We start from the raw sequence: 72,089 nt of genomic DNA, 5'->3' as shown, positions 1-72,089 counted from the left end.
CATCGAATGCGTGTGCCCGACATGGACAGCCACAACAACTGCAGGGCCATCGACAAGTCAGCACATGATGCTCACTCCTATGGATGGCAGCCAGGTAGGTTGTACCCTCATCTTACTTGTGTGCAACATTTATGGCGTTGTTATTCATCTAAGCATGGAAAATAGATCATCACATTTCACTGTATATTCATGCTGATCTCTTACGGGTCTTGTCCAGGAGTTCACGTTGTTCCATAGTTCAGCTAAGATACTTATTCTTTAGGTAACGTTGTTCCATAGTTATCATCCATCAGCCAATGCTATCCCACAGGCTGGTGATTATAGTATTATACCACTTCTAGTATTACCTATGTTGTTCTTTAATACTTTTGTGTGCCATCTAGTTAATCTCGAGTACAAATGATACATATTCTGTAGCTTTCATCTGTGTTCTCCCTTTAGTTTATGAGACCTGTTGCTGCTAGTTAACCCCAGTCCTACTATTTATGTCGTCTCCTACATGCACTCATTACATAAATCTAACTACTAGTTGTCTTCCATGCATGTCAGATATAATTGCACACACTGATATATCCACAAGAACCTCATGGAGCAATGTAAAGGCCAATAAACTTGATGTCAATGATACCCAATATGATGGAACATGTAAAGGCAGTTCTTCAGAAGACTTGCAGAAAGATGATGAATCCTCTTCACCCCACAAGGTCCTTGCTCTAACTTGGCCTATGATATGGGTACAACCTGCATATAATGTCCTGGAGTGTATCTACTCTGTTGCAATGCCATGTGCTTAGCATGCTGATCATGCATGTAAATATGTCATGCCTTCCTGTTTTTCAGTACCTATTCCATTCATGATAACATATTTTCAAATTCAAGTACTGTCATTCTACTCTATCGCAATGCCATCTGCTTAATTTGGACATCATGCTTTTGAATATCTTATGCATTGTTATTCATCAGTATGTACTTCACATGTCTGCCATACCATGTTTTTTTACATTGAAGTGTTGTTCTAGTACTCTGTTGCAATGCCATCTTGTTTTCCCAATCATACACGTGTATGTTGCCTTAGTTATTTCTGTACGTATTCCGCTAGCATATAGTTTTACATTCAAGTAGTGTTTTTTTTGCAGTGTTGTCCTGTCGTATCCCTAGCTCTTACACCATACTCCCTCCGTCCAGATTACATGTTGCCGAAATGGATAAAAAAGGATGTATCTAGAACTGAAATATGCCTAGACCCATCCATTTTTTCCGGATGGAGGGAATACATGTCAATATGTCATGACTTTCTATTCTTCAGTACCTATTCCATCTCTCTGTTGTCGCATGTTTTATAATTAAAGCACCATTCTTCTATACAAGGCATGCAAGGGGAAGACGACTATGTTAGAGTCTGAAGGGTTACAAACAAGGCCTTTGCAAAAGATCCAAACGCCAGGAGATAATAAAACAACTCCAGTTTTTATACATACTGCTCCAGCACAGGGAAACCCAACTCCTACTGATAATAAGCAGATTCCAGTGGCCAAAGAACTAGTCCGCTCCAGTCCAGCAAAAATATGTCAACTCAATTCTAAGAAGCATGTGCGTATCCTTGCATCATGAAATTTTATAGCATGCTGATCATATTTTCTACATGTTTCTTACCCATCTCTCTTTTAGAAAATAAGCTTAACAGATAGAAGAATTTCTGCATTGGTATCGTTTATGAGGAAAGATTCTTGCAGGAATTCTCTGTGCTCCAATGTAGATGTAAGTACCTGTTGTATATTACTATATTTTTAGATCAGCATGTATTTTGTTAATCGGTGTGAATCCAACCTTTATCTGATCTAAATTTAGTTGTAGCAAAATGTATGATTAAAGACCACAATTTTGATTTTTGTAAGGAAAACTGCCTGGTAGTTTTGCATCCTGAGCTGCATGAGTGTACTATCTCATATAAGTGGGTTTGAATACCTGTAGTGGGTTTTTCAGTGTTTTTTTACTGTGTTGACCTGTCGTATCCCTAGCTCTTACATCATACTCCCTCCGTCTGGATTAAATGTCGCAGAAATTGATAAAACTGGATGTATCTAGAAATGAAATACGCCTAGACCCATCCATTTATTTCCGGATGGAGGGAATACATGTCAATATGTCATGCCTTTCTATTCTTCAGTACCTATTCCATCTATGTTGTAGCATGTTTTATAACTGAATCACCATTCTTCTATATAAGCATGCATGGGGAAGACGACTATGTTAGAATCTGAAGGGTTACAAACTAGGTCTTTGCAAAAGATCCAAACGCTAGGAGATAATAAACCAACTCCATTTTTCATAGATACTGCTCCAGCATAGAGAAACCCAACTCCCACTGATAATAAGCAGATTCCAGTGGCCAAAGAACTAGTCCGCTCCAGTCCAGCAAAAGAATGTCAACTCCATTCTAAGAAGCGTGTGAGTATCCTTGCATCATGAAAGTTTATAGCATTCTAATCATATTTTCTACATGTTTCTTACCCATCTCTCTTTTAGAAAATAAGGTTAAACGATAGAAGACTTCCTCCATTGGGATCGTATTCGAGGAAAATATCTTGCGGGAATTCTCTGTGCTCCAATGATGATGTAAGTACCTGTTGTATATCACTATATTTTTACATCAACATGTATTTTGTTAATCGGCATGCATCTAACCTTTATCTGATCTAAAATTAGTTGTAGCAAAATGTTAAAGGCGCCAATGTTGATTTTTGTAAGGAAAGCTGCCTGGTAGTTTTGCATACTGAGCTACATGAATGTACTATCTCATATCACGCACATTACTGAATTGTAGTGCTTCTCTGGTTGGCCATTCATTCATTGTGTCAATGTTGCTTTCGTACTACCTTACCTGGCTGATGATAGTTGTGCCATATTGTGTTAATTTGGTGTAGGCTAGTTGCCCAAACATTTGTTGTGTCAATGTTGCTTTCCTATTATATGACTTGGCCAATGATAGCAATGCTAGTGTGTTAATTTTGTGCAGGCTACTGAAGATAAGAAGACAAACTCTAAAAACAGCAAGGCAACCCCATTGTTTCTTTCCAGTAAATCTAGGCCAGGTAATATGGAAATAACTCATGATTAATCTGTTTGGTTCCCGTCCTAATTTATGTTATGATGCAGTGGTCGAGACACTCTCCACTATCAATAATACAAGCCTGCCAAAATCGCCATCTGAATCTGTTTAGTATCCTCTGTCTCGAATGCAACAGAATAAATGTATGTTTGTGAACCAATTAATGGCTGAAGCAATGATGGAAATGGTGGATGAATCAGAGGTGCAGAGTCGTGCGACACAACAACTGATCAATGTTTTCAGAGACAGTGTAACAAAGCAGCAAGAACTTGCCCACATGCTTATGGGCGTCATCTATGCTGAGGTTGCAGATTGTGACGTTGTAGATGGTTAGGTTCTGCTCATTTATTTGCACTGGCATCAATCTTTGATTGCCCAGTGGATGTAATTTCCTGTAATATATGCTGGATGTGCAACGTTATTCCTTGTATGTCGTACCTTTGCTTGATCGGTTTTGGTCATGTGCATAATTGCTCGTCGTAATGGGCTCAAATTATCTAATTTGGCCTAAAGACATGTATGAACTTTAGTGGGGCCATTAAGTTAATGGGCCGTTACTAGGCCGAAAGTTAATGGTCGTCCCTCTTACCTCCCGGGTCGTTAATAGGCCGACATCGAAGCGGGCAACAGGTGGCCCCAATTTATTTCACGGGCCGTTAACAGGTCGTTACTAAGTTTGGGCTACATATGGCCCAACTATACTGTAGGCCTTTAGCAGGCCGAAAGAGACATCGGGCTTGTACTGGACCATGAAGAGCATGGGCCGCTAAGAGGCTGAAAGTCAGGTCGTATTGTAAATGGCCCAACTGTGTGCGGGCATTTAGCATGCCGAAAGAGAAACCGGGCTGGTATTGGACCATGACGGGCATGGGCCGTTAAAAGGCCAAAACTAAGGTCCGACTACAAATGGCCCAACTCATCTGTGGTCCGTTAATAGGCCGAAAGGCACACAAGGCCGGGAATTGGCCCAACACTTAAATGGGTCGCTAAAAAGCCAAAACTCAAGTCCGACTACAAATGGCCCAACTGATTTATGGGCCGTCAACAGGCTAAAAGTGACACCGGGCCAGATATTGGCCCAACACTTAAATGGGCCGCTAAAAGGCCGAAACTCAGGTCCGACTACAAATGGCCCATCAGATTTATGGGCCGTCAACAGGCTGAAAGACACACCGGGCCGGAAATTAGCCTAACATTTAAATGGGTCGCTAAAAGGCCAAAAGATGTACATCCTGAAAATTGGCCCATCCATTAAATGGGCCGTTAATAAGCCGAAATCTCATCAGGCCGATATTGAGCCCAACTATATAGCGGGTTGTTAATGGGCTCGAACTGACGATGGTCTGCAATGGTGTCAAATCTTTAACGGGCCGCTGACGAGCCGAATTGGCACATCTCGTATGCGTCGTGGGCTTAAATGGACCTGACACAAGTAGGCCTTATATGGGCCGGCCTGCTAATTTTTACTGGGCCGGCCTTTTTCACCGGAATGGGCCACTGTTGGGCCGTGCCACGTATCGACCTATCATAGGCGCCTCCTATCCAATGAGTGGATGACATCTGTCCCAACGGTGAGGCAACACGTGTTTCCTGCGGCCAATGATGATTTTACACGTGGAAAATCCCCATTGGTCCGGGCTGTTAACAGGTTATCGGATCCAAAACCGGACCCGATAGCTTAACGGCATTCCGTTATGGTGGATGCCACGTGTCGGTCACCCTTGACGAAAGCACTTCTGTGACGCGCCATTTATTGTCATGGAAGTGGACACTTCCGTGATGATAATTTTGCTAATGTCATGGAACACTTCTACGACAGCACATGTATGACTATCTTGATTCTATCATAAAATCGTCATGGATGTACATGCATGACAAAAAATGCGACCTACTGTGACAAACACGTATCATAACGTAAGTGTATTTTTTTGTAGTGCTTCTCCCTTTTTGTCCTCACAACCACCACCATATACCACATATAGTGCTATGTCCATGGCTTGCGCTCATGTATTGCATAAGATTTGAAAAAGCTGAAGCGCGTTAAAAAGTATGAACCAATTGCTTGGATGAAACCGGTGTCGTGCATGATGGGAGTATTGGTGTGATGAAAATGAAGCATGGCCAAACTATATGATTTTGTAGGGATAAGCTTTATTTGGCTATGTTATTTGATAAGACATAATTGCTTGGTTGGCATGCTTGAAGTATTATTGTTTTTATGTCAAATGATAGACTATTGCTTTGAATCACTTGTGTCTTAATATTCATGCCATGATTAGATTCCATGGTCAAGATTATGCTAGGTAGCATTCCACATCAAAAATTATCTTTTTATCATTTACCTACTTGAGGACGAGCAAGAATTAAGCTTGGGGATGTTGATACGTCTCCATCGTATCTATAATTTTGATTGTTTCATGCCAATATTCTACAACTTTCATATAATTTTGGCAACTTTTTATATTAGTTTTGGGACTAACATATTGATCCAGTGCCCAATGCCAGTTCCTGTCTGTTGCATGTTTTATGTTTTGCAGGAAACCCATATCAAACGGAATCCAAACGGGATAAAACCGGATGGAGAATATTTTTGGAATATTTGGGATTTTTCGGAGGAAGAATCAATGCGGAACGGTGCCCGAGGTGGCCACGAGGCAGGGGGCGCGCTTGGCCCCACTGGGTGCGCCCCTGACCCTCGTGAGTCCCTCGTAAGGCGGTTGATGCTCTACTTTGGCCGCAAGAAAGCTAATTTTTGGAAAAATATCTGGGCGAAAGTTTCAATCCAATCGGAGTTACGGATCTCAGGATATAAAAGAAACAGTGCCAGGGCAGAATCCAGGAGCGCAGAAACAGAGAGAGACAGAGAGACAGATCCAATCTCTAAGGGGCTCTCGGCCCTCCCACACCATGGGAGCCAAGGACCAGAGGGGAAACCCTTCTCCCATCTAGGGAGAAGGTCAAGGAAGAAGAAGAAGAAGAAGGGGGGCTCTCTCCCCCTCGCTTCCGGTGGTGTCGGAACGCCGCCGGGGGCCATCATCATCACTGCGATCTACACCAACACCTCTGCCATCTTCACCAACATCTCCATCACCTTCCTCCTTCTATATTCAGCGGTCCACTCTTCTGCAACTCGCTGTACCTTCTACTTGAACATGGTGCTTTATGCTTCATATTATTGTCCAATGATGTGTTGCCATCCTATGATGTTTGAGTAGATTTTTGTTGTCCTATTGGTGATTGATGAATTGCTATGATTGGTTTAATTTGCTTGTGGTTATGTTGCTATCCTTTGGTGCCCATCTGTCAGTGTACAAAAGTAGGGGCTCTGCTTTTGACCCCTTTACTTGTGCACGGGCAGTTAGAGCCACCCGCCACGACCACGGATAACAGGGCAGGAGAGGGAAGCCGGAGAGAAGCCGAAGGAACAAGACAAACAAAGCAATGACAAGGACCAAGGCCACAAAGATCGGATGGACAAAGCAGGTTTCCCCGGCAAGGACCCTTGTCGGGGCAGCCCCAGCAAGACCCTTGCCGAGGTAGCTCGCCCACACCAGCTGAGCGAACCACCTTAGAGCCCACCAACGCTAAACAAACGCATTGGGACAGGGTGCACGAGGCACTTCCGTGGTGGCATGTAGATCTTTGTGAAGACAAAGAATAGTCAAGATCAAATAAGGATAGGAAGGCAACAATCCTCGGCAGGGTTCTTACCGAGGAAGCCCACGTTTGCCCGGCAAGGTCCTTGCCGGGGACGACGGCGTGCCGCGGCGAGACCCTTGCCGGGCCACCCGGCAAGGCCCTCGCCAGACGCGCCAGTAGGGCCACTACCAGGCCCATGCTAGCCAAGTCTCCGCCACCGTTCGCATGCAGCTGCCGATCCAACCAGTTGGGCAAGCACCTGCGTGGCAACATGCAGCCCTTCATGGAGGCTCCACCATCGCGCCACCTCAGCTGCCTGCCTGCCTACATGGCACCGTATGCACCGCTGGCCAGGGCGCGTGTCGAAGCAAGGAGGAGCGGTGATGGACGGGACGTGCCTTGCTCCCGTCCCCGATAAAGTGAAGGGACACCTAAGCCTCGCATTAAATGCACTTTGTCCTGTAATACCAGTGATAAGCTCACAACGCTGTAGCACTTTCCACCTCCTGTGTGCCACTGTGTCAGCCCCTTTCACCTATAAAAGGAGGCCCATGGCGCACCAGAGAGGGATTCGGTTCTTTGGAACCTGGCAACATCCAGAGCTAGTTCAAGAGCTCAAGAACACTAAATACATCGACCAAAGTAGGATCATAGGGTTTTACGCATCTTTGTGGCCCGAACCTGGGTAAATCCCCTTTGTGATGTCCACTAGTCCCGCTCTTCTCACGATCCCGCGCCTCGCAACCGTAGTAGGGATTCTTGTGATCCCATAGGTGTCTTTTCCCACTGACATATTTGGCGCGCCAGGTAGGGGTGCAATTTTGAGAATCTGGTCGAGTGGTAAGCCTAGCAGTTCATCATCGCCATAGCTCCTGCGGAGAAAGCAGCCAAGAGGGAGGCGCTACCCATTGGCGGGAAGGACGCCGAGGCGGCGACGAGAGAGCTAAGTCATGCTGAATTTTGAGTTTTTCTCCTTAGATATAAGGTTATTTTCCTCGATGCTTCGGCCTATGTATGGAGAGCCTGTACGAAGAGGGGCCCTCCTATGATTGGCAACGCCCTTGTTCTGTTTCGAGTCCGCTCAACGGTTTGAGCGGCCGCGTCGAGAGCAGCGGGGTAGCCTTTCGCCATCAGCAACGTCCTCGGCTCTAACTCGAGTCAAGCTCGACAGATCGAGCGGCCGCACCAAGGACGGTAAGGTGCTTTTCCCGGCAACAAGCACACCCGGCAGGCTAATGAGGATCCGTCCTCAAAACGCCGCCCTAGGTTTACATGCTGGCAAGCCTACCCGGTCGACGTGGGGTGGACATACAAAGGAAAATTGAACAGGAAAATAACATGCATAATTTCAGGAGCATTGCAGAGTTATATTACATAAATTGTCGCCGCGGTTCTAACTAAAGATAGCATTGTCTTGGTCATGAACCCACAGCGGCGACAAAGAACAGGGTGCCTAGTCCCGGCGCTGGCCCTCCAACCTCTTGGTTTTGTCAATGCGGCTGAGGATGGGCTGGATACGCTCATGGAGCGCCACGATGTCGGCGTCCTCCGGCAAGCTCTTCAGCATACCTCCGAAGTCGAGGTCAGGGTGCCAGTGTGCAATCTTGGTTTGCACCCTGGTCATGGTACCCCGGCAGAGTATTCGGGGCTCTTCGGCCAGGCAGGCCGCCCGGTTGGAATGAAGCCGCTCGAGGGCGCTGACGACCTTCTCAAAGTATATGGTCAGGTTGGTGTTGGGGCTCAGGTTCGCCTCCGGGGCGTACCTCATGTCCGGCATCCCCATAATGGTCAGCTGATCGGCAGCCGAATTTGCAACGGCGACAAGGCGTTCGAGCCAGCGCTTCTCGCCCGCCACTTGGTCGTTGAGGCTGGGAGTCTCGTTCATCCGTAGCTGCTACTCCATCGCCAGGTCCTTGGTCAGGATCTCTTCTTGGGCCCTGGCCTCCGACAGCATCTTCTCGAGATCCCCCAGCTTCAGCTGGAGGTCTCTGATGGAGTTGTTGGCATCGAAGAGCTCTTCGGCCTTGCTGATGACCGCACCCTCTGCCTCCACCAGGGCGCCGTTGAGCGTGTCCTTCTCCTGGGCAGCTTTAAAGCTTGCTCCTCTAGCTCCTTCACCCTACCGGCGTAGGCCTGGGCCTGGGCATTGAGTGCCTCTTGATGCCTCTGCTCCAGCTCATGGGTCCGCTGCACGACGAGCTTGCCCACCTCTTCATCCTTGCCACGGAGCGTGGCGTCAAGCTTCTCCTCGCATGCGGCAAGGTCCTCCTCCTGGGAGTTCAGTGCGGCTTCGCGCTGCGACCGAGCGGCTTCGGCTCCGGCGGCCAGGATCTTCGCCGTCTCTTGGGCCTTCTCGATATCGGCCAGCTTCATGGTGAGCTCCATGTCGCGCTTGGCTAGCTCGCTCTGGGTGGCTTTCAGCTCATCCTGAGCCTGGCGCCACCAATCGTGCGCCTCGGCAATGCGCCCTTCGAAGTCCGCATCCACTTTCTCCACCACCGCCGCCTTGGACTTGGCCTTGTCCAGGCGAGTGCGGTGGAGAGCCTGAAGCTTCCGAAAGCTGGCACCCATGGCCTGGAGCAGCCTCCCTTCCTGGGAGCCATCATCGTCGATGCACGGCTCATCGACAACGTCAAGCCCGGCAGCGGCAAGCACCTCACCGTCGAGCATCTCCCCCTCGATGGGAGCCCTGGAGCTTGACGCGCCGGGGATATGGACGAAGAGGTCCTCGCTCACCCTCAAGTACTTGCCGGAGCCGGAGGCAGCAGAGGAGGAGGGCTGGTTGTCGACCACCACTTCCTTGGCAGGCCCCTTTCCGGGCTCCTCAACAGGCCCCTTGCCGAGCTCTCCAGCGGGCCCCTTCGTGGCGTCTTCAGCACCACCCTTAGCGCTCTCCTCGATGGCAATATTCTCGGCCTGCACCACGGCATCCTCGGCGACGTCCTTGATCACGGTGTCAACATCCTCTGGATCCGTCGAGGAGAAATCTGGATGCCAAGAAGGAAACAAGACAAAAGCTGAGATCAAAAAAAAAGAAGAAAGAAGAAGAAAAGATGCATGTGGAGACAGAGAGCAAATGGCTTACCCGCGCCAGGCCGAGAAGCGGAAGGCCGTCCTCCGCCGAGGTCCGGCGTCGGGGCAAAGCCGCTGGCGCCTGAGTTCTCCTCCCCCTCCTCCGTGTTCATGGCCTTAGTGCTCGGTGCCCTTGCCGGAGATGCCCCTTGGGGCGGTGTGGTTGACGGAGGCGGCACGATCGGAGAAGCCCTCTGTGGCTCCCCTTGCTGTTGCTCCCCTCCTGCATCCATGGCATGGTTAACACTAAAGCATCGCGCATGACACACGTTGATAGAGGGTGGGTGATGGACTCGCGTTGGGGGCTGGTCCGAGGGATGTTGTCCGGGCTGCTCGACACCACCAGTGGCGTGCCGGAGGTGCCTGCCGGCGGCTGGCCGCTCGCCGAAATCCTGGCACTCTTTATCCTCTGGGCCAGCGTATCCATATCCCTGCAAGATGAAGACAAGTGAGAAATGCTGTCAGGGGAAGTGAAAGGAATGAGGGAGGAAAGCAGAAGTTTACTCTTCATTTTCTTCCTCCTCCTCCTCTTCTGTTGTTTTCCTTTTTCTGTTCGGGCTGGGGGCGCAAAGTCGAAGGCAATCCCCGCGCCAACATCTGCCGGTGGTGGGGAGGGCGGTGGCGTCTGGGCACGCCTGGGCGATGAGGAAATAGATGCCTTCTTCCTCGCCGCCACGGCCTCCGCCGCCTTCTTCGACACTGCGGCCCTCGTCTAGCGCGTCGGCGCTCCCTAAGCCAGTCGCAGCTGCGCGGCCCGGCCAGGGCAAACCGGCTCGCCGGAGCCGGCCCGCCGCAGGACTCGCCCCCTCCCTGTGGCAGGAGGTCGGAGCCCGCGATCTCCTCCCCTTCGTCCTCCTCCAAAGACCCGTCGACGGCATCCTCGACGAGGGGGGGGGCGGTGCTGGTGCCGCTGGCTTCCCTAGCGGCCGCTGCCCACCGGGTAAGGTCCTCCTCCTCCTCTTCCGCCGCGGCACTGTCCATCGTGTCGCCAGCATTGCCGGCCTTCTCGCCAAGCTTTGCCGACTCCGTGGTGAGCCTTGCCTCCCGCACCCTAGCGGCGATGTAGTCCAGCTCCTCCTGAGAAGTGTCCTGGACGAGCCGCGGATCGGCGGTGATGTACGCCTCGTGCAAGGTGTTGAAGAACTCCTACACCTTGAGCTCGTCAGGTGCGACCCAGCTAGGGTCAAGGCCATGTGCGTTGAAAAGCGGCATCATGGTGATAATATCCGACCGGCGAGAATTGTTGCTAAGCGGGACCACTCCCGCCGGCAACTTGAAGACAGGCTCCTTGTCCACCTTGCCGGCCTTCGCGGCAGCCCTTGCCACCTTGCCGGACCGCTCGACCTCGCCTTCTTCCTTGACCTCGAGCTGGAAAATCCGCTGGCAGAGATGGGCGTGCCTCAGCACCGTCAGATTCTGGTCGAGGCCGGGGCGGAGCCTCATGATATCAGCAGCATTTACAAAAAGCCAGGCCGGCCTGCCCTTGTCATGCAGAGGAGCGATCCGGTGGGGGATGAACTCCGCCCCGATCATCTCAAGGGTGAGCCCGGCCCGGGTGAATCGGAGGATCCTGGTGGTGGCGATTGTGAGCTTCTCGTCGTCGGCATTGACGTCACCCCAGTCCTTTCCGCGAATCGGCGCCACCCGACGAACCTCGTAGAACGCTGGCAGGTTCTCCTCCTCGATCCAGCACCACCGGCCCCGCCACTCTTCCCACCTCTCCTTCATGGCGCCATCCGGGTATGCCCCTTTGGCCCTCGGGATCCAAGCGACACTGCCGGTAATGGCGCCTCCCTTTTGGATACGAGGAGAGAAGTAATGGCGGAAGAGCGCCGTGTTGGGATGCACCTCGGCGAAGCCCTCGCAGAGGTGTGCGAAAAGGGCCATTCACGCCACGGCATTCAGAGTAAAATCTAGGAGGCAGAAGCCGAAGGTGTGCACAATGTCCTTGAAAAAATCAGGGAATGGGGGACAAAGCCCACAAGAGAAATAGTCGACGGAGGAGGGATACTGTCAGGGATATACCCCGCGGTATAAACCGCCGGATGTATGACCCGGCTAGAGTTTCACGATTCACTGGCAACCCACTTGGACATGGCGGTTTACGGTTCATTGGCAATCTGGCAGGCGGGTCAGAGGAGCGACAAGACCCGGTGGCCCAACGGGCGGTTTATGGAAGGCCGGATCATGCTATGGTGGGCCGGTTTAAGAGAAAAGGCGTGAGGAATATTTACTTTACAAGAAAGACCCGGACTTGTATCCGGTTTGTATTAGAAGGGAGACTAGTCCTAATCCTCATAGGACTCCACATGTAACCCGCCCCTTCAACATATATAAGGAGGGGCAGGGCTCCCCAAAGAGGGACAAGCTACAAGCAAGAAGAAACAATCTTAGGGCTAGACACAAAGAGGAGAGCCGGTTTACGGCGACTCCCTCGTGATGATAATGAGACCTAGCCTCAAACAGCATGTAGGGTTTTTACCGGATGATGTTTCCCGGGGCCCGAAGCTATCTAAATCCATGTCTTGTGTTGCGTCTCTCGATTCCACTCAACCCCTCTCAAGCTACCACATAGATGCGTTGGCCTCGCGACTAAGTCCTGACACTAAGGACATCTGACGTGACAATTCCACGACAGTTGGCACCCACCGTGGGGCCTGCGCACGGTGGTGTTGAGTTCTTGGAGGGATCTTTCTAAGGATGGAGAAGTTCATAATTTTCAGATGAGAAGAGCCGAATCGCGTCTATGTGCACCATCAAACGCGGCCAGGTGATCCGTCGTGGCCGTATCGATGAAATTTTAGATTGAGAAGATTGGGATTACATGCGTCACCGCACGTATCGCTAAAGCGGTCCGTCGAGTCCGATTCTCTGTCGTGGTGTTTCCTGCGTGCGACCAGACAGTTTGTCCTTATCGCCGAATCCTACTGTTTTCCCATAACACGAAGTTCGATACCTATCCAGTGTATACGCTGCTGCGGAGCATCTGCATGTGTATGATAGCGGTCAGATTGCAAGCAGCATCTATGTTTTCTAAGCGGCAGATGGCTCCATGCATGGAATTCAAGAAATCCCACATGGATTTGTCCCTACGCAAAGAACTCAAGTGATAGTTCCAAGGAGTATTTATTCAAGCAATGAAGAAAACTCAGGTCACGAGGGTAAGTGGATCAAGCCAACGACTTGTCTCCGCCTCGTCCTCAACTCTGTCAGCAGGGCAAGCCGCCTACCACTACCAGGTCAATGTCCGTGCCTTAAGCCGCTTTCAGCATCCTTGAGCCACCCGGACTGCCCTCATCATGCGTGTCGCCCCGATCGCTACTAAACCGACCCGAGCCGGCCTCGTCGCGCTGTCTCCGGGTCAAAACCAACCCCGCGCTGCCTCCACAGCCACGGCCTGCAAGCCGCCGGTCGCCAGCGATTGCCATCTGTTACGACAACAAGCCAGAGCCTCCAGCTGCTCGCCGGCTCACTGCCTACTCCCGCTGTGGTTGACCCCGGGCTGACCACCGCGTTCGCCCGTCATGCTGAGCCGCTTCGGGTCGGCCGGCCTTCTGTTGTTCAAATACATCAGGTGATATCTATCCGTTTAAGTTTATTTTATTAAACATATTGTTTACATCAAAGAACAATTACACTGGTCTATGGTATTTTTTCGCAGGACCATTATTTATTACAAAGGTGTCACAAAAGAGTGTGCGTCAATATTGTTTTTGCGCTAGCATGTTCGTGCCATGTTCTGGACGGATGCGTGAGCAAGTTGTCGCCCTCGCTACATCAACACACGCAACGGATTCATCGTCTGCGCCCGTGTCCGACTCACTCGCGTCCTTGCCGTTTCCAACACCGCGGCCGACTCGCCCGCGTCCTTGCCGTTTCCACTGCCGCGGCCGACTCTTTTGTCCGTGCCGGCTTACAACGCCGGTGCCGGCCTTCCCCGGATGCACCAGCTTATACAAACTGCGGCCAGTTCACCCGTGAGTGATTTCAGTTTCACCATAAGATGTCATCAACTCCATGGCGGATTATTTCCAGCCTAACATATCAGGTGATATCCATCTAAGATTATTTTATTGGCACATATTATTTTTGTCAAAAAGCAGTTTATCTTTGCCTTGGTCTGCAATATTGTTGATGCAGGACAATTGTTCACTACATCAAAACGACGCGATTAACTCGCCCGTCCGTGCCGGTTTATGACACCGGTGCCGATCTTCCCCGTCCGCACCGGTTTACAATGCCACGGTCGACTCATCTATCCGAGCTGCCTCTGATGTTGCGGTCGTTTTTGTCGTCCGTCTCTCGCGGCCTGGTCTACATCAACATACCGGGCCGCACCTTTCTGCATGAGCTGTTTATTGAGTATGAGAAAGTCATAGTTTGGGTAGCCCGGTTTTCTTTCAACAAAAAGGAGGCAAATTATCATATACTATCAACCTCCGTTTGCACTGGATGGCTCAATAAGCAGGCACACAAGTCGCTGCCATTACAGTTCTGGTTAACTTCAAATCGCCATTTGGAAGGAACCATTGGCCGAGTTGCTGACACGGCTCATACGGGATCATTTATAACCCGCCGCAGTCACCTCGACATTTTGTGGATTTACATCGTGCTATCAACACCAATGATATACAAGTTATGTCGGTTTATATCACGGTCAAATATGGAGAATCTCAAGTCAACTCCTCGAGTCACCTTGAGACTCGGGGGCTACAGTAATATGACTCATCAAATGTTGCCGGTTTTCAGTCTCAGCAAATGTGCCGGTTTTCAGTGAAGTCAAGAACCCCAGGTCGTTGGAGGGAAAGATAACCCGGTCCCGGAGGCTATTACCATATGGATGAAAATTTAAAGGCCGTCAGAAAATTTCCGACTTAGTAAGTATATGACAATTACAAAATCCCGGCTCAATGAAGAAGTTCCAGATCATCTGAAAGGATTCCAGTTTAAATTCCGGCTCAAGGGAAGTCAGTCTCATTGAAGCTCTCAAATATCTGGTTTACAATCCGGTTCAAGGGAAATCTGTTCTCCCACAAAGCTCTGAAGCGCCCAAATCCAGTTTAACAATGTCCGGTTCAAAAAAGGAATTAACTTCTCGCAAGTTCGAGTTTAAAGACCGTTAGAAAATTTCTGACTGAAAATGAAGATTCCGGTTTAAAATCCGGGTCAAGGGAAAGATGTCTCCCAGAAAGCTTTGAAGCTCTCAATATCCGCTTGAAGATCCCGGTTCAAGAAGAATGTATCTCTTGCAAAAAAGTTAAAAATTACCGAAGAGGATCTGCTGCCATGATGCACGGTTCAAACATGGGTATCCTGCCTTATTGGCCTAACATATTATTGATCACATGGGGGCTTCTGCTTCATAAAGCAGGTTCTGTGTTCTTTTTTACATCATGCGTGGTTACACGGAGGTTCTGTCTTAAAGCGGCCTCCGGTTTACCCCTTGAAATTTGCTTTTCAAAAAAGCTTTGTGATATCACTTGGGGCCTTGGTCGTGTCCGAACCAATGCGACACCTTTTGATAGGCGAAAGCCACCAGATCACTTGGGGACATGGTCAAGTCTGAACCAGTCACGCCTCTTGATCGGCCTAAGGCCACAGAGTCACTTGGGGGCTTGGTCGAACCCGAACCATTGCCACGCCACTTGATCGGCATAATGCCACGGTTTCAGTTGGGGACCTGGCTGACTTGAACCATAGCTACACCTATTGGGAGCTTGGTCATGTCCGACCATGGTAACACCATCTGATCGGCTCAGTAAAGCCTCATTTTTTGCAAACGGTTTTATCATTGCCTTTGCTTCCATATTTTTTCATAACTGTTATTTGATTTTTGTTGCGTTTTTTAAACCGACAACATTTTAATCCGGTTCAACTGTCAATTACAAATTGACGGAACACGGTCAAATCTTAATCCAGAGGCCATCTGCCCGGTTTGATTTTCTGTTACCATCCTATTATGGAGTAAACCGGTGTTTATCAACCCGGCTTGACTTTCAATTACAAGTTGTCAATACAGGATCAAGTTATAATCCGGAGACTATCAGCCCGGTCTGGTTTGACTACGAGTCGCCAGTATTATATATGGTTAAACCGGTGTTTATCACAACCCGGTACGGTTTATCATCAACCGGCACAGTATGAAAGGAGTTATCATTACTCAAGATTGGGGTTATCACTCTTACTACAAAAAATTGGTAAACCAATGATGTGATTCAATGTCACAGGTATGATATATTTCATTGATTATTCTTAAGTGCAGCCTTGGTTATAAACCTGGGTTATATGTTGGGCATTATGACCCGTCCGGCGGTAAACCGCCAGGACACTTTAAACTTGTTGTATGCAGAGACAGGTTGAATAAAGCATGATGATAAATTATCCGGTGTTTATTAAACCGGCCTGGCTTTGGACTATACGTCGCCAGTATATATTTGGATTGCGCCATTGGAATCATGCGCTTATAAATGATTCGGTTATATTATTCAAATAGCCAAATTTGGCTGAATTTTCATTATGATATTGGATGAATTTTTCATACCGGATTATATTATCTTGAATAGCCAACATGGCTGGATTTTTATGGTTATTAGTAACCAGTATTATTGAGTTTTCAAAGTCGCTTTAGCGCAACAGTTATTATTTTATCAAAGGATATGATTTATTCTACAATGGAAGGAATAGTCCCGAGTCGCTGCAGGCTCACGACCCGGCACTTGGGGGCTACATTATTCAAATTGAGATTACATGCAAGTCTCATGTCGCTGCAAGCATGCACCATGACACTTGGGGGCTAATGCAAAGTAATTTTCTGCTCATATTATTGAAGACCCGACTCATCACATTATAATGAGTCGGCCCTTGGGGGCTACCAATTTCTCTTGTCAACAGTTGAAGGTACAAAGATTTTTATTCATTATATTGAAGAGTCCACTGCTCAGTTGGTAAAGCACAAGGCTCTTAACCTTGTGGACGTGGATTCAAGTCCCTTGATGAGGGTTACATCATATGATGTTATTTTCATTGAAGTATATATTAAAGTCCCAGCTCAATATTATCTTACTGAGCCGGCCCTTGGGGGCTACACACCATTGCTCAAATCTACATGATTATACCTACAAAGTCCCTGCTCATTATTGCATAATGACCCGGCTCTTGGGGGCTACACTGGTTGAAGTTTTTATGAGTATAAGACAATTGCAAGTCCCAGGTTGCTGTAAGCATGATAACCCGGCACTTGGGGGCTACATAGTATGGAGTATTCAGTTTTTACTAGTCACTGGGATGAACAACATGGATTTCTTCTTAAGTGGCAGTATTTATATTGAAGCAAGTCTTAAGCCATCACTTTGTTCTGCTCAAGACTTGGGGGCTACAGGTATTATATTATTATCGAAGAACTATTTTCAAATTCTCTGTTTTGAGCAAACTGGATTAACCCGGCGTCACCAATCATTATGACCCTGTGTCTGCAACCCGGCGTAATCAATAATCATGAACCGGCATTAGCAACAATCATGAACCGGTGTTGGCAACAATCATGACCCGGAATTATCAGTTTTTATAACCAGACAATGGTGGTAATCATAAACCGGCAAGTTTTACATCTTCAAGCCGGTTGGATATCAGTTGAATATTTCAGAGACTAATATTTTTGTCAAGTCAAAGCATTGAAGGCCGATTCAAATGGATTCTTTATTTACAAATATCTTCTGCAAGCAAATTGATTATGAAGATGGTTATTAACTTGGAAGGAAGAAATGACAAGGATTTAAGGATGATCAAGTGCCGGCTTACAAGTATATTTAAACCGGAGCACAACCCGACAAATTTGTTCTTGTTGCAGATCAGTTTAACAAGGATGAATCCAAATTAAACTGGGGGCTAATGTCGGGGATATACCCCGCGGTATAAACCACCGGATGTATGACCCGGCTAGAGTTTGGCGATTCACTGGCAACCCACTTGGACATGGCGGTTTACGGTTCATTGGTAATCCAGCAGGCGGGTCAGAGGAGCGACAAGACCCGGTGGCCCAACGGGCGGTTTATGGAAGGCCGGATCATGCTATGGTGGGCCGGTTTAAGAGAAAAGGTGTGAGGAATATTTACTTTACAAGGAAGACCCGGACTTGTATCCGGTTTGTATTAGAAGGGAGACTAGTCCTAATCCTAATAGGACTCCACATGTAACCCGCCCCTTCAACATATATAAGGAGGGGCAGGGCTCCCCAAAGAGGGACAAGCTACAAGCAAGAAGAAAAAAATCTTAGGGCTAGACACAAAGAGGAGAGCCGGTTTACGGCGACTCCCTCGTGATGATAATGAGACCTAGCCTCAAACAGCATGTAGGGTTTTTACCGGATGATGTTTCCCGGGGCCCGAAGCTGTCTAAATCCCTGTCTTGTGTTGCGTCTCTCGATTCCGCTCAACCCCTCTCAAGCTACCACATAGATGCGTTAGCCTCGCGACTAAGTCCTGACACTAAGGACATCTGACGTGACAATTCCACGACAGATACCGATTTGGGGCAGGACTGGTGCTGGCAGGGACGACGCGTGTGGTTGGATGCTCCGTCATTTCTCCCCCCTTCTTCACCCCCCACAGAAGCTTATAGTACTCCCGGACCATGGGCACGTCGACTGTCGAGGGAAAGAGGACGAATTGCGCCCGTCGCTCCACCAGCTCGCTCTCCGACGGCTCCGCCGCGCCGGCATCTTTGGCTACCCCCTTTCCTTTGGTGGATTTGGGCGCCATTGCGGTTGCAAGAAGCAGAGGGCAGGGGATGGCGGAAGCGCGTCGACGATGAGCGAAAGCAGGGGGATCAAGAAGGAAGAAAGGGGGTGGCGGTTTCAAGATTGGGGAAGGCGCAGGGAAAGGGTAAAGTGAGCAGCACGCCCGCGATTATTCCTTTTTATGGGGAAGGCGCGGGCTGCCTCCTTTCCCATTAACTGTGATACGACGCATGCGTGCGGACGCTATCCCACACATGCCTCCCACGTCACGCACGCTCCCCCATGACACGTGTCCAACGCAGGTCGTGGGGGAAGCGCAGCGGACAGAACAGTTACCGCAGTAAAAATCCGCCCCAACTGTCCGCGCACCATTCTGGGCCTGGCCCAACAACGTGTCGCGCTTATGTATGGCCCAGGCCCGGGGGCTCCTGTCGGTGTACAAAAGTAGGGGCTCTGCTTTTGACCCCTTTACTTGTGCACGGGCAGTCAGAGCCACTCGCCACGGCCACGCATAACAGGGCAGGAGAGGGAAGCCGGAGAGAAGCCGAAGGCACAAGACAAACAAAGCAACGACAAGGACCAAGGCCACAAAGATAGGATGGACGAAGAAGGTTTCCTCGGCAAGGACCCTTGCTGAGGCAGCCTCAGCGGCCCCGGCAAGACCCTTGCCGAGGCAGGTCGCCCACACCAGCTGAGCGAACCACCTTCGAGCCCACCAACGCTAAACAAACACATTGGGCCAGGGCGCAGAAGGCACCTCCGTGGTGGCATGCAGATCTTTGTGAAGACAAAGAATAGTCAAGATCAAATAAGGATAGGAAGGCAACAATCCTCGGCAGGGTTCTTACCGAGGAAGCCCACGAGACCCCCAGCAAGGTCCTTGCCGGGGACGACGGCGTGCCGCGGCGAGACCCTTGCCGGGCCACCCGGCAAGGCCCTTGCCAGGCACGCCAGCAGGGCCACTACCAGGCCCATGCCAGCCAAGTCTCCGCCACCATTCGCATGCAGCTGCCGATCCAACCAGCTGGGAAAGCACCTGCGTGGCAACATGCAGCCCTTCGTGGAGGCTCCACCACCACGCCACCTCAACTGCCTGCCTGCCTACATGGCACCGCATGCACCGCTAGCCAGGGCGCGTGTCGAAGCAAGGAGGAGCGGCGACAGACGGGACAGGCCTCACTCCCGTCCTCGATAAAGTGAAGGGACACCTAAGCCTCGCATTAAATGCGCTTTGTCCTGTAATACCAGCAATAAGCTCACAACGCTATAGCAGTTTCCACCTCCTGTGTGCCACTGTGGCAACCCCTTTCACCTATAAAAGGAGGCCCATGGCGCACCGGAGAGGGATTCGGTTCTTTGGAACCTGGCCACACCCAGAGCTAGTTCAAGAGCTCAAGAACACTAAATACATCCACCAAAGCAGGATCGTAGGGTTTTACGCATCTTTGCGGCCCGAACCTAGGTAAATCCCCTTTGTGCTGTGCACTAGTCCCTCTCTTCTCATGATCCCGCGCCCCGCAACCATAGTAGGCATTCTTGTGATCCCATAGGTGTCATTTCCCACCGACACCGTCATATGAGCGTGCGCATGGATCACACCATAGGGTTAGTTGTATGTTGATAGGACTATGTATTGGAGGGCAAGAGTGGGATAAGCTTCAACCTAGCATAGAAATTGATGCATACGGGATTGAAGGGGGACCAATATATCTTAATGCTATGGTTGGATTTTACCTTAATGAACCTTAGTAGTTGCGGATGCTTGCTAATAGTTCCAATCATAAGTGCGTAGAATTCCAAGTCAGGGATGACATGCTAGCAGTGGCCTCTCCCACATAAAACTTGCTATCGGTCTAGTAAAGTAGTCAATTGCTTAGGGACATTTCAAAACTCCTACCACCACTTTTCCACACTCGCTATATTTATTTATTGCTTTTTCATCTAAACAGCCCCTACTTTTTAATTACGTACTCTTTATTATCTTGCAAACCTATCCAACAACACCTACAAAGTACTTCTAGTTTCATACTTGTTCTAGGTAAAGCAAACACTAAGTGTGCGTAGAGTCGTATCAGTGGCAGATAGGACTTGAGAGGATATTTGTTCTACCTTTAGCTCCTCGTTGGGTTTGACACTCTTACTTATCGAAAGAGGCTACAATTATCCCCTACACTTGTGGGTTATCACTAGTCCACGCACATTCTGAGACTGTCGTCTTTCTTGTCTACAAATATTGCGGGTGATCCCCATGGTGACGAGCTTGGGCGGATATAACCTTTCTATGGCATCTCATCCAACTATTTCTTTAATTCCACGAGTTCGAATTGAGGCATTCGATAATACTTTTAGTACAATGGTGCAGTGCCAGGAACAAGATCAATTGCAAACTCAAGCTCTCTGCCTGGAGGCATTTCGGGTAATTCCTCGGGGAATACATCAGGAAATTCACTGACCACAGGAATCAGATCCAATTTTTCAGCTACTGATGTGAAGACCAGATCTCCTTTGGGTATGCTTTTGCGGGCATAGAATTTTATGGATCACCCTTCCTGATTTATCAAGGTGGCTTCTCGGGTCGCACATTTATGCATACTTGATATTGGGTCAACCAGTTCATTCCCAAAATAACATCCAACTTGGCAGACTCGATGCAAAGTAGTTGGAAAACGGACTCCCTTGATATCAATTTCCAAATTTCGGTAGACCAAATTGCTTTCGAGCATGGATCCCGGGGATTGAACCATCATACTTTTTCCCAAAAGCGAGCAATGAAATTTGTTTCGGGCAACAAAACTCTGAGAAATGAAAGAGTGGGAAGCCCCAGAGTCAAATAAAATTATTGCGGATATATTATTAATAGGAAACATACCAATGACGACTTCTGGGTTTTCGTGGGCTTCGTTTGCGAAGAGGTGATGAACTTTCCCTTGGACGATCTTCTGGGTATGATATGGCCCCATGTGGTTGACTTGCGGCCGGAATGGGGCATTTGATTTCTTGGGACACTGTCTGGCATAATTGTCCGGTCTGTCCACAACTAAAGCAGGAGTTGTTGCACCGACAATCCTCGTGCACTGGACTAGTCACGACATTCTTGACTTGAGTCATGGTCTTATTCACATTTTGCTGCCAATTTGGCTTGTACTCCACTTGAGTCTGTTGCCAGGTACGGGCCTTCTGCATGGGTTGTGTGTCCTTCTTCGACTTGAATTTACGCTTGTGGTCATTATTTGCGGGTTGGTTGTCTTGCACAGGCTTGTACTCTCGTTCTACGATGAGGGCCTTGTTTACCAGAGACTGAAAATCTGGAAAGTCGAGCATGCAGAGAGCACTCCTGAGGTGTTGGTTTAATCCTCCAAGGAACCTGTCGATCTTTCTTTCTTCCGTGGCCACATCATAGACGGAATAATGGGCCAGATGGTTGAACTTGTGCAAATATTCACCTACTGACAGACTCCCTTGAGTGAGACCAAGGAATTCGTGTTGCTTGACCTTCATGATACCAGCTGGAATATGGTACTTGAGGAATTGGTCCTTGAAATTAGTCCACGTGATTTCTTCTCCCGCAGGCCATAGAGCTTTAGCATTATCCCACCATATAGCAACGGCTCCTTCAAGATAGTGGGTAGCGAACAGAACCTTGTCAACTTTGTTAGTGCGAGTAATTTCAAGCTTCTTCTCAATAGTTCGTAACCAATCATGTGCTTCCAAAGGTTCAACCACTTGACTGAAACTGGGAGGCTTAGTCCTTTGAAAATCTGACAGCTTGGAGTGATGGCCATTTTGATTCCCATTCTACCCAACCATAGCTTGCACACTTTTTAACAGCTCAATCAGATCATTGTTCCTTCTTTATTCAAACATGCGCATAATTTGTTCAATGGAGGGTGGATTTGATGGTGGAGGTGGTGGTTGCGGATATGGCTCGGGGGAGTGTCCTGCCTGTCTTGCTGAGCAACAAACAGGGACATCCTCACAAGTCTGTGTGTTGTTGCCTCCCCGCGTCATCCTACTGTTTATTTTTTCCAATAAGAGCAACCGTGATGAGCAACATCCAAACATGGGAAGAAAAGCCAGTGACAAACCCGAAAGAGCAAAACGAATGAATCGAGAAACACGGCGATCGAATAAAAAGCTCCAACATAATTATACATAGACTCATACATGAAAGATAGATATCATGACTGGTGTGACTACTCGCATACATGCAACGATACATCATGGCTCATACAACTACATTCGTACATCACATGGCCACTACGGATACTCAGACGCTCTAGGACGTTGCCGGTGCTGCCGGATCCTCTCCTGAGTCAGACCCAGATTCTGAACTGACGTGTTAATCGAGACCTCTGGGTTAAAGGTAACACGACGGCCCTGCCTCGAGAGCTCTCCCTCAGGGGTGCGCGCGGGATGAGAAGGGATCATGGGTGCTACGAGGGTAGCAAGAAGAGACGCCCACTCAGCAGAAGCATTGTGTGGGTTCACAGTCGAGGTGCCCGAGCTACTCGGGGGAGTAACCGGGGAAATAGGCGAGCTAGAACTGGGCACAATATAAGGAGTAAATCACATAGAAGGGGGAGTAGGGTAGGATATAGCGGCTACCAAAGCAGAATGAGCACGATTCAGCTCTCGAGCCAACTCATGAATCAGAAGATAACTAGCAGTGATATATCAAGAAAGGTGGCTAGTGTCACTATCATACACCGGATCAATGGAAGGAAAGCAAACGCGACCATCATCGTGCAAAGATGGGTAGAAGCGAAAAACCTGGGTGGTTCGGCATCCGAGCCTCCATATAGCGTAGCTCAACAAGAATCTCGAATGCAGCATACTGGACGGCTTGAGCGGCGGTGGATGCATAACCGCTCTGAGAGGTACGAGTGTAAGATCCTACTGATGAACTGGTGCACAGGGTAACCACGGCGTGATACTCATACATGGAGTCGGCTAGACGCTCCCGGTACACCTGATATGCTGGGTCGTCACCGTAAGGGTACAGTCGACGCCACATGTTATGAAGGAGATGCGGTGAAGTGTATGGCATCATCTCCAACTGACACGAATACGGCACCGGAGCCATCTACACTCACAACCATTAAACAGTTAGAAATAACAATAAGTCTAATGTATGCAATGCATCATTTTCATGCAAACACTACTGGCACTCAATTCGCAAACTTACTATCGTCCAACTTAACGTGTCAGGGTCTAGCGTATCCTACAGTCAGCGCGGCTCTAATACCAAGCGTTGTGGCACCCCGGCTCAGAGCAACCGGTTTACCTTGCATTGCCAACCCAGAGATCATGTCTTCTGGCAATACACAACATCTTGGTACAGAAAATAACCGCTTTATTGAAACTAGAGGAAGCATAGTGCGATGTTACATCAAGTCTCGAGGCCAAGCGGCACACTCGGTGTGGCTGAACAAATGTACATTATTTAGTGAACATAAAGGGGCCTCAATCACGACAACTACATGGCAGCGGAACAACGATGTAGTGGGACTCCACCGCACAGGGACACCAATGTGGAGACGGTCTAGACACGGCAGCACTCCGATCCAGTTAAACTTTCCTGAAATCTGGCATAACATGCTAGGTCAGTACATTGAATGTACTTGCAAGCTCACAACAAGCATAAACATAATGGCAAACAATATCATGACATTTAATCAAGTTAAATGCAACCAGCAACCTGCTACTCATGCAGTGAAACCAAACTTGTGCACTAAGTCCCTCGGACTCTCTTACCAACGGGTTGCCTCGCAACCAAGCGGTGATCATAACGGACCACAAATGGAACCATACTCGGTTCAATGGGTTACATTGTAACCAAACGGTGATCACCCACGGATCACAAACGATACCACACCAGCCAGTCTTACTAACATCATCATGATTCAACCAGTGCAATGCAAATAACTTAGTGTGCAAGTTTTATTTACAAAAGTTGATCCATGGTGTGACTTACTTACGAACTGGGCCCTTATCTGCAGGCGCAGCTATCTATAGATTAATACACTCTGCAGAGGTAGCGCACTTTACCCACACCATGGAACCCATGGCCTCACACTCCCATTCGGGTGGACCAACGGCATTCCGACAGAACTCTCCCATTGCCATGACACTCTTTCGGCCACTCCGACCAACTCCCCACTAGGCTAAGTCATGGGTGGCCCCAGCCTACCAAAGGCAAAACGGCCACCGTCATGGCAAATAAATGGTCCCAAACGGGGACAAGGTACCATAACAACAACGGGCTCACAAGGTCATGTCTGCTTACCGGTCCAGGGTAATGCATGCCCATAACCTTCCCTAGTTGGAGGCATCGACAAGAGGCATGACAACAGGTCGACTAACGGCCTCCCCATACTAAGGCAAATGTGGTTGCACTTGTCAACCCAATTCAGTGGCACCATGACCCGACCAACTTTATGTTCAAGTTCAATTATCATCAGGTTTAACTTGAAATAAAATGCTCGAGTCACTATATGCCATGCTTATGCAACCATGTAACATGCATCACATATCCCTTAGAAACAACAGATCAACATCATTCAAAGTTCTACTTGAACAACTCATCTTTCAACATTTCTGGTCCTTACTTACTAGTCATTTATACTCATCATTTTTTTAGTTGGCATTTATCATACGAAACTCATCATGCATATAAGAAAAATAATACCGATTATCATATTACCATAGTCATGACAAACTCACTTAGTCCAACTACTCATGCTATATCTCACTAGTTCAAACATTCATTTCTGTTAACTAAGCATCTTGACCATGACAAACTAAATAACACAAGCATTATTCATTTTAATACTATACGCAATGAATATCATATATATTCAAGTGGAAAATCATGGCTATTGCAAAGACACCATGAAAATGTTGGTGTGGCTTGCCTTAGTGCAGAGGAGCTTCGCACTCCTCCTGGATGCCTTCAAGACAAGCTTCACCTTCTGAAAATAATTCAAATGACAAACAGAAAATAACAAGAACACTTCTGAAAATTACCAGAAATTCTAGACAGCAGAGAAAAATCTCATCTTGGGTGTGCTACTAGGATTTTTCCAGTAAGAACATAATGCAAAAAGAATCAACTCATTTGGACTTGTAGAATAAAAGTTATTGCATTTCAAAGTTTCTGTTTTATTCTGAAGTAGAAAAAGGAAAAGAAAAACTTGGGGGGTGACGTCAAAGGCGTAAGCCAGCAGGATGATAACCCACAAGTATAGGTGATCAATTGTAGCCTCTTTCGATAAGTAAGAGTGTCGAACCCAACGAGGAGCTAAAGGTAGAACAAATATTCCCTCAAGTTCTATCGACCACCGATACAAATCTACGCACGCTTGACGTTCGTTTTACATAGAACAAGTATGAAACTAGAAGTACTTTGTAAGTGTTGTTGGATAGAATTGCAAGATAATAAAGAGCACATAAATAAAAAGTAGGGGATGTTTAGATAAAGAAGCAATAAAGTTAGTATAACGAGTGTGGAAAAGTGGTGGTAGGAGTTGTGAAATTGTCCCTAAGCAATTGACTACTTTACTAGACCGATAGCAAGTTTTATGTGGGAGAGGCATAAGCTAACATACTTTCTCTTCTTGGATCATATGCACTTATGGTTGGAACTCTATCAAGCATCCGCAACTACTAAAGATCATTAAGGTAAAACCCAACCATAGCATTAAAGCATCAAGTCCCCTTTATCCCATACACCACAACCCCCTTACTCGGGTTTATGCTTCTGTCACTCAAGCAACCCACTATAAGCGAATCATAAACGTATTGCAACACCCTACAGAGGGAATCCCTCACGCTTGCGTGACACGGAGGGCACTATAGGACAGCAACATAACCACAAGCAAATTAAACCAATCATAGCAATTCATCAATCACTGATAGGACAATGAAAATCTACTCAGACATCATAGGATGGTAACACATCATTATAATTATATGAAGCATAAAGCACCATGTTCAAGTAGAGGGTACAGCGGGTTTCGGGAGAGTGGACCGCTGGATATAGATGGGGGAAGATGATGGAGATGTTGGTAAAGATGGCGACGGTGTTGGTGTAGATCGCGGTGATGATGATGGCACCCGGCAGCGTTCCGGCGCCATTGGAAGCGAGGGGGAGAGAGCCCCCCTTCTTATTATTCTTCTTCCTTGACCTTCTCCCTAGATGGGAGAAGGGTTTCCCCTCTAGTCCATGGTCTCCATGGCGTAGGAGGGGTGAGAGCCCCTCCGAGATTGGATCTATCTCTCTGTCTCTCTCTGTTTCTGCGTTCCTAATTCTGCCCTTTCACCATTTTTTATATTCCCGGAGATCCGTAACTCCGATTGGGTTGCCCTTTGGATACGATTTCTATCCGGATATTGACTTTCCTGTGGAGAAAGAAGGGCACCAACCGCCTTACAGAGTGGCCACGAGGGTCAGGGGCGTGCCCACCCCCCTGGGGCGCGCGCCCCTACCTCGTGGGCCACTTGAGCATCGTCTCGTGTTGATTCTTCTTCCCAAAATTCATAAATATTCCAAAAAAATCTCCGTACATTTTTGTTCCATTTGGACTCCGTTTGATATTAGTTTTCTGCGAAACAAAAAACATGCAACAAACGGGAACTAGCACTGGGCACTGGATCAATATGTTAGTCCCAAAAATAGTATAAAAAGTTGCCAAAAGTATGTAATAGTTGTAGAATATTGGCATGGAACAATCAAAAATTATAGATACGACGGAGACGTATCAGCACCCCCAAGCTTAATTCCTGCTCGTCCTCGAGTAGGTAAATGATAAAAAAGATAATTTTTGATGTGGAATTCTACCTAGCATAATCTTGATCATGTAATCTAATCATGGCATGAATATTAAGACACAAGTGATTCAAGACAATAGTCTATCATTTGACATAAAAACAATAATACTTCGGGCATCCCAACAAACAATCATGTCTTTCAGAATATCAATGCTTCAGAATGTTATCCCTACAAAATCATATAGTCTTGTATGCTCCCTTTTCTTAACTGGAGGTACCCCTCATGCTCATCCTGGTGTCATCCAAGCAATTGGTTCATACTTTTTAACGCGCTTCAGCTTTTTCAACCCTCACACAATACATGAGCGCAAGCCATGGATATAGCACTATAGGTGGAATAGAGTATGATGGTGGAGGTTGTGTGGAGAAGACAAAAAGGGAGAAAGTCTCACATCGACGCGGCTAATCAATGGGCTATGGAGATGCCCATCAATTGATGTCAATGCGAGGAGTAGGTATTTCCATGCAACGGATGCACTAGAGCTATAAGTGTATGAAAGCTCAAACTGAAACTAAGTGGGTGTGCATCCAACTTGCTTGCTCATGAAGACCTCGGGCATTTGAGGAAGCCCATCATCGGAATATACAAGCCAAGTTCTATAATGAAAATTCCCACTATTATATGAAAGTGACAATATAGGAGACTCTCTATATGAAGAACATGGTGATACTTTGAAGCACAAGTGTGGTAAAAGGATAGTAACATTGCCCCTTTCTTTTTGTTCTTTTTTCTTTTTTTGGCGGGCTTCTTTGGCCCCCTTTTTTATTTAGGATTCTTTGGACTATTTTTTCCACATGGGGCAATGCTCTAATAATGATGATCATCACACTTTTATTTACTTACAACTCGATATTAGAACAAAAATATGACTCTATATGAATGCCTCCGGCGGTGTACCGAGATGTGTGATGATCTAGCATAGCAATGACATCAAAAAAGGACAAGCCATGAAAACATCATGCTAGCTATCTTACGATCATGCAAAGCAATATGACAATGAATGCTCAAGTCATGTATATGATGATGATGGAAGTTGCATGGCAATATATCTCGGAATGGCTATGGAAATGCCATAATAGGTAGGTATGGTGGCTGTTTTGAGGAATATATAAGGAGGCTTATGTGTGATAGAGCGTATCATATCATGGGGTTTGGATGCACCGGCAAAGTTTGCACCAACTCTCGAGGTGAGAAAGGGCAATGCACGGTACCGTAGAGGCTAACAAATTGCGGAAAGGTAAGAGTGCGTATAATCCATGGACTCACATTAGTCATAAAGAACTCATATACTTATTGCAAAAGTTTATTAGCCCTCGAAGCAAAGTACTACTATGCATGCTCCTAGGGGGGAGGTTGGTAGGAGTTAACCATAGCACGCCCCCGACCTTCACGCAAAGATAAACAATCAAAATACAGTGCGCGCCAATTTAGTTACATAGTTAGGAGACCATACGTGCATGCTTCGGGAATCACAAACCTTAACACCAATATCCTTACCAAACACAACCATCTACTAGTACCTCCCACATATTATCATCTCTATATCGCAAAACTATTGCAAGGAATCAAACATATCATATTCAGTGATCTACAAGTTTTATATAGGATTTTATGACTTACCATGTGAATGACCAATTCCTGTCATCTCTCTAAATAGATATAAGTGAAGCAAGAGAGCATTCTACAAATGGCAGTTTTCTATATGAAGATAAACATGCAATCCAAACTTCAAATGATATAAGTGAAGCACATGAAGCATTTTATAAAGCCATACTCAAAAAGATTTAAGTGAAGTGCGATGAGCATTCTATAAATCAACCATGGACTATCTCATACCAGGATGGTGCATAAAAGAAAAGTGAAAACTAAATGCAAAAGATGCTCCAAGATTTGCACATATCACATGAATGAAACGAATCCGAAAACATATCGATACTTGTTGACGAAGGAGGGGATGCCTTTCGGGGCATCCCCAAGCTTAGACGCTTGAGTGTCCTTGAATATTTACTTGGGTTTCCTTGGTAATCCCCAAGCTTGAGCTCTTGCGCTCCTCCTTTTCCTCATATCGAGACCTCCTCGATCTTCGAACACTTCATCCACACAAAACTTCAACAACAAACTCGGTAAGATCCGTTAGTATAATAAAGCAAATCACTACTCTAAGTACTGTTGAAAACCAATTAATATTTTATTTTTGCATTGTGTCTACTATAATATAACTTTTCCATGGCTTAATCCACTGATAGAAATTGATAGTTTCATCAAAACAAGCAAACTATGCATCAAAAACAGAACAGTCGGTAGAAACCTGAACATTCACCATACTTCTGTTACCCCAACAATTCTGCCAAAATTAGGAAAAATAAAAAATTTGTATAGAAAGACAGTGCAAAAAGAATCAGAACCGTTTGACGTTCCAGTAAAACATGTAAAATCGCGCACTACAGCCAAAGTTTCTGTCCTGCACCGCACAAACCAACAAGCATTGTAAACATCCTAAAGGCACACCTTGGCACATTATTTTTATAATACAATAGAATTGTACAAGGGGATAATTATATTTGTTGAAAAGTTTCTGTAATCAAGATTCACAAAGTTTCCTTGAGCATGAACAAAGTTCAAGGAGCTCCCCCACTTCAACAATGCTTGTCTTTCTCACTTTCACTTTCCTTTTTGAAAAGTTTTGGGTTCCCCTCTTTATTTATTTTTTTGTTTTTAAACTATATAAAAGCACTCAACAGAAATAAATGACTCTCTAAAACTTCCGGGTTGTCTCCCTGGCAGCGCTTTCTTTAAAACCATTAAGCTAGGCATATAGTGCTCAAGTAATGGATCCACCTGGATCCCAAGGTATATCAAAGCCAATTTTAATTAACAATGATTTGTAATTTAGTAGTGAGCACAAAGTAACATTTATCATGCAATAACAAAGTCTAACTCTCTTCCTATGCATCGGCATGTCATAAAAGAACAATTCATGCACACCAAGTAAAGGCCAATGCATAGTATAAGCAGTTTCTTGCAATTTTATCATATTGGAAACATAGAGAGGTGGAGATATAGTTCCTCTCTCATAATAATTGCAAGTAGGAGCAGCAAGCACGTGCATATTATATCTATCAAAATCATCATGTGTAGTAGTAAAACACAACCCATCAATATAATCCTTAATAAGGGCAAACTTCTCTGATTTAGTGTAGTAGGGAGAATTCAAAAAGATAATTGGACTATCATGCATGGGTGCAATAGCAATAATTTCATGTTTAACATAAGGAACTATAGCAAGTTCATCTCCATAAGCATAATTCATATTGGCATCTTGGCCACAAGCATAGCAAGCATCATCAAAAAGGGGTATTTCAAGAGAATCAACAGGATCATAACAATCATCATAGCAATCATCCTTCGATAAGCACGAAGGGGAATTAAATAATGTATGAGTTGAAGAGTTATCTCATTAGAAGGTGGGACGGGTAGCTAATCCGCTCTTCCTCCTTTTGCTCTTCTCTCTCCTCATCATCTTTTTCATCTAATGAGCTCACAGTTTCATCGATTTCTTCTTCCATAGACTCCTGCAAAATATTAGTCTCTTCTTGGACATCGGAGACTTTATCAATAAACGCATCAATATCGGCATTGTATTCATAATTCTCATAACAATATTTAAGTATAGCAAAATTTTCAGGTCTGTAAACAACATCATCAAGATTTTCACACTCTTTAAACAGAGATTCAATTTCATAAGCACCCACAAAAGAAATGAATTCTTCTATTTGTTCCACATCATAGTAATCATATATACCATTAGCATAAGAAGCTAAGGTTTCATTATCATTAAATTTGCATGAAAAGGGAAGGTGTGGAGCCTTCATCCTAGAGCAACAAGTATAATCATATCTCAAGCATAGTTGACGAGCATACCAATGCAACATATGAATTTGATCCCATAATAGTTTCCCTTTTTCTGTCAAGCGATAATCCCTAAAGTATTCACGTTGATCCAACATGTCTCCCATAACATAATTGAATGGGGTTTTCTCAGGATTATCAAAGTAGTACATAATGTTTTTCACATAACCAGCATCGAGGGTTTTAGGAGGTTCCCCATCTCCATGAGTAGCAACTACACCTAATTTTTTTGTATTTCATGTTCCATATCCATAACTAAAGATAGAGAACAACTTAGAAAAACAAATAAAAATTACTTAGTGATAAAGCAAACAAGCACACACGAGAATATTCATCCCACGCTATGACTCCCCGGCAACGACGCCAGAAAAAGGTCTTGATAACCCACAAGTATAGGGGATCAATTGTAGCCTCTTTCGATAAGTAAGAGTGTTGAACCCAACGAGGAGCTAAAGGTAGAACAAATATTCCCTCAAGTTCTATCGACCACCGATACAACTCTATGCACGCTTGATGTTCGCTTTACCTAGAACAAGTATGAAACTAGAAGTACTTTGTAGGTGTTCTTGGATAGAATTGCAAGATAATAAAGAGCACATAAATAAAAAGTAGGGGTTGTTTAGATAAAGAAGCAATAAAGTTAGTATAACGAGTGTGGAAAAGTGGTGATAGGAGTTGTGAAATTGTCCGTAAGTAATTGACTACTTTACTAGACCGATAGCAAGTTTTATGTGGGAGAGGCATAAGATAACATATGTTCTCTTCTTGGATCATATGCACTTATGATTGGAACTCTAGCAAGCATCCACAACTACTAAAGATCATTAAGGTCAAATCCAACCATAGCATTAAAGCATCAAGTCCCCTTTATCCCATACGCCACAACCCCCTTACTCGGGTTTATGCTTCTGTCACTCAAGCAACCCACTATAAGCGAATCATGAACGTATTGCAACACCCTACAGCGGGAATCCCTCACGCTTGCGCGACACGGAGGGCACAATAGGACAGCAACATAACCACAAGCAAATTAAACCAATCATAGCAATTCGTCAATCACCGATGGGACAACGAAAATCTACTCAGACATCATAGGATGGCAACACATCATATGGTACAGTGGGTTGCGGGAGAGTGGACCGCTGAATATAGATGGGGGAAGATGATGGATATGTTGGTGAAGATGACGGCGGTGTTGGTGTAGATCACGGTGACGATGATGGCCCCCGACGGTGTTTTGGCGCCACCGGAAGCGAGGGGGAGAGAGCCCCCCTTCTTATTCTTCTTCCTTGACCTTCTCCCTAGATGGGAGAAGGGTTTCCCCTCTGGTCCATGGTGTCCATGGCGTGGGAGGGGCGAGAGCCCCTCCGAGATTGGATTTGTCTCTCTGTTTCCGTGTTCCCGATTCTGCTCTTTCACCGTTTTTTATATTCCCAGAGATTCGTAACTCCGATTGGTTTGCCCTTTGGACAAGATTTCTATCCGAATATTGGCTTTCTTGCGGCGAAAGAAGGGCAACAACTGCCTTACGGAGTGGCCACGAGGGTCAGGGGCGCGCCCACCCCCCTGGGGCGTGCCCCCCTGCCTCATGGGACACTCAAGCATCGTCTCGCATTGATTCTTCTTCCCTAAATTCATAAATATTCCAAAAAAAATCGTTCCGTTTTTATTCCGTTTGGACTCCGTTTGATATTGGTTTTCTGCGAAACAAAAACATGCAACAAACAGGAACTGGCACTGGGCACTGGATCAATTGTTAGTCCCAAAAATAGTATAAAAAGTTGCCAAAAGTATGTAATAGTTGTAAAATATTGGCATGGAACAATCAAAAATTATAGATACGACGGAGACGTATCACGGGGCACCACCACTTATACCGCTCCGAGTGTGGCCTGAGTGGCTGACAGCGGGCCCCAGCGGTCAGGTCGGAGGGGAGGGCAGAGAAGCAGAGGCGGGCAGCGCGGTGGTGGCGCTTTCTCAGGCGAGAAGTGTCTGGCGACGAGATCTGAGAGGATAGGAGTGGAGAGGAGATTGAAGCGCACTTGCCCATACCCATAGCATGGCTAGGGGTGGCCGGATAGGGTCGGAACGAAGCTTTCCAGCGGCAGCGGCGGGTGGAGCTCGTCGGAGATGGTGATTCCGGCGAGGCAGGGCCAGTCGAGCAGCTCCAACAGCACCAGCATGCACGAATGAACCACCACAGACACCCCGGAGAAGTTAGTGGAGCTCGAGCGGCTCTGGAGAGGGAGGGGCAGTGGACAGGGATCGCCGGCGAGCTCGGGACGGGAACGGCGGCCAGAGGCCTGCCTAGCCGGGCTGCGGCTACCTACGGCGTCGTGGTGATGGTGTGAGTGCGTTTGTGAGGAGAAATGGGCTCGGGATGGCTCTCTTTATAGGCGAGGCCGAGGCGGGGATCGAGAGCTCGCCGGAGCTCTCTGGAGTGGCGTCCGGCGACGAATGGCGTCAGTCAGAGGGGAAGAAGGCGTTAGAGATCACGCGGGGAATATAGGCGAGCAACAACAAGCACAGGAGCGCGGTACGGGACGAGCACGGTGGCACGGGTGCACTGTCCGCCCCATGCCTGTGTTCGCTGCGGCGATCTCCGGCGTTGGGGAGTGCCAGGCGGGGTTAAGAAGGTGTTGATGAAGATGGGGGCATGGTTTGGCAAGGTGCGACAGCCGGGACAGCGAGCATGTGCGCCATAGAGACGCTGGCGCGTCGCAGAGCGCGTCGGCTGCATGCCAACCCCTCTGGACGAACGCAGTCACCGCGTGAACTTTGGCATCAAGTTGAGCTAAGCACAAACACCATGTCTGGAGTCCTTAGTGGTTTTGGTCGTTTTGCATGGTTGGCTGGGTCATAGGTGAACTGTGTGAGTGGGTTTCTTCCAGGCAAGTTTCTGGACAGAAACTTGTGAGCTTATCTGAGAAAAATCTAGTGAGAATTAAGGGTTGTGCTTTGGGGTTTAGCATTCTCTTAGGAAGGTAATGAAGCTCAAAAAAGATCAGCCCCAAAAGATCAAGGAAAAATATACTTGTTGTGTAGTGTGGTCATTCTGTCTAGAAGAGAAATGATTTTTTGTAGCATAAATATTCCAAAACCTTATGCAATATTTTTGCTCAGGGAGGTGCCCTAGGGTTCAAAGAATATTTGTGAATTTATTCAGTATTTTAGGAGCAATAAAACTAGGAGTTGCTTTGGAGCATACTGCTCTGAAGTGATTTTCAAGGAAGAAAATGAATATTTTTCTTTTATGAAAAATATTCCTTGGGCTTTTGTTGGAGTTATTCAGAGAAGGAAAGATGAGCTAGGGGTGGATGGGTCACTTGTGTGAAAATCAAGGGTAGGCCCAAGTGTCAAGTCCATTTGAATTGATTCAAAACTCCAAATCCAAAGCAAATGCAAATGAAAGTCCGAAAAAAGAGAGAAGGCAAATCCAGGCAGTCACACCCACCCACTTGTGGGTACACGTAGGAGCGCGTTTTTTTTAATTTAGGAGCGCATTTGTTTACAAAGAGGCATCTCAATTGACATTTTGACTAGTCTAGTTTTCAACTTGATGGAGGGTCGGGGACCGCACGTGAATGATACAGTATTGTGCGTCCTGGACGTGGTGGCAAGTTATTGATCGAGTTTTAACTTTACTTGAACTTTAAATGAAAATAGTGGTTCATACATATTCAATTTAATAACGGCTCATACAAAAAATCACTCCACTATATATATAAGCAGGAGCCTTGGCGCTTGCTTTACTAGGGTTCCTCTCTTTCACTCTCTCATGCTCTCCAGATCTAAGCAAGACATAGGTGGCCACACTCTCTTTCTGCTCATGACTGGTCACAAATCTGGCCGGACTACCTCGACCTGGACAGGGATGTAGGTGCATCATTCACACGGTCGTTAGTGGCAAGGGAGGAGACCAACAGCTGCCTGCGCGTCCCGATTGGCGGTCGTGTCATTCTCTTCGAGACAGCGCCGACTCGGGAGGGCCTCCGACCCCTTCTTCCTCCCTGCGGTATTGTGGCCAAGATGCGGCCTCCGATGCTGTCTTTGCCACATGGCGATGACCCTCAGGTATATATTCCTTCGAAACCTACCTTGCTCTACTGCCCCAGCTCCCCACGTGGTTGTGTGTGGATCTTTTTATACTTCTATCGGTTATTCCAAATCCACCTAGACTTTTACTATTATTAGAGGTAAAGCTAGTTCATACAGTCGAATCTAAGAGTTGGTTCAAATAGGGAAGAAAGTGGGAAAGCTATAGCATGAATCTAGGACTTGGTTCTAATAGGAAACAGGGGAAAGTAGTAGATACTGGCTACCCAACCGGTCTCTTGGCTGAAAAGGCGAAGAAAGCATGGTGGATGGCGAAGGGTGGGGGGAAGTGGACCTATCTCTTGGTATAAAAAGGAAAGAAAATGAGGGTGTTGGGGGGGACAACGCAAATGAGAATGAGCAGGTCTAGATTTCATGTGTTCACATAGGAAAATGTCACCGAGGAGATAAAAAGTGGGACAAATGCATACATGCTGCCTAAGTGTTTTCTGCTCTTGGCAACCACATCTGCCTCACCACTTTATGCCCCTGCTGTCCCTATGACCATATCGCTACCATTAATATAAAATCACACGAAGCATTAAGCAATGCCACCTAATGTCACTATTAATGGTCTAGTGTCGTCGATAAATTGAAGCAATGCCACCTAATGCCACTATTAAGTAATGGTCTAGTGCCGTCGATAAATTGAAGCAATGCCACCAGCATTTTATGAAGGGCTTCCGTCTTGCTTTATTTCCCATGAATTGTGTTTTTGCAGATACACTTAAATCTCACACCACTAACATTGCTTCATCCCAGTGGAACTGCACAAATTTGATTATACATTTACTGACCATGTGCTATTCTCGTGACAGTAATACTAATGCTATTGTTCTGCATGTTAATCTAGTGGCAGTGTTGATGTGATGTGATGCTACTTACTTAAGGGCACTTTCATACTGTCAATGTAGTGCCAATTATAACACAATAGATGCTGTTGTTAATCATATGCCACTGCAGATAACTTTCACTCTTGAAATAACCATATTTCATATTGGCGCAAACAGGGATGTATGTCTCCATATCGTTTCTATTTGCGCAATCAAAAGTACACACCTCAGTTTTAGTAGAACTGCACAAAATGAGATGGCTATTCCTAGCTGTCATCGCCTAACCACCCATATTCCAGGTATTCCTACATTGGTAGTAACTAGGTAGAATGACCAACGCAATCTAAAAGAAGTTGATTCGTACATTTTACTTTCTGATTGCAGTGCAGGGACGAGCGAAAACAACTGCATCCTAGTCAGGAATGCACTTTCTCCCAGTTCATCCATGGACCAAGAACTAGCTGGCATGGTTGCACAGAGGTTTTTGGGATAGATGAGTGTACAAGAGGCATTGTGTTCTACTTATTTCTGCAAATAGCGGTGCTTGAATTTAGTGGAACTGCACAAGAAGTTCAGATGGTCAGTACACTACATGGTTCGGTTCAGCATTCCAACGGAGAACATAGTTATAATTGGTTATTCTGGAATGAGAGAACCTAACCCTGGATGGTGGCAACAAGAAAAATCAGAGTGAACTCCAAGAAATTAAAGCCTGCCTAGGGAGGCCCTTTGCTTAGAGAAACCTTGCTTGATTTTTCCTGATTTGTAAACCTTCTCACAACTTTGTCTTTTGATGTGAACTAGTATATGTTTGTTATGTTATATGAATCATTGAGATGTATAAAATTGCTTAACTTATGCTTTTCAAGTATTTTATGGAGCCGAGTTTAATGTGAATGTTCCACATGAATGCTGGACTAGCATGTGAACGTTTGGAATTTACGGTGTGGCCTCAGTTAACTGCATGAACCACTGTAACAAGATACGTAGTTGCTTATATGTCAGACAACAGATTATTGATTGTTAGTCGGTCGATAGCTGACTTTTCTAGTGTTGAAGCAAGCTGAGCCAATGTGCCGTGATTTGCACAACTGCTTACAAGTGGGTAGCACCAACAGTGTTTACAAGTACTTAACCAGCCTTACATACCCTATGTATACGTCGGTGCATAGTTCTCAAACGAGTACTCTATTTCATCAAACACACACTACTCATATGATAAACCGTGACAACTTATGTCTTACCATGCCATATTCATGAAAAAACTAGTGATGACGCATCTGTTTCGGCAACAATTAGGATGGTTCTCACATGTTTCACACGCACACAAAAGTAGCAGCAGTTCCCATAGATGGATTTAAACAGAGTACTAGCCCCATAGGGCTCGATAATAGGCAAGGTTCGGATAATTAGACACAATCCAAACTACTATTAAACACTAGTTGGGGCAACTATTTCATTCCTCGGTCTAATTTGGGATGGACACAGGACAGACCTTGCCATGAACATCATCGAGGACGTCCGACAGCAGCTCAATCCTGTGAACCTTCCTGAAGATAACCTTGTGGCCTTGCAACTCATAAACTTGTTTGTGGAGTCATGCCATGTCATCTTCCTGCGTAAGCTTGACAAGAACAGTATGCCTCACAAACGAAGGAGCAACTTTGAACTTCTTGTGCTTCAGTACACCCTAGATAACACGCCTGACAACAGTGAGGCTGGAATACATCTCGACATTGGTATAAGTGCAAATGGCTTCTAGGATCCAATAGCCTAAGAACGATGTTTTCCCAGTGCGTATATTCAGGTCATCCGCCTCATAGCGAGTGACATGTACAACCACATAATCCTTGTCTACATTAGGGCTCTAATTGAAACAAAAACAAATTTTGAATTACTTTCCAATATAAGAAACACAAGTTATTTAAACCACTATCTAGAGTCAAAAGTATGCATGACAGGGAAGGTAGCATGGCATCGAAGCTAATAAATTTTTTGCATTATTTATCACCACATACTTAGATGAAAAACCACAATTGAGATTGGAAAAGAAGAAAATCACCTTGGGCAGCTCAGCGGGGGGGGGGGCACATCCTTGAAGGGGGGAAACTGCTCCTGCAGGGCCATGGGGGTTGTAACCTCAAACGGGGCATTGACCATCTTAGTAGTGGCCATGAGCATATTTGGGGTCGGCTCGATGGCTGCCTCCATCTTCTTGGAGCTCTCTGTCTCGTGGGGATCAACCTCCCGCGTCTGGTCCAACATCGGCAGATCTTTGCCTGGTTCTCCTTGGTCCATCATGAAACTGATGAATACTAAGAGAGCACTGAAAGGAAAACACGATCTCAATGACAATGAAACAAAAAGGGGAGTGAGGATCGCTTACTGCTTTGCAAAAGTTTTTTTATTTTTTTTAAACGAAAATATACCAACATCATGGATCCGCTTACCTTCCCTTCGTTGGGAGAGAAGAACAGTGGCGGATGCGAGTATTGGCTTTCTTGAAGATGGTGTCTTGTAGCGACTCGACCCGAATGGATCAAAGTCTCTGTTCTTAAGTTTCATCGCTGGATTGGTATGCTGACACACACAGTACTCGAGGATTTATAACAGAGGTAAATCACATGTATAAAATAATGTAAATACTATTACCTCAAACAATATAGTGAAAGTAACAACAAGGTTGTGGAGTCCCAACAACACCAACAACAAAGTTGAGTGTAGTCATCGCAACCCTAACATATCACTTACTCGTCGAATAATTCCTGCAACATGAGACATTGAAGCCGTGTAGGTTAGTACGTTGAATGTACTGGCAAATTCACATCACGGAATAATGATGAACAATATCTATCATTACATGCATATTTGGCTGGTGGAGGCTCTAAGTTTAATTTTGCATAAAGCTAATTTTTTCCCTACAACAAAGGAATAAATGTTTTATTCACTACCAAGTTTATTCCATTATTGAGAAGGTTCCTCCAACTCAATCCCAAAAATTCCCAAATTATTAATAACCCAATACATTAGTTAAATAGAGTGATGAGATCAACAAATAATTCACTTCTAGATACTAAAATTATCCATAACAGGGGACACGGCTAATCATGATTAGTTTGTACACTCTGTAGAGGTTTGCGCACTTTTCCCCACAAGACTCGATCTCCTCCGTTGAATTCCTCGCACTGCTTGTTGTTTGATAAGCGGATGATCGAGACATAGTCTTTTCGAAGAGGTCCCCTTAACCGATATATAGGTCGGTACACCTACAATCCCCCTGCATCTGCTAGCCTATCATGGAAAGGTTTCCCACAACTTACTCTATGCCAGAGCCCATAATGGCTTGTGGCTGCACATGGAAGTTTCTGGGCATGAAATATCATATGATCCCTTTGAGCCTGGGTGGCATTCTGTAGGGTGATCACACGGGTCCTCCGGGATCCCCTAGGGCAAACACTGGTTTCTCCAGGTGCCCAGGCAAGCCACTGGTTTCTCTAGGGTGCTCCAACCATTCACCCAGATGTGTGTTAATGTTGCCACCTTAAATTTTTCCCTTAATTATTATTTCTCTCATAACTTGCATGAATCTCACATACCAATCCCCATCTACGAGCATGGCTAAGCAACATATGACACAACGAATATTCCCAAGGTGTTTCAAAGATCATAGGTTCCTACCTCATGAACTACATAGCAAGGCCACATGTTCCCAATCCTACTCAAACTAGTGCATAGTAAAAACTGGGTATTGAAAAGTATGATCAAAGTGTGAACTTGCCTTGTACTGTTGATGAAGATTCTTCGCACTCATAATTCCAGATAGTTCTACTCGTCACACTCCGATCAATCTAACGTAAGTAAGCAATTTTATCCACACATAAGAAATCACTCAAACACCCAAAAAATGCAAAGAAATATTGCAAAAACTCCAAAAGAACCAAATCAAATTATTTTGCAAGATCAGATCCTAATTTCGGTGAAAAAGTGTGGTGATGGCTCAAGATGTTAGATTATGCCTAGGGATACAATTTGAAAAAGGGAATCAATTAAAAAGCGCTATAGTTTACAAGGTATGATCAAGTGAAGCTTCGAGTTCAAATTTTAAAGGATCAAAAGTTGAAACTAATGATGCTACTGGATGTAGGAAGTCAATATGAAAATGTAGGAAAAAGAATTACTAGATTGAAAATAACGGATCAAGTAATTCAACATAGCATTGAATCTGCTTAGAATGTTGTGTAACAACTCTTTGGTGGACTAGTAGAGTAACTGGCTAAGATCAAAATTATATGTTGGAAAGATGACACAAATTGTGCAAACCGAAAGATTTACGAATCCGATGCAGTTGGCTTCATCGAAAATGGAGGTACGGATAAAAAGATATGATCGAACGAAATTTGAGTATGAATCTGAAAAAATTTCAAAATTTTAAAGTTAAAAAGTTTATTTGATAGATTCACTAGATAGGTGGAATCAAGACGAAAATATTAGCGTTGGTTTCGTCTAACTTGGATGAACGAGTAAAAAGTTATGGCTATTTGAAAAATCAGGGTCAAGCTGTTTTACGGAAGAAAAAGAGCTATGGCTAAAAGAATTCTAGTATTAAAATGTAAATACATGGACTAATTTATAAATCTAATTATTCTACCATACACTAGTCTAAAAATAATAAGCTATGGGAGTGTAAAAAATACGAAGAAAGATACCTTTATAAGATAGAGAAATAACAACTTCGGAGAGAGGAGACAACTTCCAGAAGTCCCATCGGAGAGAAGAAATATATTTTTCTTTTGTGAAGCTAGTCAAACCAAAATATTGACTTAACCCATAGTGGATGATTTTTGAGGTTCTATGGTTCTATATTTATAGGTGGAAGAGAGGCTTAGGGGTCAAAGGCTAGGCAATGTGGGACTAAACGTAGACGAAAAGAAAAGAAATAGAGGCGAAAAGAGAGGCGCTCACATGGGCCTAAAAGTGTTCGGCCGGCCGAGTAGTTTTTTTTAAACAAAATCCTGCCAAAGTGGGAAAAAAAAGAAAATAAAATGGCTGGCTGGGCCTGGCCCATGTAGGAGAGAAAAAAAATGTTGGGACGCCCGATGCCACTATGCTGCGCATGTGGGCGATAGTTAGTTCTAGGCGCACGCGCAGTTTTTGTTTTTTCAATAGAAACAGAAAAGCAAAAACTGAATAACGAAAATAAAAACGAAATTGTACATAGGCATATTATATATCAAAATTTTAAGAAAACGATTTCCTAAATGATGAACATATTTTCAGCGGCAAATAATTTCCACAAAAAAATAAATAAAGCGAACAGTACTAGTGGTTCATTTAAGAACCAAATAAAAGTATTTCAAAATACCCAAAATGATCTCAAACTCATTTTTCTCTACTTTTCTACTGTAGAGAATCATTTTACCCTATTTTCCATATATTTTATTTTTGGAGAAAGATAATTTGAATAAAGACCAAATAACTCCAAATTGAAAGTGGGTTTCAAAATAACTTCAAAGGGACTTTCAATTTGATTCTTTGAAACTTCCAACTCTCTTTCTTAGCATTTGAAGAAGTCATTTTATCTTCTCTCATGAAACTCATTGAGTTACATAAAGTTTCCGAATTTGAAATATTTCCAAATAGAATTCAAATCTTTTCAAAACCCTTTTCATTTATTTAAATGGAAGAAGTTATATCATCTTCACTCTAGGGTTTTGTGATGAAATGAATATGAGTTCATGGAGATCATAAATTCAAGGCGAAAGTTTGGGAAAGTCATTTCATTCCCTCTCATTTAACTTTCAAAAAGTTTCAAATTTCACACAAGCAACCACACCACAATCAAACAAACAATTAAAACTATTCATTTAATATAACATTCCAAAATTTAGAATTTTGGGATGTTACACGGTGAGGGAGAAGGGGATTCAGCGAAGAGTGAAATGATGGTTGCTTCGTCCGTCAAACTTAGACTGTGGGGAGGTGGGGTTTTGTGATACGACGACTCGTTACTGCCGCGCTATGACCGGGGTGACTCTCCGCCTGCATACTGCCTTCTAATTTGGTGGATGGCATTTGGGCCCGCGCGCTGCATTGCCCGCATGTCGGTGAACAAATGTAAAACGACATTCAGTAGAGGGAGATGTTTCGATGACCTCGGAGGAGCTATACGTGGTAGTGTATCCACTGTACTAGTAGTAATTGTTTTTCTGGGTAGCCGTAGAGTGTCTCCACTGTACTAGTAGTAATTGTTTCTCTGGGCCCAAGACAAAACAGCCCATCCACCCTTGCAAATATAAAATCAATTCAAAAGCCCATATATTTACTTAATGAGAGGCGCTACATAGCACACCCTCCCCAAAAAACCTGGGTGCTCTTCTTCCTCCTCACTCCCACCCACCTCACGTCAGCTCGCTCCACTCGTACGCCCAAATTCCTCACCTCACTCCTACAGAAAACCCCAGCTCCCCTTCTTCCTCACTACTATAGAAAAACCCCAGCTCCCCTTCTTCTTCACTCGCACTACAACTAGGCTCATCATTCATTACTCTGCGCAAATCCGTGAGCTCGACGCGACGCCCTCGAGTAAAATGAAGTCGACTAACCCCAGTGCCAAGAAGATGAGGCTCCCACCAGTGGCGATGCCTGTTCTAGATCCCGCACCCGACAGCGCGGGGAGAAGCGGCGAGCTCGCCCCTACCGGATCCCAAGAACCCGTAGAATCTCGGGTGGACCGCATCAGTGATCTCCCGGACGCCATCCTCGGGGAGATCATCTCGCTTCTCCCCACCAAGGATTGCTGCCACACCCAAGTCCTCTGAATTCGGTGGCGCCCTCTATGGCGCGCCGTGCCCCTTAATCTCGATTATCGTCAGCTATCTGTCTTTAATGATTTTGAACTCCACAGAGCCATCATCTCCTCCCACCAAGGCTCCGTTCAAAGCCTCTACATCCCATCATGCTACCTGAGCAAGCATACCATGCCCTGCACGGTGGACGCCTGGCTGAAATCCCCTGAATTCACAGAACTACAACTGCATGAGTTTTACTATTCCCCAGGAAATCACCTACCAGATACCGAATGCCATGTACTTGTGCCCTCAGCATTGATGTCCATCTCGCGGTTTTCCTCCTCTCTCCACATCGCCACCTTGGCGATGTGCTACCTACCATACGATATGGTACTAAACCTCCGACTCCCATTTCTCAAAAAACTTTCACTTGTGCGGGTTCGTATATCGGAGGCCTCATTTCACAACATCATCCACTCCAGTTGCCCTACCCTAGAGTGCTTGGTGCTTGTTTTCACAGTTAGAATTGGTTGTCTCCAAATAAAGTCACCTAACCTTGTAAGAATTGGAATTTCTTTTGACGGAAGGTAGCTCATCATCCAAGATGCCCCTTCACTTCAAAGGTTGATCCTTGATTCTAGTTATTCACCGTCACAAATAACCATCGTCTCTGTGCCTAAACTAGACACCTTGGGTGTAAACATGATCTCTGTGCTAAACATGATCTATGTGCTCATTTCAAGATGGTGTTTGGCTCCATAGTTCTTCAGGTACTATATATTATCATCTACACTTGTAACCACAAGCTGCATTTTAAATTTCTACGCATAAGTTATATATCATCTTGGAGTACACATTTTGTACTAATATTATGTTCTATGCTCAATGAAGAGTTTCTCCATGGATAGCCTATCAATGGTGCTGGATTCTGTCAAGATCTTATATATATCCAAATGAATAGTTTTGATCCGAACGAGATTATTGGCTTGCTGCAATGCTTTCCCTGTCTGTATAAGTTGTATATAAAGGTGGTAATTTCACGCACATTGGAAGCCCGCATATAGTGTACTAGAATTAACCGTTCAGTTGTTGCTCTTTCGACACTCTTTTTTAGACCTTAATTGTTTTCAATCTTCATGTCTATTTAGGCAATAGGACAGGGTAAGAAAGTTATAACCAATCGGTGGATTTTTAAGCACCAGTATTTTCTCACTTCTCATGACATTCGACTGAAGACAATAATGCTGCAACAATATGTAACCAACCATGCAAACACTAGATTTGTCACATTCTTCCTGTTGAATGCGAGGTTACTATTGTCCATCAGGCTTAAGTTTATCAGCAGCATGGTTTTGACGGATGGGTATGTCTAAGAGCAAAAAAAGGAGTTTCAGGTGAACAAAAGAGCTTCTGAACGTGTCGGGCTTCTATTTACAACATCTTGTGGTCATAATCCAGTAAATTTTACGACCCAGGATGTTCATTCCATGGACCTGACTGATCCATTTGACTATGACTGCCGAAAACAGTGCTGGAGTTAGATGTTGTTGCCCTTTTCAATCATGGTTTTATCTAAACCTGATGAACAATTAACCCTCGTGCTTTTGTACAGTTTGTAAGATGGAGTTAGATGTTGTTGCCCTTTTCAACTCGGCTGTGACTATCATATTTTCTTTGAAACAAGGCAAATGGCTTGCCATTCGTTTAATTAAGAGTGAAATATTGTAACAAATCCCAACCAAGGGAAATAACATCACTCTCGCCGGCTGCTTGAGCTCACTATGCATTACAGAACCCAAGTGATTAGCCCCCACTAGCACCCACAAACTTATTTTGAACTAGCACACCAAATGGACTATAAATTTTCATAAGAAAGGCTGCATGACCGTGACCGATTTGGATTCTAACATTTGGGACCCATGAGGAAAAATCCTATCCAAGGTGGTGTCGACTTACTAGCTAGTCAACAAACGATTCTGCCTACCAGTCGTTGGATTGACATCCAACATCTGTCGTGTATCTTCTATATCTTGTCTTCTTCCTCCAGCTGCCCGAACCAAACCACCCTGTCGGTTCCCCCTGCTCCCGCCTCCCACGGCTGGTTGTGCCTATGCCGCCCTACTGTACCCTCCAATGTTGGCCAGTCTCTCCCTCTATTCCCCCACACGTCCTGTTATTCTCTGAGGACGTCAGCCCCAACACGCACCCGCACCCGAATCGGTCAACCCTCATACTCTCCTCCGCCCGCGACTAGACCGGCGCATCTTCCATGACTCATATTTGTTCTGTTCGAGGCCTCGCTGTTGTCCTCCGCCTTGGTTTGCTTGCCATGCATGGTGCGCCGCCCTCTTGCGTTGTCAACATCGTCAACAACTGAGAGGAACAAGGAGATGATCGTACGTGGAGAGGATGACAGTAGGGACCCACCAGGGTCATGGCAGTACGCAAGCAAGTGCCTCATTATTACAAGCCCAAAAAATGGTTCCTCCTAAGGGTTGGACATCTGGGGCCCATGCCATTGTCAACATAGTCAATAAATGAGAGAATTACCCAACAAGCGGCTGACACCAGGGACCCAGCAGGTCATGCAGTTGTTATTTACTTTTTTTAGGAACAAGCAGTTGTTATTTATACTAGTTTTAGAGACAGATCAGGGTAACAATGGGGCTGTACAGGGTTGTGGCCCGTCTAGCCAGGGTTTTATTTATGTTTACCACATCATGAGCCAAGTTGTGTTTTTTATTGCTAAAAATGGCTAGCTCGGTTCTATTTTTTTTAAAGAAGCAACCAACCGAGGCCTACTTTCTTTGTCAGCCCTGCTAGGCTGCAAATCTTCGAAGACGAGGAGAATTTCATTCGGCTTGCCCAGAAAATGGGCTATCAGTAATGAGAAATGGGTTGTACATTTTTAAAACGCATCAAATCGGGAATTAGTTTTTATTTTTTTTCATTTCAAGATTTTAAAGTCCATTGATTTTTATGCACGGACAATTATTTGGATTTATATTTATATAAATTTATTTTTCAAATTAGTTTGAATGTGACTCAAAATTTCAGGATTAAAAACAGTTGACCGCACCGAAATATGCAAAATTTCAAATATTTTTTAACCGTGGCCACAATATGGGCTGTAATGCTAACAGAAAGAAGACGGGCTCCAACAAAATCCATAAGAATTAGCAAATGGGCTATAAATTATTAGAAATAATGGCAGATGGGATGTATGTTGTTTTCCACATATTTGAGGCTGACTTGTGCGCCTACTATAGGTTGACGCGTACACTTTCCTAAAAAAAGGTTGACGCACATGCAACGTCGTGTCAACTTAATCAACACACGAGAGCAGTGATTGTTGGATGTCCATGTAACGACCTTCGTGCTTCTTCAATCTCTGCTCTTCCTGCTCCAGCAGCTCAAACAAGCGCCGACGGGACTGCCTGCTCCCTCCTCCTGCGGCCGACTGTGCTACCGCACAGGCCTCACCACCCCATCGTACTCCCATCGTTGGCCTAGCCATCCCTCTACTCATCCGCACCCACTGTTATTCTCCAGCGACGGCATACGAACCAGTAAACCCTCGTACCCTCCTCCGCGTGGGAAGCAACTGCCAAGTCTTCCCTAGCTCCGTGTCATTCCCTTCCTAGGCATCGCCATCATCCACCGCCCTGGTGCTCTCGTCGCGGCGTGGTTAACATGGTCAATGAACGACATTCATCGGAAGTGGACTATACGTGGAGAGGCTGACAGCTGGTTCCACGACCGCACGCAAGGAAATGACTCCTTATTACGCGCAAAATAATGGTTCCTCCACCTGACAGCTGGGACCCGCCGGAAGGGCCTCTGTATTTCACCAAAAGTTGTTCCCCACGCTGACACCTCAGACCCACTAGTTATATCTTCGCACACAAGGAAGTGCCTCCTTATTACACAAAAAAAGAATACTCCCCTCCTAGTTCAGACCCACCATAGTGGGAGGCTGACTTGTGGGCCTACTAAGTTGACGCGGACGGAGGGCTTTGTCAACTTAGTCAATATGAACGATTCTAGCTCCAGTGACCGTACAATATCCATCCAACGACAGTAGTGCTTCTTCAACCTCTAGTCTTCTTGCTCTAGTCGCCCAAACTAGCACCGGTCGTGTCGCCTGCTCCTGCCTCCCATGGCCAACTCTGCTACCGCGCAGGCCTGACCACCCCACCATACTCCAACCTTTGGCCAGGCCATCCTCTACTCACCTACAACCCCTGTTATTCTGCGACGATGGTAGCCTCACACCATAACCGAACTAGTCAACCCTTGTACTCCTCTCTGCATGGGCATCCACTGTTGCGTCTTCCCCGGCTCCGCGTCATCCCCTTCCTAGGCCTTCTCGTCATCCACCATCTTAGTTTTTCCCTTGAAGAGGAAAGGGTGATGCAACAAAGTAGAGATAAGTAATTTCCCTCAGTTTGAGAACCAAGGTATCAATCCAGTAGGAGACAACGCACAAATCACCGAATACCTGCACAAACAATCAAACAAACTTGCACCCAACGCGATAAAGGGGTTCTCAATCCCTTCACGGTTACTTGCAAAAAGTGAGATATGATAGAGATAGATAAATGATAAAGTAAATATTTTTGGTATTTTTGATTTATAGATCGGAAAGTAAAAGATTGCAAGAATAGTAGATCGGAAACTTGGATGATGGAAAAGAGAACTTATATGATGAAAAAGAGACCCGGGGGCCATAGGTTTCACTAGAGGCTTCTCTCAAGATAGAAAATAATATAGTGGGTGAACAAATTACTGCAGAGCATTTGATAGAAAAGCGCAAAGTTATAACGATATCTAAGGCAATGATCATGAATATAGGCATCACGTCCGTGTCAAGTAGACCGACTCCTGCCTGCACCTACTACTATTACTCCACACATCGACCGCTATCCAGCATGCATCTAGAGTATTAAGTTCATAAAGAATGGAGTAACGCAGTAAGTAAGATGACATGATGTAGAGGAATTAACTCAGCAATATGATGAAAACCCCATCTTTTTATCCTTGATGGCAACAATGCAATATGTGCCTTGCTGCCCCTACTGTCACTGGGAAAGGACACCGCAAGATTGAACCCAAAGCTAAGCACTTCTCCCATTGCAAGAAAAACCAATCTAGTTGGCCAAACCAAACCAATAATTCAAAGAGACTTGCAAAGACATCAAATCATGCATAAAACAATTCAGAGAAGATTCAAATAATATTCATAGATAATTTTATCATAAATCCACAATTCATCGGATCTCGGCAAACACGCCGCAAAAGAGTATTACATCAAATAGATCTCCAAGAACATCAAGGAGAACATGGTATTGAGAATCAAAGAGAGAGAAGAAGCCATCTAGCTACTAGCTATGGACCCGTAGGTCTGAGGTAAACTACTCACGCTTCATCAGAAGGGCAATGGTGTTGATGTAGAAGCCCTCCGTGATCGAATCCCCCTCCAGCAGGACGGCGAAAAAGGCCCCTAGATGGGATCTCATGGGTACAGAAGGTTGCGGCGGTGGAAAAGTGTTTTCGTGGATGCCCCCAATGGTTTTGGGGTATAAGAGAATATATAGGTGAAAGAATTAGGTTAGGAGCCCCATGAGGGGCCAACTAGACAGGGGCGCGCCCTCCACCTTTGTGGCTGCCTCGTTGCTCCTCTGACTTCATCTCCAAGTGTCCTGGTTTGGTTCTGGTCCAAGAAAGATCATCGCGAAAGTTTTATTCCGTTTGGACTCCGTTTGGTATTCCTTTTCTACGAAACTCTAAAAAAGGGGGGGGGGAATAGGAACTGGCACTAGGCTCTAGGTTAATAGGTTAGTCCAAAAAATAATATAAAATAGCATAATAATGCATATAAAACATCCAAAATAGATAATATAATAGCATGAAACAATAAAAAATTATAGATACGTTGGATACGTATCAAGCATCCCCAAGCTTAATTCCTGCTCGTCCTCGAGTAGGTAAATGATAAAAATAGAATTTTTGATGTGGAATGCTACCTAACATATTTATCCATTTAATTTTCTTTATTGTGGCATGAATGTTTAGATCCGTAAGATTCAAAACAAAAGTTTAATATTGACATAAAAATGATAATACTTCAAGCATACTAATAAAGCAATCATGTCTTCTCAAAATAACATGGCCAAAGAAAGCTTATCCCTACAAAATCATATAGTCTGGCGACGCTCCATCTTCATCACACAAAATATTCAAATCATGCAAAATCATATAGTCTGGCTACGCTCCATCTTCATCACACAAAATATAGTGGTTGTGGAGAAGACAAAAAGAGGAAGATAGTCTCACATCAACTAGGCGTATCAACGGGCTATGGATATGCCCATCAATAGATATAAATGTGAGTGAGTAGGGATTTCCATGCAACGGATGCACTAGAGCTATAAGTTTATGAAAGCTCAAAAATAAAACTAAGTGGGTGTGCATCCAACTCGCTTGCTCATGAAGACCTAGGGCAATTTGAGGAAGCCCAACATTGGAATATACAAGCCAAGTTCTATAATGAAAAATTCCCACTAGTATATGAAAGTGATATCATAGGAGACTCTCTATCATGAAGATCATAGTGCTACTTTGAAGCACAAGTGTGGAAAAAGGATAGTAACATTTCCCCTTCTCTCTTTTTCTCTCATTTTTTACTTGGGCCTTTCTCTCTTTTTTTGGCCTCTTTTTTTTCTTTTTTTCTTTTTTGTCCGGAGTCTCATCCCGACTTGTGGGGGAATCATAGTCTCCATCATCCTTTTCTCAGTGGGACAATTCTCTAATAATGAAGATCATCACACTTTTATTTACTTACAACTCAAGAATTACAACTCGATACTTAGAACAAAATATGACTTTGTATGAATGCCTTCGGCGGTGTACCAGGATGTGCAATGAATCAAGAGTGGCATGTATGAAATAATTATGGAAGGTGGCTTTGCCACAAATATGATGTCAACTACATGATCATGCAAAGCAATATGACAATGATGAAGCGTGTCATAATAAACAGAATGGTGAAAAGTTGCATGGCAATATATCTCGGAATGGCTATGCAAATGCCATAATAGGTAGGTATGGTGACTGTTTTGAGGAAGGTATATGGTGGGTGTATAGTATTGGCGAGAGTTGCGCGGCACAAGAGAGGCTAGCAATGGTGGAAGGGTAAGAGTGTGTATAATCCATGGACTCAACAGTAGTCATAAAGAACTCACATACTTATTGCAAAAATCTATTAGTCATCAAAACCAAGCACTACGCGCATGCTCCTAGGGGAAGGGTTGGTGAGAGTTAACCACCACGCGATACCGACCTCCATACAAAGGATGACAATCAAAAAATAAATCATGCTCCGACTTCATCACATAACGGTTCACCATACGTGCATGCTATGTGAATCACAAACCTCAACACAGGTATTTATTAAATTCACAACTACTCACTAGCATGACTCTAATATCACCATCTTCATATCTCAAAACAATCATAAGGAATCAAACTTCTCATAGTATTCAATGCACTTTATATGAAAGTTTTTATTATATCCCTCTTGGATGGCTATCATATCAGGACTAAATTTATAACCAAAGCAAATTACCATGATGTTTAGATAATCCCAAAATAATATAAGTGAAGCATGAGAGTTCATCAATTTCTATAAAATAAAACCACCGTCGTGCTCTAAAAAGATATAAGTGAAGCACATAGAGCAACATTGCCTAGCTCAAAAGATATAAGTGAAGCACATAGAGTATTCTAATAAATCACGATTCATGCGTGTCTCTCCCAAAAGGTGTGTACAGCAAGGATGGTTGTGGCAAACTAAAAAGCAAAGACTCAAACCATACAAGACACTCCAAGCAAAACACATATCATGTGGTGAATAAAAATATAGCCTCAAGTAAAGTTACCGATAGACGAAGACAAAAGAGGGGATGCCTTCCGGGGCATCGCCAAGCTTAGGCTCTTGGTTGTCCTTGAATATTACTTTGGGGTGCCTTGGGCATCCCCAAGCTTAGGCTCTTGCTGCTCCTTATTCTATAGTCCATCAAAACCTTACCCAAAACTTGAAAACTTCACAACACAAAACTCAACAGAAAATCTCATAAGCTCCGTTAGTATAAGAAAATAAATTGCCACTTTATGGTACTATTGCAAACTCATTCTTTATTTATATTGGTGTAATATCTACTATATTTCAAATTTTCCATGGTTCATACCCCCCGATACTACCCATAGATTCATCAAAATAAGCAAACAACACAAATAAAACAGAATCTGTCAAAAACAGAACAATCTGTAGCAATCTATAACTCTTGAATACTTCTGTAACTCCAAAAAATCTAAACAATTAGGACAATCTAGAAAATATGTACACAAATCCAGAGCAAAAAGAATCATATCAAAAGCACGTTTCAATAAAATCCAGGAAATTATTTACTGGGCGCAAAAGTTTCTATTTTTCAGCAGGATCAAAACAACTATCACTGTAAGCTATCCTAAAGGTCTTACTTGGCACAAACACTAACTAAAACACAAAACCATATCTAACCAGAGGCTAGATTAATTATTCAAAGCAAAACATGAACAAAAATCAAAGAACAAAAAAATTTGGGTTGCCTCCCAACAAGCGCTATTGTTTAACACCCTTAGCTAGGCATAAAAACATGAATAGATCTAGGTATTGTCATCTTTGGTATGCAATCCATAAGTAGCTCTCAATATGGCAATTTAATTCACTTTCTAGGAAAGTGTCCCATGCCCTTCCTTAACGGAAATTGAAATCTAATGTTTCCTTCTTTCATATCAATAATTGCACCAATCATTATAAGGAAAGGTCTACCAAGAATAATAGGACATGTAGGATTGCAATCTATATCAAGAACAATGAAATCTACGGTCACATAATTCCTATTTGCAACAATAAGAACATCATTAATTCTTCCCATAGGTTTCTTAATAGTGGAATCCGCAAGATGCAAATTTAAAGAACAGTCATCAAATTCACGGAAACCTAACACATCACATAAAGTTTTTTGAATTGTGGAAATGATAGCACCCAAATCACACAAAGCATGGCACTCATAATCTTTAATCTTAATCTTAATAGTAGGTTCCCACTCATGATAAAGTTTTCTAGGGATAGAAACTTCCGATTCAAGCTTTTCTTCAAAAGATTGCATCATAGCATCAATGATATGTTTAGTAAAAGCTTTGTTTTGATTGTAAGCATGAGGAGAATTCAACATGGATTGCAACCAGGAAATACGAACAATTATCATAATTAAATTCCTTGAAATCCAAAAGAGTGGGTTCATTGCTACTTAAAGTCTTGACCTCTCCAATCCCACTTTTATCAATTTTTGCATCTAGATCTAAAACTCTGAATCATTGGGACGCCTTTTAACTAAAGTTTACTCATCTCCAGTACCATATTTATCAAGATTTATATTGGAAAACAAAGATTCAATAGGAGTCACATCATTCACTTTAAGATCTTCATCATTATTTTCACGAAAACTAGAAGAACACGCTTTTTCAAACAAATCTCGTTAAGCACGCATCTTAACAGTTCTTTCTTTGCACTCATCAATGGAAATTCTCATGGATTTGAGAGATGCATTAATATCACGCTTGGGTGGAATAGATCTAAGTTTCAAAGAATAAACATCAAGAGAAATTCTATCCATGTTCCTAGCCAAATCATCGATCTTGAGAAATTTTTCTTCATTCAAAGCATTGAAATTCTTTTGCGAACTCATAAATTATTTAACACTAATCTCAAAATAAGAGGGCATCTTATTAAAATTTCCATAAGAATTGCTGTAGAAATTACCATAATTATTAGAGGAATTACTAGGAAACGGCCTAGGATTAAAATTACCTCTATATGCGTTATTACCAAAATTGTTCCTACCAACAAAATTGACATCCATAGATTCATTGTTATTCTCAATCAAAGTGGACAAAGTTATATCATTAGGATCAATAGAAGCACTCTTAGTAGCAAATAATTTCATAAGTTCATCCATCTTTCCACTCGAAACATTAATTTCTTCAATTGCATGCACTTTTTTTACTAGTGGAAGATCTTTCGATGTGCCATTGAGAATAATTAAACATAATATTATCTAGGAGTTTAGTAGCCTCTCCTAAACTGATTTCCATAAAAGTGCCTCCCATGGCCGAATCTAAAAGATATCTAGAAGCAAAATTCAATCCGGCATAAAAAAATGTATAATCATCCACAAATTCAAACCATGTGTAGGGAAATTTCGTATCATCTATTTCATCCTCTCCCAAGATTATGCAACTTGTTTATGATCAAGTTGCTTAAAATTCATAATATCGTTCCTAAAGGAGATGATCTTAGTGGGAGGAAAATTCTTAGAGATGAAAGCATCTTTACACTTGTTCCACGAATCAATACTATTTTTAGGCAAAGATGAAAACCAAGTTTTAGCACGATCTCTAAGCGAAAACGAAAATAGCTTCAATTTAACAATATCATTGTCCACATCTTTTTTCTTTTGCATATCACACAAATAAATTAAATTGTTTAGATGGGATGCGGCATCTTCACTAGGAAGGCCACAAAATTGATCTTTCATAACAAGATTCAGCAAAGTGGCATTAATTTCACAAGATTCCGCATTAGTAGCGGGAGCAATCGGAGTACTAATAAAATCATTGTTGTTGGTGTTGGAAAAGTCACACAATTTGGTATTCTCTTGAGCCATCATGACAAAGCAAGCAATCCAACACATGAGCACAAAAAAAGCAAGCGAGAGAGACGAACGAAAGAGGGGCGAAGAAAAGGCAAATCTTTTCGAAAATCGTTTTAGAAGTGGGGGAGAGGAAAACAAGAGGCGAATGGAGAATAATGTAATGCAAGAGATGAGAATTTATGATGGATACTTGGTATGTCTTGACTTGGCGTAGATCTCCCCGGAAACTGCGCCAGAAATTCTTCCTGCTACTTCTTGAGCTTGCATTGGTTTTTCCCTTGAAGAGGAAAGGGTGATGCAGTAAAGTAGAGATAAGTATTTCCCTCAGTTTGAGAACAAAGGTATCAATCCAGTAGGAGACAACGCACAGATCACCGAATACCTGCACAAACAATCAAACAAACTTACACCCAACGTGATACAGGGGTTATCAATCCCTTCACGGTTACTTGCAAAAGTGAGATCTGATAGAGATAGATAAAGGATAAAGTAAATATTTTTGGTATTTTTGATTTATAGATGGAAAGTAAAAGATTGCAAGATTAGTAGATCGGAAACTTGTATGATGGAAAAGAGAACTTATATGATGGACAAGAGACCCAGGGGCATAGGTTTCACTAGAGGCTTCTCTCAAGATAGAAAATAATACAGTGGGTGAACAAATTACTGCTGAGCAGTTGATAAAAAAGCACAAAGTTATGACGATATCTAAGGCAATAATCATGAATATAGGCATCACGTCCGTGTCAAGTAGACCGACTCCTACCTGCACATACTACTATTACTCCACACATAGACCGCTATCCAGCATGCATCTAGAGTATTAAGTTCATAAAGAACGGAGTAACGCATTAAGTAAGATGACATGATGTAGAGGAATTAACTCGGCAATATGATGAAAACCCCATCTTTTTATCCTTGATGGCAACAATGCAATATGTGCCTTGCTGCCCCTACTGTCACTGGGAAAGGACACCGCAAGATTGAACCCAATACTAAGCACTTCTCCCATTGCAAGAAAAACCAATCTAGTTGTCCAAACCAAACTGATAATTCGAAGAGACTTGAAAATACATCAAATCATGCATAAAAGAATTCAGAAAAGATTCAAATAATATTCATAGATAATCTGATCATAAATTCTTAATTCATCGGATCTCGGCAAACACACCACAAAAGAGTATTACATCAAATAGATCTCCAAGAACATCAAGGAGAACATGGTACTGAGAATCAAAGAGAGAGAAGAAGCCATCTAGCTACTAGCTATGGACCCGTAGGTATGACGTAAACTACTCACGCTTCATCAGAAGGGCAATGGTGTTGATGTAGAAGCCCTCCATGATCAAATTCCCCTCCGGCAGGATGCTGGAAAAGGCCCCTAGATGGGATCTCACGGGTACAGAAGGTTGCGGCGGTGGAAAAGTGTTTTCGTGGATGCCCCTGATGGTTTTGGGGTATAAGATAATATATAGGCGAAAGAATTAGGTCAGGAGACTCACGAGGGGCCCACAATATAGGGGGCACGCCCTATCCCCTAGGTGCGCTCTCCACCCTTGTGGTCGCCTCGTTGCTCCTCCGACTTCATCTCCAAGTCTCTTGGTTTGCTTCTGGTTCAAGAAAGATCATCGCAGAAGTTTTATTCCATTTGGACTCGTTTGATATTCATTTTCTCGGCTCTAGGTTAATAGGTTAGTCCCAAAAATAATATAAAATAGCATAATAATGCATATAAAACATCCAAATCAGATAATATAATAGCATGGAACAATCAAAATTATAGACACGTTGGAGACGTATCAAGGCAGCAGGTTCGATCGGCTTCAGTTAGCAGCAGTAGCGAAGGAACCGCTCGATCGGGTTCAGTTCACAGCCATGGATCGATCAATCGCTCGGGTTTAGTAATGTGTAGCCAGTGCAATCCTCGGGTTCAGTAGGCGAGCGCCTCGCTCGGGTTCAGTTAGAGCCCAATGCCTCGCACCCATGCGCGTACGTGTACGAGAGAAACGTGCAATCCCTCCATGCATCGCTTGCCCCCGACCACCCACCGTAACCGGGAACTCCTCGATATTTTCCTCGCCCTCGCTTATACCACGATTTTTTCCGTCATGGACGGCCCAAAGAATGTCATGGAGCTGCGTCTCCAGACCGCCCAGGATGAAAAGCCCATTTTCTATCATAGAAGTAGGAGCCCACCACATCTATGACGATACTTGGGTTTGTCACAATTATCGTCATAAAAGTGTCATTAGCATGACAGGAAAAAAATTCATTCGACCCAAAATTTCATGGATGTGTCTTTTTCTTGTAGTGTCATGTCATGCTTAGTGATGCATCTGTTTGCTCTGTATTTACTGTTTCTTCCCCCTCTTCTCTCTGGTAGACCACGAGACCAATGCCGCCCCGGTGATTGACTACGTCGTCGATGACCGTTCCTTTGCAGCAGAGCTTCCACGCAAGCAAACCCCCCATTGATCATTCCGATATCACTCATTACCTTCTATCTTATGTTTGCATTAGAATTGCTACCGCTTTTTGTATGATCCTACTCTGATGCATAGCCTGTTTTTGTTACCTGCTTTCATACCTTACCTGCTTATTCTAAACTGCTTAGTATAGGTTGGTTAGAGATCCATCAGTGACCCCCCCACCTTGTCCCAGTTGCCCCGCTTTATGTTTGATGACTCGATTAACGTGAACGATGTCCAGGCCCTGACACAGCACATCACCCCCCTTAGTTGTATGACTCTGCAGAATTATTATTGAGTGCCGAGGGTGATACCTCGTCAGCACTTTTGATGTTAACCATGTAGTGTAGTTATTCGGTCGTGGTCATCGAGGGTGATTCCTCCTTCACCACTCTCGATAATGACTCTGTCGTGCAACCCCTCGAGTGGGGACCATCGAGGGTGATTCCTCCAAGTCCACCTTGATGGTTACATCGAGTGGGAGTCCATCGAGGATGATTCTTTGGGTTTCCCCCTTGCTATTTTGGACACACGGTTACTTTGACTTACCACAAGACCATGATGACATCGGGTCGGCCCCGAGGGGTACCAACGAGTGATTTAAAGTCGAGTTGATCTGGAGGATACCTGCGAGTTTTCCACGCGGCACGGCCGAGCATTCTTAGCCCTTGCCACAAGTCCGTGAGACGGGGTGATGGTACCACATATCATGGATCATTGGTCGTTACCGCGCGCTCCCAAGACACTAACGATTTGGATATTTGATCCGAGTAGGCCTCTGGACTTTTTCGCACTAACCACCATGCGGGAATAAGTATGGGCACTCCGCGTCGTTTGTATCTCCCGAAAGCTCTTTAGATGCCACGGTTGAGCGGCACGCACCCGGGTGGTCTACGTAAGCACCTGCCTTATATATGGAGGTAGCCATGACTGATCCCGTACACCCTTGCAACGCGCATGATTGCAAAGGACAATTGGCCCATGACCCCTTTGCATTTAGGATGTAGACCGGCGTGTGACCTTTCTGTTGAACCTAGGTAGGACTACGACGTGTTGATCAGCCGAGGCCGGTCATGACCTGATGGTGTGTCCGGCCGGAGTTGATCGAGCGTGTTGGGTAAGTTTGTGCACCCCTGCAGGGAAGATTGATCTATTCGAATAGCCATGTCCACAGTAACGGACGCTCAGAGTTGTATCTCGATCGATACAACTAGAACTGGATGTTGAGGCATGTAATGGAAATGATGGCTCCGAGATTGCTTTCTTGCAGGGAGTCAAGGAAGTGATCCATGGGCGATGTTACAACATACTTACTAATATTATAATATGCCACTCTTATCTCTTCTGATGTTGTAAGATGCTTGAAAATGCTAGTCCTTGATAGACTAGGCTTTCCCCTTCTCTTATGGTATTCTGCAGTTCAGTACATAGATACCACCCATTTCATTGATATCAATGCATATGTAGTGTAGATCCTTGCTTGTGAGTACTTTGGATGAGTACTCATGGTTGCTTTGCTCCCTCTTTTCCCCCCTTTTCCATTCTTGATACGGGGCTAACCCAATGTAGGCTGATCTTTCATGATTGGAGTGGGATCCCTCGAAGAACACGATGAACACGGGGAATAACGGAGAGAAATCACAAGGGGAAACACTCAAGAACAAGTCCAATCACACATCCACTAGACAATCAAACACACAAGATCCACAAGGTACATGAACAACAAAAGGAAAGATACAAGGTAGAGTTCATCTCCATGAGGAGGTCTTGATGGGGGGTCCTCCCGTGAGGGGGTCTTGATGATATCCCGCGGGATCTTCTCCTAGATGGTGGTCTTGGCCTCCAATGGAGTAGTGCCCTCTCTCTCTCTCTCTCTCTCTCTCTCTCTCTCTCTCTCTCTCTCTCTCTCTCAAGAGGAGGAGTGGTAGGAGAAAAGCTCACATACAAATGAGCTATCACTTTGCTAACCCTATCTAGGAGGAGGAGGTGGTCTATTTATAGTCTAAGCGACCAAGGGGTAAGTGGGATAGGGATACAAGGCCAAAGGCCCGCGGCTGCGCACACAGGCAGCAGACATCCGGTCCTTACCGGTCGTTCGGTGGCTCGCGAGGGTCTGTACATCCGGTAGGGCTCGGGCTTCCGCTAATTTCGTTCCATAAAAGTGACACCGGACGTCCGGAGACGGCCGGTCTTCGGTCTTCGGTCGTCCGGTCGGGGATGGACATCCACCAGCTGTAGCTTGCGCTGGCTAGGGCTTCTAGGCGTCGGACGTCCGGTCCCTACCGGTCGTCCGGCCGCTGTAGAGTGTCGGACGTCCGGGGGCATGTCGGACGTCTAGCCGCTGTAGGCTCTGTAGCTCCATCTTCTCTTCCATGCTTCCCTCACGGATGGTGTAGTTGTTCCTTGGCGCTTGCACTCCTCCTTGTTGTCCGTGAAGCTCCGGCAATACCTATGCATGCACATGAGTGGAGTGTCAAGTAGTATACCATCCTCAAAGGGGTCAAGTGAACACGTGTAAAGAAGAAGATTCACCTTTATGTATGAGAAGTAGAGGTCGTACGTGTCACTTGCCAAACGGTCTCTTGACATGGTGATGCCCGTAGGATGCTCCGCACCAATTCTTCTCGGACGTCGCAACTAGATGGTGGAGCCCAGGAGCCAGATGCCACCACCGCCGACTACTACTACCCCGAGGGTGCCTACTACTACGTGGAGACCGCTGACGACCAGGAGTAGTTAGGAGGCTCCCAAGCAGGAGGCCTTGCCTTTTTGGTCGTCGTTACTTTTGTGCTAGCCTTCTTAAGGCAAACTTGTTTAACTCATGTCTGTACTCAGATATTGTTGCTTCCGCTGACTCGTTTGCATTCGAGCTTATGTATTCGATCCATCGAGGCCCCTGGCTTGTAATATAAAGCTTGTATGACTTTAATTTGTGTCTAGAGTTGTGTTGTGGTATCTTCTCGTGAGTCCCTGATCTTGATCATGCATATTTGCGTGTATGATTAGTGTACGATTGAATCTGGGGCGTCACAAATAGACCCCATCTTTTTATCCTTAATAGCAACGATACATGTGTGCCTCGCTACACCTTCTGTCACTGGGTGAGGACACCGCAAGATCGAACCCATCACAAAGCACCTCTTTCCATTGCAAGAAAAATCAATCTAGTTGGCCAAACCAAACTAAAGTTTCGGAGAAGAAATACGAGGCTATATCAATCATGTATATAAGAGATCAAAGAACACTCAAATAATATTTATGGATGGATGTGATCATAAACTCGCACTTCACCGGATCCCAACAAACACACCATAAAAAGTTATTACATCAAATAGAACTCCAAGAACATCGAGGAAAACATTGTATTGAGAATCAAAAAGAGAGAAGAAGCCATCTAGCTACTGCCTACGGACCCGTAAGTCTATGGTGAACTACTCACGCATCATCTGAGGAGCACCAATGAGGATTATGAACCCCTCCGTGATCGTGTTCCCCTTCGACAGAGTGCCGGAATAGGGCTCTAGATTGGATCTCGTGGTTCTGGAACTTGCGGAGGCTGAAATTGTGTTTCGAACGCTCCCCTAGGGTTTTTGGAATATCTGAGTATCTCTAGAGCTGAGAGGCGGTGGAGAAGACCTCCATGGGCCCCACCACCCATCAGGGCGCACCAAGGGCCTCTGGCACACCCAAGTAGGTGGTGGGCCCCATGGGCCCCTCCTCTGGTGCTTCCTTGGCTTCCAAGATGTCTTCTGGTCCAAAAAAATCTTTAAGAAGTTTCGTGGCATTTGGACTTTGTTTGGTACTGATATTCTGCGAAGTAAAAAACAAGCAAAAAGCAGCAACTAGCACCGGGCACTATATCAATAGGTTAGTCCTAAAAAAGATATAAAGTTACTATAAAATGAATGTAAAACATCCAAGAATAATAATATAACAACATGAAACAATCAAAAATTATAGATACCCTGAAAATGTATTATGCTGCAGTAGTGTATCTATGTTTGAATGATGCTACCATACAAACACAAGGTATCTCTCCGGGGGTGTTTTATATTTGACGCACACCGCATCTAAGTGTCGAGGAAACACACAGACCATCGAAGGTAGCAAAGCACACAACTGCGATCCAACTAACTAGCGTACACACACATGGGGTTACCAGTTTTGAGAAGGTTCCATATTGATGTTTGCTAGTTTTAGGAACCTTTTAGAACGCTCTTGTAAGGTTTATTTTACTTTTATTGGTTTTTATTCTTTTTTTGTTACAATGTTTTTTTGTTTTTTTCTCCTTTTTCTTTTTTGTTTTTTCGTTGAAAATGTTCCCAAAATTTCAAGATGCTCTCTTTTCTAAAAGTGTCCACCTATTTCATTTGCGTTTTCTTTTAAAAATACATGGTTTTTGAATTTGAGAACATTTTTCAAATCTCAAAAATATTTCTTAAATTCAAGAACTTTATTTGTATTGGAGAGCATTTTTTTAATTTTTCAGCACATTTTTTGTATTTGAGAACATTTAAAAATTGGGAACATTTTTTCCTATTCGAGAACACCTTTTCAAATTTGAGAATTTTTTATTCAAGAACATTTTTACTTTTTACAATAATATTTTAGTTCAAGAACAATTTTTAATTTTTTTAGAACATGAACTTTTTCAAATTTGAGAATATTTGAAGTTCATGAACATTTTTTATATTATCATATTTTCATCTATAAAATATCCTGCTGTCATTTTTAAAGGGTTGGAAAAACAAAAGAAAAAAACAAAACTCGTTGGAGGAGCATCCAATCTCATACCTCATATCGGGCCAGCCTCAGTGCTCTGCGTCAACGCGCTATTTAACCCACAGAGTGTAAAATTGGTGCTGCCTCCCTTGGAAATTCCTATTTGCCGCTCGTTGCTGCAAGTAGTCGACCGGACGCGCAGGGGGAGATGGACCAGCGTTCTCGTTGGCCGGGCCGTTCCAAATGTTTGTGCGAGTCTGGTTTTGCGAATCTTCTAGGGTGTTCCCAGCCGGGTTTTTTCTGGTTTTGGGAACCTTCTAGGAGGTTCCTGAACCATTTTTTCTATTTTCTTTTTTGTCCCTTTTTATTTCTTTTCTTTATCGATTTCTTTTTCTTTTTCGTTTAAAAATTTTATTTTATTTTTCTGTTTTCTTGTCTCTTTTCGCTCTTTCATTTTTTGTAATTTTCTTTTTTTTGAGAATATCCAATATCTATTCGGAATTTTATAACATGTTCTTGTTTTCAAAAAAATTCTCAATTTCAAAAAATGTTCCTGTTTTTAAATTTTGTTCACAATTTGAAAAAATATCCGTAATTCAAAAAGTCTTTCAAGAATCTCAAAAAATGTTCTTGTTTTAAATTTTGTTCACAATTTTGAAAAATGTTCAGTCAATTCAAAAAAATGTTCTCATTTTCAAATATTTTCTTATGTTCATGTTTTCGAAAAATGTTCAGGAATTTTATAAAATGTTCCTATTTTCAGATTTTGTTCAGAGGTACAGTCGTGCCTATCAGAAAAGAAAAAAATTCCTTTCGCGAGAGGCACATATTTACTTCTCGTGCAGGCACGGATTTGCTTCTGCAGGAGGCACAGTCATGCCTCTCGAAAAAGAAAAGAAAATTATATTTTTCTTCCGCGAGAGGCACAAATGTGCCTCTCAGAAAAAAAAACATGTTTTTTCTTTCACGAGAGGCACTGATTTGCTTCTCATGGAGGCACAAATTTGCTTCTGTGAGAGTCATGATTGTGCCTCTTTGGAAAGGGAAAAAAATGTGCTCCCAGTTTTTTTGTACGCCTTTTAATGAAAAAAGAATTTGTTGAAACATATGAACATTGCATCTAATTTTGAAGATCTCGACGCGAGAAATCCAACGGCGAAAGTGGTTTAAGATTTGGACACACAGTTTAAGAGGTAAAACATTTTAAATAAATGACGATAAAAGATTCCGTCGCTTTATATTACTAGTAAATGCGCACGTGCAATGCACGTTAATATTTAGGCAATATATCAATTGCACGCAGATATTAGGTATGCTATTATTTGTGTGTTAATTCTGTGATTAGTGCAATATTTGGTATGATATTGATTGCATGTTAAACGCGTTGAATGCTCGTCATTGCAGCAGTCTAGGTCGTTGGATTGACTTAGTTTGATGGCCGAAATCAGTTGGATCTGCCCCTTTGAATCTTTTTATATTGATATAGATAAAGCAACAGCCGAGTATACAACCACCGAGACAACACGAAAGAAGAAGAAGAAGAAGAATAAGAAGAAGAAGAAGAAGAAGAAGGCGGTAGAAGGATACAAGATGCTACTGAACAACAACAGGTTACGACAAGTGGCGCATATGCAGTGCGCCCCTTGGGCAACCTGAAGAAGTGGGAGTGATCTTTGTAAAAGGTACTTCTTAATTAGTAATTTCAGATTCATACATGTGACAACATGTGATTCTACAAAAAAACATGTGACCACGTGTATACATGTATGTATGTGGCATGAAAAATTTGTTGGGTTCATATCTGAACCCACACCTACATGCTAGCTCAGCCTCTGACTGCAAGATTATTATTACTTTTGAACAAAGTACAATTGTAGATGCTCACAGACACTCATGACTGCAGGATCTCGATTGGATGCACGAGATAAGCATGCACGGTAAGTAGTGTGCAGTCTACAATTAGAATTTGCATTATATTATGTTTAAGTGTATGTTAAGATGTAAGAAGAACGTAAAAGATGAACATGAATACAAATACATACGTATACAAATAAGCCAGATGATTCAAACGAGGTTAAATTTGCGTGCTTGGCTTGATTTATTGGTTAATGCGCAAAATTAGCAGGTGCTTCTTTCAATCTCTTTTGGCACAAAAATTCACCAGGTTTTTTCTTTGAGATTATAGGAGTAAGATTACTCCGATGCAGGTGCAGGTTTTATTAGGGAGGGAACGGTGCTCTATAGTTGTACTCGAGCCTAGCTCGATACTTAGGAGCTACCCTCTCCATTCATTATTATAAAATATTAAAAAAAAGATGTACGTAGACACGTATTGGTGTGTTTGTTCATTTATTTTAGTCTGTATATAATTTATGTTAAAGTAGCCAAAACTCTTATAATAGTGAAAGGGGCAGTATTTCTTTGGGAAAAAGGTATTTGAGCTCTGCTTTTTACTTTATTTTTTGAGATGAAGCTCTGCTTTTATAGGAAAATTTAGTTTTTTTAGGGCATAGGAGAATTTAGTATGAGCGGCCGCTCTGGGCTAGCTACAACGCAGGTTACTGGGCCGACCCAATTGTGGCGCTATGGGCGACGTTTCTTTTCAAACAAATACAGGGGACCACCCTCTTCTTCGGAATACCCTATTTGCCGCTCTTTGCGACAAGTTGTAACTGTTTCGCTCAAGGGATCCTTCGGGGGTGGGCCCGCCCATTTAGCGCTTCAGGATAGGAACCTTCCATGATGTTTCCAGCTGGTTTTTTTCGGTTTTGGGAACCTTCTAGTAGGTTCCTGAAACCGGTTTCCTCTTTTGCAGTTTCTTTTTCATTTTTCATTTTTCTACTTGTCTTCTTTGTCGTTTTTTCTTTTTATTTTTATTTTCTTACACTTTTTCTTTTTTCTACTTCATAATTATTTTAAATTCCAAGAAATATTTTCTTCCGAAATTCCAAAAAACAAGATTTTCAAGTTTTGTCCGCTTCATTAGAAAAAATGTTCGGAATTATAAAAAGTTTAAAATTTCAAATTTTGTTCGCTATTTGAATTGTTTCCTAAAATTCATAAAAAAAATAGAATTTCAAAAAGGTTCGCATTTTAAATTTTATTCACAAAATAAAAAATATTCAAGAACTTCAATAAAATTGTTCCTGTTTTTAAATTCTGTTAGCATATTAAAGAATGTTCATGATTCAATTTTTTTGACAAATTCAAAAATATTTGTATATTTATATTTTGTTCACAAATTCAATTTTTTTGACAATTAAATAATGTTCCTATTATCCAAATTTGTTCACAACTTCAGCAAATAATACCATTTGGGAAATTTGTTCTCAACTTTAAAAAAATGTCACGTTGAAAAATTCGCAAATTCAAAAAATGTGCGCAGGAATTTCAAAGGAGTTTTGGATTTTTGTAAAATCGTTCGTAATTTTAAAAAATGTTCATGTTTTTTTGAAAAAATATTGTTCCTCAAGAAATGTTTGCGTTTTCAGAAAATTATTCAGAATTTCGAAAAATGTTCTCCTCCTATTCAATTTTCTTCCTTTTTTCCATAAAAATAATGAGTTTCCCAAATAATGTTCGCGTTTAAAAAAATCAGTTTCAAAATTTTAGAAAAAGATCTAATCTTCAGCGGCTTATGGTATCTTTTCAGAACTTTTCACAACTTTCCAGAAAATGTTCAGAATTTCAAAAAAAATATGCATTTTATCTGTTTATTCACAAATTCAAAAAATCATAGGGAATTCCAAGAAAGTTCTCACTTTCAAAATATGTTCAAAATTTTGAAAAATTAGTGTTTTTGAAACTTAGTTCACAAAGTCAAATATGTTCGAGGAATTTGAATAAATGTTCTCATTTCTAAAAAAAATCATAAATTCGAAAATTGTTCTCTAATTTCAAAAAATGTTCCAGCTTGTCCAATTTTGTTCACATATTCCTAAAATATTTATTTTTTTGAACTTTTGAAGAAAATGTGTTTTGAACAAATTGTTTGTAATTCCAAAAAATGTTTGTGTTTTGAAAAAATTGTTCGTAATTTCGATAAATATTTTGTGTTTTCAATTTTTGTTCACAACTTCAGAAAATGTTCAGATATTTCAAATCATGTTCCAGCTTTTCCAAAAAAAATCACATATTCAAATCTATGTGCTGCAGTACACGTACAGAAAATAACATGCAAGGGGTATATCCCGCAATAGAGAGTTCTTAAATACAATCGCGATGCGGGATCGTTCAGATGCAACCATTCACTCTGGTGGTTAGAAGCCCTTGTTGAGTATAGGGACGTCATAGGTTTGATTCCTCGTGCCGTCATTTCCGGTTTCCTTCCTCATTCTTATGATTACTATTATTATCAAATTTGATTTGAGCCCCCCTTGCCAAAAAAAAAATTGATCTGAGCTGACTAATCTTTCTTCCGTATTTTAAGAGCTTACTAGGTAATTGCCCGTGCATTGCAACGGGGGCTTAGGGTGAAATATACAATAATGGAACCTCACATATTATGAGGACTAAACAAACCTCGACCAATCTCTGTCAAGAGGAGAAAGTATCAAACATATATATTCACAATCCCCATGCACATCTCAAGCAACATTATCTTCCTTTTCTTACTATTAAATCATTCTTATTTTCCTCCTCCACCAACCAGACTTGCCATAATTTTATCCTTCAAGCCTATATAGAGGAGAAGATTAGCGCTTCATATTGACAGAAGAAATCAATTTTGTATGGGTTGTACCAATGGAATGTTTGAGATCATAGATTTTTTTGCTCATTATATATAAAATTTCACCTAAGATTTTCACAAACCAATATTGCGCGTGCGCGCGTGCCAACGCTCGCTTTCCGACAGGCCAGGATCTCCCGATTTGGAAGGTGTGGACCAGGTTACGTTTATGATCAGGGTAAGGGTTATGGTAATTAGTGTGGGCCCCCCTCGCCCCCCCCCCCCCCCCGAAAATGGGGGGGGGGCAGATTATATGGAGATTATTGGATGGGCTTTGCACGTCTTGGCACTTCTTAGCGATCATGTGGTGGGCCCCCAGCGTGATACGAGGAATTTGTCAAAGGACGCTTCGTTCGGACCGATTCGACCGCTCCAGCGAGCGATCGCGAAGGAGCTTTTCCGAAAACATACTTTGAAGCAAACTAATATTTTAAGGCGGGGAAACCCCAAAAGTTGGGAGTGAACATACCTGTAGTCGATAGTTTATATGTGTCTATCAGATTTTCACACCTAAGATTTTTTGGGGGAACCCCCCCCCCCCCCCCCCCCCCCCCCCCGCGCGGGTGGTGAAACTGGGTGTAATGGAAGGAGCTTTTGGCATTGCGCAACATGAAGCTCATATCGGAATATGCAACTGCAGTACCTCTATAAGCGCCAGGGGAATCAAGTCGAGGAGCACAGAACACTTGCAGACAAAAGAATATTTATAGGCAAAGATATCTGATAACTCCATCTTCTTGCTTTAAACAAAAGAAATTCCCAGGAACAGAATGGAGTGCAAGATACAGAGAACATGTATGTTTCAGAAGATGGGTGATGCAATGGTAATTCTACAAGCTTTTGGCATCGTGTTGCTTTCCTTTTGCCAAAGCACCCGTGGTTCTCCTTGCTTGCACTTGCAGGTAATATTATTAGTACTTTTAGTACTGAAGGTCAACTTTGGTGAACTTCTCCTTTCTTCTTTGGAGCAAAATCTGCCAGGCGTAGGAAAACACTGGTACTGCCTCCATTACTTTTAAAGTCCATTCTTGACGCCCGTATTGCCTTATTCCCAAGTTAATTGACGAAATTCAACGACCCAGTTTTAGCAGACATGAATATTATCGCTCTTATGCCAATGCGCCACGCCGATAGCTGGGAAGGGACGAATGCCGGACGGCCGCAACAACCAAGACGTGCACACATCATGCTTGCCGTAGTGGGCGTGATAGTACGGAGGCATACATCGGAGGAGAGGTTGGACCATGCGCATGGTGGCTAGGTAGGCCATCCGCAAATCCGCTGCGCCACTGACAGCGGCAGCAGTAGCCTCCCGCGGATCTGATTGAAGCGAGAGCCAACACCAGATATAGAACGGCATAGGCTCCATCAGAAGGGGGCTCATCGGAGATGGTGCCAAGACGTCTCCGGGGGCAACGCACCTCCGTAGCCTTCCTGCGGCGTAGGTTTCTTGCGCCATGCCTCAGTCGCAGATCTGGCTTAAACTTGGGCCACGGTGAACAGAATCACCAATGTCGTCACGCCTCGGATCTCGCAGGCTGCAGCACACCCGAGTTGAACGACCTGCAGGCTGCAGAGCCTGCAACACAACAAGAAACACATATGTTCAAAAATCAGGAGTCCCTCACGATTATAACCTCAATAATCCAGGAAGCATGAAGCGTGAGGGGAGAGGGAGAACAACGAGGCGTCGCCGGCGACGGCATCGACATCGTGTCCTCCTGACGAGACGACCCCGGCGGCGGCAGCCCCGGGAGGAGATGAGCTCTCGCCGACCCCCTCGTCGACACCAGGGGCAAAGTAGCTGCGGGCTGCAGCGGCGAATCCCTGTGTCATGCGCTACGGTGACGTTAGGGCGTCTCTGGCGAGAGGTCATGGACGGGGAGCGTACATCCTCCAGCCGTTCGCGAGATGGGCGAGAGTCTGGCGGCGGCCAAATCAGAGGTGGGACTAAGGGGGTGTTTTGTTCAGGGACTTTTTAGTCCCACAGACTAGAAAAAGTCCCTAAAAAGTCCCTAGAAACCAAACGGGAGAGACTTTTTTTACAGGGACTAGAAAAAGACTCTACTAGAGAGTCTTTTTTGATTAGTCCCTGGCACTAGAAAAAGTCCTAGGACTTCTAAACCAAACACCCCCTAAGGTCAGGGGAATCAATCAAGGTGGTTGTTTTAGGAAAGTCTTCAATGCAAAACCTACGTGGGGAAGGATGTGAAAAAACCAATCGCGAGTGCGGCCATGCGGGGAGGGCTCGACGAAACGTAAGAGGGGAGACGGAACGTTAGGTTTCTTTTAGATAGTAGAGATTATGGAAACCGCATGGAGTTGGGACAGGCTGTTGGTATGGGAATCCGGTTATGTTCTCTCCGAAAATTACTGGGATTACCTCAGTGAGTTTTTCCAACGTAATTCTCCTGCTATTCTCAGCCTGCACGCTTCTGCCAGTAGGGTAAGTTTCCTCCTGCATGTACCAAAATAAGCTAGACTTTGTAAAATAATCCGGTTATTGGTTGATTCCTTTGCTGATCAACTTTTATTTACATCTTTGCAAAATAATGATATCAAGTGTCTCGAGATGGAGAAGTTGCGTAATTCCGCAGAAGGAGTCACTCCTGACGATTATAGACTCAGCGGCCAGATCAAGGAGTATGCACGCTTTATGATTGAATCAGATCTTGAATCTCCTGCTGTAGCTGCCGGCCTTATGGTATGTGATCTTACAAATCAGATCAAAATGCGGCGTTGCTTACCTAATTTATCCCTTTTTTATTAATTGGTCTTTATTACTGTGCTTGAATCCTTACTAACAAACTGTTTGTTGGTTCAGGCAGTGAGGTGACCATTTCACAGACATCTAACCCAAGTATTGTCAGTGGAAATGCAGCTGGCAAGGTTTGTCAAATTGCCAATTTCTTAATATTCTGAAATGGACATAGTGCAAAACCCAAAGTCATGCCAAACTTATCGTTAGCATTGTTTACTCCTGCTCTTTTATTTTTTTATATAATGCGACTAGTATCTTGCAAATTGTTTTGTTGATTAAAGCTGGATGGCAAAAACGAGGTATTAGTTCAATCTTGTTCCATGATTGTATACCTCTGATTAACTACTCATTGGTAATACTTGAGCTTGACTATTGCCATTGGTGGGTCTTGTAAATCCGTACTGCGGACTGATAGAAAATCAAACTGTCATCTAATTAAGCAGTATCTTTTCTGTTTTAAAATGGTTGATTTATATATTTTGCAAAATATTCAATGATGAACTTCTGAAATTCATGTTTGCATATAAATGTATGTAGTTTAAAAAATTACAATGATTAAATGGTACAACTTCTATCTAACACATTTACACAACTTAAAAGTTGTGGTGGTCAAAGTTTGAGAAATATTACTGGATGCTTCAGAACTCATGTTTTTTGGAATTGGTAGCAATACTTAGTGTTGTATCTAGTAAATTCTGACGGGAATATTCAGTCAGTCAAAAAAAAAAATACTGACGGGAAGCCAACACTAGTATTATGCGTTCTTGTGGTGATTGTTCAGTGGCTTGATACTTCGATGATTTCATTTATTTTCATGTGGTTAGCGAGATGGTTGCCGAGTTCGGAAACGGGCGAGGGTTATGTCGAGTACGAGCTGCTCCAAGGGGTGTCTCCTCCATATGAACAAGCAGAGGCAACCCGGCCTGATGGACCAAATGCAGGTGGAGAAGAAAAACACACGCTGGAAAAGACTAGTGTGATTGAAGAAGGATCAATCAAGGCATTGGTAGAATTAGGCAAGGAAACTGTAGCACTATTGAAGGCATTATTAGCGGTGGCTGAACTTGAGCAGAAGAGAGATTGTCGTGTAAGCTGACATCCATGAGAACGTATCAGTTCTGAAGTTCTGTTTACGGATAGAGATAGCCTGAAAGTCTAAATTGATCCTTTCAAGATGCGCATGGGGCATGAACTGAAAAAAGATGATGTTGCTGCTCTCTCCCCTGGCGGTAGAGGAAAGCACTAAAAAAGCAAACCCATGTTTTCTTCCATTTTTGTCTCAATTTAGACTTGGTATGTTCTGTTAAGGTAGGATGAGTATTCTGCTGAGGCAGCGTAATGAGCTGTGCTCCGAGGGCTGTATTCGAAGTGACTGTGGTTTCGTTGTTTATCAATGGAACCGGGGCTGCGTGCCCTTTTGCTCCAAAAAAAAAAAGCCGCACGGCTAAATGAGACAAGATATTAAGAATGCTTCATACAATGCATAGACATGCACTAGCGGATGTGGCCATCTCGCCGTCAAGCATGAGCACAGGAGTAGCTGCACCACACGAACCGGCACCTGAATCTCCGAAGCGAGGAGCGTCGACCCTGCCCTCGAATACTGAGGGTTTAAGCCCCAACTTGCCACATCAAAAATTTGGTATGACCAATGCAAGGGCATGGCCGAATTTTAATTTGGTAAACTAGTAGTGTTATGTGAGGGCTCATCAATTAACTATTGTCAAAAGAATCTGCAACCTTCCCTGCATGCATCATATTAGTACTCCCTCCGTTTCTAAATATTTGTCTTTCTAAAGATTTCAACAAGTGACTACATACGAAGCAAAATGAATGAATCTACACTCTAAAATATGTCTACATACATTCGTATGTTGTATTCCATTTGAAATGTCTAAAAAGACAAATATTTAGGAACGGAGGGAGTACTAAAAAAGTGGAAACTTACCTGGGACTCACCGAGACATAGGGGCAACTCACGCCGCCAATCGGACCTTTTCCGCGCCCTCCGCTCGCCAACGCATTGGTCAGATCTACACAGACGAACGCCAGATGTGGTTGGCGCGCTAATTTTCTGACAACAGTCCAAACGACCGCCAAATCTTATGGGCGAGCCAAAAAAATATTGGTATGGTGCGTTTTCGTTTCGATCCAAACGCACCCCGAGGCTTGATAGCGCGACTATGCGGGCACGTTTAATGGATAGGAGGCATCAAGACTGCCACACGCCAACGCCAAAGATTTTTTTGAGTTATGATCCAAGTCCACGTGTAGATGCCGTCGTGGTGTGAGGAGGAGGAAAACACGATCTCCCCAGCGACATCCCAAGTAGTAGGTCACAATGCAATGCGCCCCATCGAGTCCAATAGAGCGGGCAAGCAGGGTTTACACCCAGAGCCCTTGCATAGGGGAAAATACCACAACTGCGCCCCAAGAGGAGCATGATGCCCATAGGCGTCATCATTGTCGGTGGAGTGCAAAGCGTCCACTCTGTATCTGTTTGTGTCACGTCTAGGAACCTAAGCCATCGATCCTACCAAGGGGAGGGGCATCATGAACGAATCTAGGCCTACAGATCGAGATTTGGGCTTAGTCACTGCCACCGGCAGCAACACCATGCGCGGGACCACCTGCCGACACTCCTCCTGCCATCCACACGACCAAGGGGAGTAAGCAACACTGTCTCCACGTTGCTTGCCATCCACACGACCAAGGGGAGTAAGCAACACCATCTCCACGTTGCTTACCAGAGAGCCAACCGTGCAACCCACCATACAAGGTCGTCACTCCCGCATCCCAAGATCCACATGGATCCACACGCCCACCACCGACAGGCTACCAAATTACCACTAACCATCCACTGTACCCCCCCCCCCCCCTCACGACATGGATGAAGGTGGCTGAGGGCATGTCCTGGCCAACAACACCTGGGCTTGCAGCGACTCCATATAGACCAGACCTCTCAGAACTATATCTCCAAGAAGGAAATGACAACAACACGCCATCGTGCTCGGTCTAGAAGACCAGACCAAGATTTTTCACCCGGAGTCAAAGGTGGAGGGGTACCCGTCGACAATGCGTGTCGGCGGCCGTCAGCAACGGCGACGGGGAGGAGAGCACGGTTGGATACGGTGACGGAAAACCTAAACCATCCTAGTTGTCAGGGGAGTTGCACAATTACCGATATAATGCGGGGTTCTTTTGAAATAAGTATTTGTATATGAATTACATCGGATTGCTACTAGTCTACTAACCTGGTTTACTCATTGTGATGTCAAACCTGTTTTGCTCATTGTGAATTCCCACGCACCCTAATATTATGACCGAGGGCCATTAAGAGAAAATAAAATCTGACCGAGGGCCTTCAATGGAGACACTGCCGCCGCCTTGCTCCTTGCGGTCTGCCTCTGGAGCTGTGCCACCGCCGAGCCGCTTCTCTCCGACACCCCCTGTCCATAATCTACACTGCCGTCGAGCCATCAACCCGCCGACGCCCCCGCTACAAGCCAAACTGGGCGGCACATGCCAAGCAGCATGCACCGCCACCTCCCCCGCTGCCGCGCGATGCCTCTACCACCGCCCCCGCCTCCTCCGAGGACGTTGGGATTCCCGGCAGGCGCCTCTTTGCGCCCCTCCCGCCCGC

The 72,089-nt window shown here is 44.2% G+C and overlaps 1 pseudogene; it reads left to right on the top strand.

Annotated features, from left to right (window-relative positions):
- Positions 1-72,010: 72,010 nt before the first annotated feature.
- The window catches only part of LOC123160041 (4'-phosphopantetheinyl transferase HetI-like), a 4,587-nt pseudogene continuing 4,508 nt past the window's right edge, over positions 72,011-72,089 (top strand).

Source organism: Triticum aestivum, chromosome 7B, assembly GCF_018294505.1.
Source record: "Triticum aestivum cultivar Chinese Spring chromosome 7B, IWGSC CS RefSeq v2.1, whole genome shotgun sequence".
NCBI classification, from domain to species: domain Eukaryota; kingdom Viridiplantae; phylum Streptophyta; class Magnoliopsida; order Poales; family Poaceae; genus Triticum; species Triticum aestivum.
The sequence above is the reverse complement of the archived record's forward strand: the minus strand, read 5'-3'. Positions and strand labels throughout refer to the sequence as shown.